General features: G+C 33.0%; 1 protein-coding gene and 5 non-coding genes across 6 annotated transcripts; all 6 read right to left on the bottom strand.

Moving 5' to 3' along the window:
• Positions 1-34,794: 34,794 nt before the first annotated feature.
• On the bottom strand, positions 34,795-36,534 carry LOC139090305 (uncharacterized). Its single transcript, XM_070640067.1, has 2 exons — positions 36,204-36,534; positions 34,795-35,400 (listed from the first exon to the last, which is right to left on the bottom strand). Exons 1-2 carry the CDS (start codon positions 36,421-36,423, stop codon positions 34,985-34,987), a joined length of 636 nt encoding a protein of 211 aa, XP_070496168.1. The 5' UTR covers positions 36,424-36,534; the 3' UTR covers positions 34,795-34,984.
• Positions 36,535-52,028: 15,494 nt separating this feature from the next.
• Positions 52,029-52,130, bottom strand: TRNAY-GUA (transfer RNA tyrosine (anticodon GUA)). Its single transcript has 2 exons — positions 52,094-52,130; positions 52,029-52,064 (listed from the first exon to the last, which is right to left on the bottom strand). It is a non-coding gene; the product is annotated as a tRNA-Tyr (tRNA).
• Positions 52,131-54,896: 2,766 nt separating this feature from the next.
• TRNAY-GUA (transfer RNA tyrosine (anticodon GUA)) lies at positions 54,897-55,016 on the bottom strand. Its single transcript has 2 exons — positions 54,980-55,016; positions 54,897-54,932 (listed from the first exon to the last, which is right to left on the bottom strand). It is a non-coding gene; the product is annotated as a tRNA-Tyr (tRNA).
• A 1,738-nt stretch (positions 55,017-56,754) lies between these two features.
• Positions 56,755-56,874, bottom strand: TRNAY-GUA (transfer RNA tyrosine (anticodon GUA)). Its single transcript has 2 exons — positions 56,838-56,874; positions 56,755-56,790 (listed from the first exon to the last, which is right to left on the bottom strand). It is a non-coding gene; the product is annotated as a tRNA-Tyr (tRNA).
• Positions 56,875-63,063: 6,189 nt separating this feature from the next.
• Positions 63,064-63,173, bottom strand: TRNAY-GUA (transfer RNA tyrosine (anticodon GUA)). Its single transcript has 2 exons — positions 63,137-63,173; positions 63,064-63,099 (listed from the first exon to the last, which is right to left on the bottom strand). It is a non-coding gene; the product is annotated as a tRNA-Tyr (tRNA).
• A 2,846-nt stretch (positions 63,174-66,019) lies between these two features.
• On the bottom strand, positions 66,020-66,139 carry TRNAY-GUA (transfer RNA tyrosine (anticodon GUA)). Its single transcript has 2 exons — positions 66,103-66,139; positions 66,020-66,055 (listed from the first exon to the last, which is right to left on the bottom strand). It is a non-coding gene; the product is annotated as a tRNA-Tyr (tRNA).
• Positions 66,140-72,089: the final 5,950 nt, after the last annotated feature.

The following is a 72,089-nucleotide window of genomic DNA, read 5'->3' as shown; positions in this document are numbered from 1 at the left end:
AGAATCTTATGAGCGATCTGAAGGATTAAAAATATGTTTAAAATTTTTAGTTCTGCGTGGTTGTTTTAATTTAGCTTATTCACCACTATTCAGGATGTTTGCTTTAGTTAAGCCTTTTTACAATAATTTTGTTCATCCCTCTGATTCAGCTAGTTTATCTGAATTGCACTAATTTGCTGCAATTGAAATAGTTTTACACAATTCAGTCAATTCACCTCAATTCAGCTTATTCAACATACAAAATTCACTAAAATTCGGTTTATTCAGAACACTTTGGTTTATTTTCTAAAGTTCAGCTTTTTCAGCCAGTTCAGCTTATTCACCACCGTATTAGTTAGCTAATTGACCATAATTCAGCTGATTCTTCAAAATTTAAATTATCTGTCAATTCAGCATGTTTGTCATAAATCTGCTTATTCAGCATAATTCAGCATTATCATCCAATTCAGCATATCCACCATATTTTAGCTCATTCAGAAGACTTTACCTTTTTTACCTTAATTTAACTTGTTCACAATAATTTAGACAATTCAGCTTATTCAGCATTCTTCAGCTTATTTTCTTTAATTCAGTTTATACGGCATAATTCAGCCTTTTCAGTCCAAATCAATATATTAACTATAGCTAAAATTATTCTTGTTTGCTAAACTTGCTCTTCAGAATTCAGCTGCTAATTTAGTTTGGAACCATAATTCAACATATTTGTCATTTTTCAGCTTATTTACTATAGTTTAGCTCATTCAGCTTAGTTGTCTTAATTCAACTTATTTACCAGAGTTTAGTCAGTTCATAATAATTCAGCATATTCAGTTTATTTCCTTTAAGTTAATTCATTGAGCGAAATTCCGCTTTTTCAGTTCAATTCAACTTAACCATCATACTTAAGCATATTCACCATATTTCAGCTCATTAGCCATAATTCACCATATTCATTATAATTTAACTTATTTCTCACAATTCAGTTTATCTCCTTAATTTACCTCATTTTCCATAATTTACCTTAATCCCTTCAATTTTAAAAGACAAAACGATCCACCCAATTTACATTCTTATTAAAAAGAATATTCAAATATAATGAAAACATAAATTGTGCATTTTTGATCATAAAAGAGTAAGTCATAAAGTAAATGAGCACAATGCGGCTATTTACAGAATTTTTTAGGGCTAAAAAAGATGCCCTTCAACTGTTTTTCTTTCATTTTCATCTCCAATTTTTTCCGTTTTTTAATTCTTAAGTGCGAAATAAAAAATTTATTAAAAAAAAGAGTAAGGCACAGAAAGACTAGAAGATTGAAAAAAATAATCCTCAAAATAAACAGCACAAAAAAAAAATTGTTAAAGACCGCATCAAATTACTGGCTGCCTTTTTTGTATTTCCAATAAAAACAAAAAAAAAATTGTAAAAAGAAACTGAAATGTGAGTGTGAATATATTAAGGAATCTCCCTCTATGCTGCTCATGCTGTTGCGTTCCATAAAAAAAATCAAACATCAGGAACAGAAATTAGAAATAAAGGAGGGATGCATTTGGATTTTGCACTTGAAAAAGGTCAAAAAATGATAAGAATCCTAAAAAAAAAATTATTTTAGGTCTGCAACAAGCAAATAAATCATTTCTGTGCCTTAAACATGACTCAATTGGTTCCACTTTATCATCAGACTACATTTTTTTATGTTCTCATTTTAATCACCAAACATTTTATGCTCTTTAATTTGAGATTTATTTCAAAATTATGAAAATTCTTTTTCAATGAGTCTTAGAGTGTGCATAAATCATAAGAAGCGAGAAATGTCTATTGTGAGTCACAACAAAGATTCGTATTTTTTTTTTATTTATACAGTGAAAAATAGTTTTAAAATTTGTGCATGATTGTGGAATTGAGGCGCTTTTGATGAATAATATTGTGATGTCAATGACTTGCTGGTGACATCAAGAAATTGAGGAAGCGTACTTGGAAGACAGGCGACGTAGAAAAAGTGAGATATGTGGCTTCAAGCAGAGGTTAATCTGGAGTGGAACTTGATTCGTTGAAATCCCGAGTTCCACCGGCCTGGAGTCACATTTTTCGCATTTTCTATTCCATATGTCAATGGAGAAAATGGATCTCTAATGAGAACGTATTGGATATGTTGAAAAATTGCCAGACAAAATACTGACCGGTTTTGAAATTTTTTTTGGTGTTATATGAGTCATTCCAGTTAACAGACAGTCCATTTTGACAATTTTGTACTTGTTATTGGAAACTAGCAAACGAAAGCTTAGATTTAGGTGCCATCTGAGTCGATGGCATGGATGGACAAATTGATCTGTATGGTCAGTGAAGCTAGAATGTAAGCAAGTATGAGTCATTCACTAATTTTTAAACAAAGTGTTCGTGATTTCAGTAATAACTAGTATAGAAATATTGACTAAACTAGCCATGATTGTTTCAGCATGCATTCAATAAAAGCTTAACTACAAAAACTAGTTGGACCGGAAGGGAAGTACTGGAAGGGAATTTACATTTTTAAAGGAAAATTTTACTAGCAAATTGAAGAAATTTATCAAACGAAAATGGTTTCCCGAAGGCTCGGTCTCGACAAATTCTCACCGAAAGTCCTGAGTCTCGGTCTCGGCATCAAGAATCTTTACATATTACCCAAGAAACCCCTCTTTCGCCACATACCTGAATGCAATAAGATAAACTATCCTCCAGATGTCGGATGTCCAGATTCTGGGATTTGTGTACATTTCTAATCCTAATCTTGGTTCTGCTTAGAATTCCACAAATCAAGTGGGATCGGGAAGTCATGAAAGCCTATTATGCAAAGTTCTACATAATCTAATAGTCAACACTATAAATTTTCATGGATTCATTTCAAATTCCAATACTTTAAAGGCTTTAATTTGATAAAATTTAGCAAATGAAACTGTTAAGATTTTAAAGAATAGCTTCAATTTCTAATGCCTGAGTCTAAAGTGAACTAATTCCTAAAAACTGTCGCTAATTATGACATCCATCACAATACACACCACAAAGTCTAGTATACTTACTTACTTCCTTGGCTGGGACGCACGTGGACACATTGTCGCGCGTAGGAAGCGTTTAAAGTCAGTTCTATCCTTCGAGAACTTCTGACAGATCAGAAGTCTAGTATAACAACTACAACCATCATCACAGACAATCCGACAAACAAACTCCAGACACCACACATCATCTGAATCATAACATCTTCAAAATACTCAAGATGTATTTAGCCTCAAGATATTTACCTCTCTGTCAACGTAACTGACGCGATGAATCACCTTTTTATGCAACACAAGAATGACTGAGTCTCATTTTCATCATCATAAGATTCTTTTTGATCATTCCCTATTTGATATATATACATAAAAAAAATATCTTTGTATCCCGACGTGAACACACAATGAGAGATGCTTGAGAAAATGTACATCTAATGGAAATTGGTTTTTTTTTTTCATCTTTTTTGGATCAAAAATTTCCTTTTCTTTTTTATTACTGCTTTGTTGTAATGCAAATGAAGACTTTTGTGTTTCAAAAATGACACGATTGTATATCTTGCGAGACTGTACATGCATTAAAATGATATTTTTTTGAAGGATTTTTTTATGTATGAATTGCTTAAGAAAATTATCGGATAGGGGCATTATACTGTAATTTAGATTAAATATGAATAAATTGTTGGGTAGGGGTTCCACTTGGGAAGGTATTGATGGTTGAACTGCCGGAAATATTTGGTTAGAGGCAATATTATGGACTTTTGAGTTTGAATTGGAATTTTGTTTGGATTTAGCAATGTTTTTAGTGAGCTCTTTGGCTTAGATAGCGTAGTAGCTCAGTATGACTGCTTATAATGACACAGAACAGCGACGGAATGCTATTATTATCTTGTTTTTGGGATGCAGACCAACATGTCATCAAATCCCGAATAGACATGTTGCATGCTCATGAATATTACCACAAAATTGAGCATGCTTAATTATATTGATTGATCTTACTAATGAGAACGTTTATTTAGATGAATAAGCTCATTGTCTGTTAGAAAAATAAGTTGTTCGAATCCCAATACAACAATTTTTCTCATTCGAGCTGAACTCAGCATCAAAAACTAGACATCGCGGTGTTTTTTATAATCTTTTCCGAGCAGCACAATGCGACGAACCGAATTTTCCATCCAAAATAATGGGTCGAATTACCCGTCACGGTGTCGTCAAAGCAACCGTGCGTCTCATGACAAGAATGCACCTTAGTACAACGACGGAGATATGTTGTATTATTCGGTTTTCCTGACTTTCAGCAACATGGCTTAGGATGATAATGAAATGAATGTCAGTTAGATGACAAAGCTGTGAATTTATACAAATTTTGTGCTTCAGCAGCAATAAAGTCAGATAGAAAGGCTTTTGTAAAGCAACCTAAGCTCCAATCGCAGCATGTTTCCAATAAGTAAGTAATTGTTCGGGTTTACTTAGGGCTTGGACGCAAATAAAGTTCCAAATGCTAAAATGTTGGTTTCAATAGTCCAACTAAAGAGAAAAATGCTAAACTTCAAATTAGGATCCAGTAAATGAAATTCGAAACATCTATGCTCCTTAATTTTGATATTTTGCAATAAACACGCAATTTAACAGTGCCCTATTAACTATATTGTGCCACTCCAACCTCCTTTTATGCAAATAATTCCTCAAATCAACCACAAAAACCCCCAAAAAAATTCAATATTTCCTCAATCATTTTACAATAACCGTTTTAGACATTCAATCAATGACCACAAAGCTGCATGAATTTTTTTATCCATCATACGCCATGTGATAGCTGTAATAGAGTCCCACGCTGATTACTACGTCTTATAACATTTTATAGGATATTAATGACAAAATTTTATAAGATTTCAATATAAAATATAAAAAAATCTTTCAGTAAATCCCGTCAACCTACAAACTCTTCAAAGTCGATCGATGAAGCCTTTAGAGCTGCTCATCAATTGTAGCAAAGGGGTGTGAGAAAAAGGCTTCTTTAATGACATATCTCAAGTATCTAACATATAATGTAATAATACAGTATCGAATGGAATTTTATAGAAATAAGTGCACTTGATATATTTACTTATGAGTTGCTTTCAAAATTCTCAACAATACGATGTGAGGTTGTTGAAAATATACGTTAATAGACAAATTAATCCCCAGTGTCGTTGTACGTATTTCAATATTCAAACATAATAATAATAATAAAAATTATGTATGAGATAAACCATCATCCCTTTCAAATTAAATCAACGAAATAATAATAATAACATGTATTGATATATCCAGCAGGTGTTGAACAATAGAATAAGTAAATAGTAAGGAATTGAGAGAAATAAAAAAAAATTCTACGAACAATGAAAAGAAGGTGAAATATAAATTTCAAATGACATGGGAAAGATTTTATAAGAACGCATATCGTCGTAGTCGTTGTTGCTTATATAAGTGGTCTCTTCAGTTGCATTCAATGATCGTCGAATTACTGAGGGGGAGAGATGCCTTGTGTAATGTTGTTAAGTAAACGTGTATTTCAAGGAATTTGTTGAGATGGAATTTTGTAAAAGGGATTTTTAAGGGCAAAGGGGTATGCAACTATGTAAAAAAAGTTAAAATTGTGGTATAGAGGAATGTTGATATGCAAAATAATTTGAACTTACAAAAACACAAAAAATATTCAAAATTCAGCAAAAGGGGTATTAAACTACACAAATAAGATCAAAATTCATCAAAAAGGGTGTTCAACTAACCAAACAAATTCAAAATTCAGCAAAAGGGAAACACAACTATACAATCAAGTTTAAATTCAGCAAAAGGAGTGTCCAACTACACATACAATTTCAAAATTCAGCAAAAAAGGGTGTTCAACTACACAAAGATGTTCAAAACTGAGCAAAAAATTATGTTAAACTACATAGACAATTAGAAGATGCAGGAAGATTAGAAGTCAATCATGCGAAATAAATAAAGTTTCAGCAAAAGTGGTAGTCAAATATGCATGGAATAGAGCTAAAAATTACTTAAAAAGGGTAATCAAGTATGTAAAGCAGCTTGATACTTACCAAAAAAATTATGCAACCAAGCATCTAGTTTAAAATTCTGCAAAAGGAGTGTTCAACTAAGGAAGAAAGTTCAAACTCATCAAAAAGGGTGTTCAACTATAGAAAAGGTTCAAAATTCTGCTAATGAGATGTTCGAACATGTAAGAAAGTTTAAAATCCTGTACAAGGGGTAATAAACTATGAATAAAATTAAAAAATCATAAAAAGGGGTGTAGAACTATGGAAAAAAATTTCGAAAAATTTTAAAACTCATTTGACTATGCAAAAAAAAATTTAAAATCCTATTAAAAAGGGTATACAACTATGAAAAAAGGTCAAAAATCATCATAAAGGGTGTTCAACTATGGAAAAATTTCAAAATTCCTCTAAAAGAGTATTTAATTATGTAAAAAAATTAAAATTCTATAAAAGGGTATGTATGAACTATGGAAAAATTTTCAAAAAGGGTGTTCAAAACTGGAAAAATTTCAAAATTGTTAAGGCAGTTGACTATGTAAAAAAATAAAATTAAATCCTACAAAAGGGGTATGCAACAATGATACAAAAAAAGTCAAAATATTAGTAAAAAGGGTACACAACTATGAAACAAAAGTTACAAAAATCAATAAAAATTTCCCACAAAGTACATAACCCCCTTATAAAATTATAAGTAATGGCATTAATAGAATAGAATCGTCACGACATTACCCTACACAATACAATAGAGTTGAAATGCCGCCGTTTTTGATTATTAAAAAAAAAAAAAGAATTCCTTTTGTTACTTACTAAAAAATACTCAAGACTGTAACGATATTTTGATAGAATAAAATTCACTTGAACATGGTTACGCATAATTGCTTGATATATCGAGTCTCATTTATAAAAATTCTTGGTAATGTGTCATAAGGGAGACATCGTCATAAACACTTTAATGCATGTGCGTCTGAATTGTGTGAGAAATTTCACTTTTTTCGGTTTTTGAGAAGCGCGAAGTAATTTGACCACCTGGTCTGTAAAGATACAAACATTGAAGGATACAAACATATTATCACAATAAAATCAACCATAACTTCCTGTTGCCGCCTTTTTGTGTCTCATTATTTGATTCAAAAATTGTTTTACGGATGGACACCATATAAAGCAAGGGAATTGTAATCGATTCGCTTGTAAAAAGTTATATCCTTTATGGCTAACTATTAATTAAACTAACATTAAAATTTTTTCAGCGTGCAATATGTTCAATGTTGGGATAGATGAAGCCATAATTAAATCTACATTAACAGGTTAAAGTTGAAAATGATTTTTTTGAAGGAACAAAATTGACAACGAGGGGGATGAATGGAAAGGAACTGATAAAATTCATTAAATGAAAGCAATTAATTTGTTGTCTTGAGGACGCTGATTACAAGCCATTGAGTGTTGGGTGCTCTTTTTTGATCGAACTTTTGTGTTTTTTTAGCATGTTTTGCAGGAAGTGTGGTTGTTGGTTTGTGTTTTGGAAGTTATATTCTGTTGGTAAAATTGAGTAAAATAAAAATAGTTGTGCATTTGGATAGAATAAAAAAAAAAACATTTTGGGGTTTTATCGAATATTTTATCGTTTTAGGAGTCGAACTCTTTAATTTCTTAATTTATTTGTATTGCATCAAGAGCAAATTTGTTACTGAGAATTGAATTTAGCATAAGATCAGGGACTTAAGACATCATCATGTTGGAAATTGTGTAAATATAGCCTTTATATACTTTAAGACACGACCAAAACTAAATACGGCATGTTCTTTATGGTATTTCCAAAATATTCGAAGAAATGCTGGTGCGCCATACTACACAGGCTGTCTATAACTGCTATTATTTACTTACTGTAACCATGGGGCAACCATGTGGAACTTAGGCTACATTTAAATGCTTTCCATCTGACTCTGTTGCTGACTCTGTCACCGTGCCACTTCGACTCACCGACTCTGTCACCTAGTTTGTACAAATTCTCTGTCTGCACATTAAGCTGACATTGTTTCATCAATGTATGCCATGTACATTTTGGAGCTCCAGGACAACTTTTCTCTAGCGAATTTCAACTAGGTGATGAAGCAATCTACTGTTTGCTATGTGTATGTCTGTTCTAGCTACTTTTCCTCACCTGAATCTCCTTATTGAGGTATAATTGTAGAAATTTCTCGTTTGAAAGATAATATTCCAGATTACCAGTCCACCAGATTCTGAGAATATGTCTATAGCAGACTAGCGTCATTTCAAATATTGATCGTTATTATTTGAATGAAAAAACGGGGATGGAAACTATATTTTTAAAAACTAAAAGACCGTTAAAAATTTTTAAATTCAAAAAATACGTTACAAACAAAAAATCAATATTTATTCAAATTCTGATGCATGTAACTGTTTTCTTTCAAATGAATTTCATTAAAAGAACTGATAATTTTTAAAAAATATTTTTCGTTGTTTACATTTATATCAACGGTAAAATATTTTTTGAATTTTCGCAATCAATTTCGAATTTTTTCGAACTAATTTCGAATTTTTCGAAATGAAATGACGCAAGTCTGGTCTATAGCAGCTTTTAATGTAACCTAGAACAGCCAAATTTTGCCATTTACAAAATCAGACTTCAACACTTTACTAACGTGAGTTTCACTAGGTCAGTTAACAATGTGTCCTTAACATTGAAGTCCATTGATTAATAACTATTTAATTGCCAGGTCAATTGTAACATGAACAATATCATAGAAGATCTTAACAATCCCAAGTATAGCTATCAAAACCTTTGCTAATAACCAAGAAATTCGAGAATCTGTGTAATTTGTAACGTTGATCAAAGGTTTTTATGCCTCTTTAAGTGTAGCTAAGACACTTAAATCGGCTTTTCCTTTGTTTGAAAAGAAATATAATAAAATAAATAATAATAATAATAATAATATTAATATTTAGACAACAATTTCCAATAACTGCGCTTCGTCCATTCCCAAAAATAACATCAGAAACCTTTTTAATTACACAACATTTTTACTCTACCAAGAAGTATAAAAAAACCTTTCGTTGTAAATTTTAATCCAATTAGGATGCGACAAAAACAGAGTAGAATAAAAAAAAAGAAAAAAACAGACGGGTAATGCAATTTGAGAAGGGAAGCAATTAAAGCGTTGTCTAACCCTTTTCAGATTCCTCTTCATTGGCATTAAGTCATTCTATTTTACTCATTTTTAAAATTGGTAAATTTTCATTAAAAAAAAAAAAAAATTGGGGAGAAATTAAAATAAAAATGTTTAAAAAACTTTTCTTGACAGTTTCAAGACATCCTATTGTTCTTTTCAGCACTTACATCTTATAGACAAGAAAGCAAGTCGTAAGAATGCTGTTAATTGGGGGTTATTAATTTTTATTGCATCGACTTTATTGTTTTCTGTTTGCTAATGAGTTTTTCAAGGGCTTAGCATTGACTGTGGTGCTGGGTTACTACGGGTTGGAGGTTGATTGTTATCAAATGGTAGTCATTAAATGTATAACTCAATAAATATATAGTTTAAATGTTTAGAGTCTGATCTTTATCGATGAGCACTTAAGGTTGCTTTTAACACTTTTTATTGGGTGTATGATTGGGGATTGTTTGTATGTGATGTTCGGTTTTGGAAGGTTTTGAGCTTTTTGATGCTTAGATTTTTGTTATACTTATACTTGTTGTATTATACTATTTGGATAATAGTGGTTGAATCACTCTTCCAAACATTTCTGACGGTGTCTTGAACTTTACACTACTGAATTGAACAAGCTGCAATTCGTTGACCGTATATCTAGATATACGACATTTCAGCAACACGTTGCACAATTGTCAAGCTTAGAAATAGACATTCCACCCATTTCCATACTTACTTACTGCAGCAATGTTGAGCTTAGGCTACAAAAAACGGCTTTCCATCCAACTCTTTTGTTTGTTCTGTCACTATTTTTTGTACAAATTATCTGTCTGCACATTTGGTTGGCATTATTTAATCCATCATCTCCATACAAAACAAGACATCGATACCAACGATATTGTCAAGTTTCTCAGGCTGGCATACAGATCACTAATCGCAGCTTTTTCCATTTTTAAACGTTACACCAGTGGCTGATTCTAAAGCAACTTAAGACACTTTATGTTCCAACTGAAAAACTTAGGAATCAACTTAAGAAACCGGGTAGAAGGTCTATTTATGATACCATGAATCACCTATCCTAGAGTCCCCTACCTTATATTATCCTTGAATAACAAGGATATTTATCTAAAGTATGCTGAATACCTGGTACACTACATCTCACCCCGCCTCATTCTTGGATAACTTGGTTGATAATCTAGGATCCATTGGATAATTATGATACCAATAAAAGAGTGTGATAAGATATGTGGGGCATTTTAGAATAGCTCTGTCTACCCCAAAAGGATTAGGTAGTATAAATCGGTTAGGTCTAGAAACTGGCCCAAGAACTACTTTTGACTTAGTCTTTCCAATCTAATGGTCGTCATCAGTGATTGACCCACTTTACTGCTGTATAAATATCAATCCATCCTCAAACAACTCAATGTATGCATGGCTATTTAACTTGGGTAATAATAAAAACTCAAAAAATCTGTTCCTTATGTACACAAAAATAAAATGATAAATGATTGCTTCCAATCCAAACCAAACCAAACCCAAAAAAAGAGAATCATCCAGCAGCTCAATGTATTTAGCGACCTTAAAAATTTAATTAATTTAAATTGTAATATAACGAGCGAAATATATAAAAAAAAAGAAGTCCAAACAAACATCAAAAACAGCTCGAAATAAAATTAAAATAATTTTTTTTTGTTGTTCCTTCTTCATATTTGTTCTCATGTTCAATCCATTAACATTTTGCGAGCAATAAGAAGAAGTTAAAAAATGATTTTTAAATTTCAATTAAACATCATGTTTGGATGTGTCGAAAAAAATTCATTACATTCCCGCATAACAATAAATGAATGAATGAATGGATGGAAAAAAGCAGCAGTGAAAAAGTGGAAATGAAAAAAATAATTTTACAGCTGAAAAGTGACTCAAACAATTTCCTCGCATTTTTATTGCCCGCCAACAACAATGAAGTTGTATTCGATGGAAAGGAAATTGTGAGTTGGAGAGTTATTTTGGATGCTGTGGGGATGGACAGCTGAAAAATTTTATTAGATTTGTAATTTTAGGGTTTGGGATGGCCTCCAAAATACCTAATAAGGATTAATGTTTCAAAAATAAAGAACAGACGCAGTTGTAGACTCAAATTCTTATCCATGACCTGATCATTGAAAATTTGTATGTACTATATCAACTTGGCAATGTCAAGAGGTGTGTGAGTTGTCAAATCAACAAGGTTCAGTCAAGAACCGCAAGCCTAACTGCATTTTATAGTTGGTATATATACAGTTGTATTTTTAGTCGGGAGCTTACAATTTTGGACGAATCCTACAAATAAACCTAGAAAACGTATTAAACTATCATCTTGTCTGAGTGTGCAGATGACTAAATTAGCACGTATTAAGATCGTGTTTCTGGTTCTAATATCCAGAATCTTAATGAATCTATTGTAAATTATTTACTTACTCGAGAGGCACATGGTGTAGAAATGAAAAAATTGAGAGCCAGGCTGGGTTGCTTACATACTTTGCTATCTTTACAGATCAATTATGATCCATGGCTTATCTTAAATGATGGCTGAAGTTGGCTACTACTTATTGATATCCTATATCAGTAGGAACGAAGCTTGGGAAGGATTTTTAGCGTCAAAAAGTATTGTTCTTTTCGAACAATCATGTCTTCCAGACATCAATTATTTTTGTAACCCTATTCCATGTCCCTGGTGCCAGTATCTCGATATACACCAACCCCTTCATCAATAATCAGTGCATACTCTAAGGTTAACCTCATTATACGATTAAGAGTAGTTATGGGGCAATTGGAGGAGTATATGTATACCGAGAAACCGATCCATGATACTATTGATTCATAGTAAATCAAAAACTAAGGAATCAAATCTAAATAAACAGAATTTAAAGCAATTTTGTTCTTAATTACAGCTTCATCTATCATTTCAGAATTCAAGCTCTACAGCATCCCGACAAAATGCCACCAAATCCCCTCAATATCCAACACCCCAAAAAATCCGTATCCCGAAAAAAAATTGAAAAGGATATCCAGTAGATGTCAACAATTTAATTAAAATCATCCACATCTATGCTTATTTTAATGCAACGGTCAACGAGAGCGAGATGTGTACACATGATTTCATTTGAATGTTTTTTGTTCATTATATGAATTTTTTTTTGTTGTTCCTGACCATGTGAAGTTCACTTGAAATTAATTTTTATATCCAGAGACATAGAACGAGAAGCTTGAAAAATTGAAAAAGAATTGCTTTAATTTTTTATTTTCACAACAAAGAGGCGCCGATGTGAAGGACAATATTGGAGTCAAATTGTCGCAACAATGCATAAAAAGAAAAGCCACCCTGAATGACAGCACATACATTACTTAATTTACCGATTTTCATGAATAATTGCATCCCGAAGACATTAAAGTGGAACGAGCTTTGTGTGCACACAAAATATAACCGAAATAAGAGATAAGTAGCAACAAAGGAAGCATGAAAGTCAAAGAAAATTGGAAAATCATGTTATAACATGTCGGCTATTGTCTATACCTGATAATGTGATGAAGATCCGTCCATAAAAAAATAACAAAGTCCATGGTCATCTAAAGGAGAAGCAGTTAATGCACAATACAGTCGATGATAACAAAAGGAGTATGTCTTGCAACATTATTGAATATATGAGCATATTCAACCCCCGCAAAGAGGAACAAATTAATGGCAAAAAAATAAACAGAAGTGGAAAGGGACGTAAAAAGTATTAAGCTTCTCTACACATGCATCATGCTTTAACATACAACATAAATCCATTAAAGTATATTTCTGGTTCCTAATTGACCCAAAGACATTAATTGTTCCTTAATATGCTCATCCATTGCATCCATTTAACAATATTCAATTCATTTTCTGGAGCTGTAAACTTTATATTATTTTTTTTTATTTATTTTCTCTGCTTTTGTCCACTCTTTTTTATGCCTTCTTTCTGTTCCTTCTTTTTCGACAGTTTTATTCCTCATTTTATTTTCTTGTGTACAGTTTATACATAAATTTTACGGAGCCACAGGTGTTCAATAAAGAAATCTTACTACGATTTTCAAATGCAGTTTCTTCTTCGTCTTCTTCTTATACTGCTTGGTTCCTATGTTGATGTATAAAAGAAACTCAGACACTTGTTAAATTGAGAACGTCAAAACGATAAACGAAAATGAAAATTAAAACCTTTTGGGGATTCAAACAAAAAAAATATAAAAGAGATAAAATAATAATATTGGGGGTTATTTGGAGGTTATGTCTATTGTCAATAGGCAGTTAGGCCTAATTTGGAGTGATATGGATGTCATTTAGAATCTAGTATATCTTGTGAATGAGATGCATCTTGAGCTCATATTCATAAGGTCAATACTATGCAAAGCACATCGATCAACCAATACAATCAAATGACCAATGAGCCTAACCTTAGATTGATCCCAAAATCTTAAGAACATGATCCGTAAACTGCTTGCAGATCTTTAAGATTGCAAATCTAAACATGAAGTGTTTGGTAGATCTTTAACTTAATATTATGTGCTTGAAGTTATAGTCCAAACAGCACAAATTAAGTAATGGATCCAAAATCTGGCACCACATGAGCAGCGTGACTCTTGCATGTTGGATTTAAGAAGAATCTGGAACCAAATCAGAGTTACGCTGGCCTGGTGCTAGGCTTTTAATCGAATGACGGATATGTGCTATTCAGGTTGGATCAATTCTAAACATGGTTCAGGGAAGAATTGGAAGGTCTGCACATCTCAAACGCACCAAGTTTAGCTCTTCTGTTGTATATACGAACTCTTATACTAAGTGTAATGTCATGGCAACTGTGCGAATCCTTGTTATATTGAACTCACTAATTAATAATGATTGAAAGATCCGCTGTCTGGTAGGAATTAAACCCAAATATTTTGTCAGTATCTCACAAGAGAGCGGATGCAGTTATCCGTTTTGTTGCCTAACCACTCGACCACAGAAGCATTACTCTCGCATTGGTAGATTTTCGTTTATTCGACTCGACATCCCAGGTTCCACATACTTGTTTTGGACTGATGAATGCACCACGGAAAGATGAAACATGTACTTTGGTAGGAGAGACTGAAGGGCGATGAGCATCTGTATTGCGCCTCACTGCCCTGTGCAGAAGAAGAGAAAGACCCCAGATTTCACTCTACTCAGATACCACATTAAATCATATACATGTCACTTCATTCTCCTCAAAACCAGACACATCATTCACGAACAACTCCCCAATAGCAATATTGACAGAAAGGCGAGGAGCTAGATGTGTCGAAAATTTGTAAAAACACAAAAAATAATCGATGAAGATGCATCTGAATCTGATCATCAAATAAGTCTCTGACAGTTCCTCCATATCAAGATTTTTAATTTGTTTTATGCATAATTTTGTCATAAAGATGCTCACTCAGTGATAAGGAACGATTTTTCATCTCTGCTGCTTCATTTTCAATTTATTTTTAATTATCGGGAATTGAAGCTTTAAAATCCGATTTGGACCCAGAATGAGTAGATGGCAACATATGAAGAAGAAGTGATTCCTGTGTTGTTTCAATAGATTAGAGCACGCAACTCATTGTAGCGTGTAATGGAGTAGTCAACTCGATAGTCAAGTTTTGTCTATTTCATCTGACTCGAATGTATATAATTAGAATGATAAACAGTTCAGCATCAGCATCAAGTTCGGTTCAATTCTCTCCAAAAAAAAAAGTTTTAATTTCGATTTAAAAAGATTTATTTGATTATTTTTGTTTCTCTTTCTTTTGTGCTTCATCATGCTGTACTTTCTACTTCTTCTTGTTCTTCTCATATTCATATTATCATTATTTTTCAAACATCATAAAACATCATGCCCATAACGAATTCACAGTTGCTACTTGCGTTACACAAACTTTTTCTTCTTATTCTTATTGTTCCTGCTTTGATTCTTTTAACGGTCGTTGGTGCTGAAACGAAAATTTGAATGACATGGATTTGGATGGATAGAGTAAAAGTTGATAAAGATGACGAGATAGGAACAAAAAAAAAATGAATAATCAATCAATGAGATGTGGAAAGAAGACAATGACTTGCATTAGACTGATTTCTATTAACCATACTTAATTATTAATGTTGCAACATACGCTTGTACTATCTGATGATGTCGCCAATGGAAATGCTGATAAGTTCAGTGTTTTGTAAGATTTTTGATTAAAAATATTAATAATTGATTCCTTTCTTGTTGAGATATTGATGCCAAATCTTGATATTCTAATGATTTGTTCACTTATGTAGCTGTAGAACTAGATACAGCTTTAGAAATCGATCAGGAAGTTGAATTATTAATGATTTTTGTAATTTTTCACTTGTTTGTTTTGATTTAACGAAAACTGAACGAAACTTGACAAAATTTTGAGAACCTTACACTGAATTTGTATGGTTTTGAAAATTCAAATTCTAAATAACCGTTAAAAACTGATTCAATGATTCTAATGCAATTATCAGCCTCAATTCCTCAATAATCAATCAAATGATATCAATCCACAACTTCAGCTATTAAGCAAGTGTGAAACCAATCTCAGTATGCTGATTAACAACAAATCAAGCTTCAACTGCACGTGTGCAATTGGAATTGCTATAAAATTATGCAACTATATCTATTTCTATTAATTATATTGAATTGGCATCTTATCATGCACATTATACAGTTGTAAACACGCATAACATTCAATTATGAAATGGATATTCTTACTTAAAGACATCACTTTGACAACACCAGTCCAATTAATAATAATTAGTCTAGGAATATTCCTCATACACATTTGTGCACGCAGAATCCATCCAATGCATTGGATCTATTATTAGCAAATGAGCATAACGAGACATAAAGGAGTTTGATTGTTGCCATAAACTTGAACCTTTATGTATAAAGTTCAATTTTAACGGTTTTATATGATGTAAATAAATGGTCAGCAGCAGTAAGCAAAGTAAGTAAAAACGCACGTGTGCCTCACAACAGGTTTCTTCTTCTTTTTCTTCATGATTGTGTTTCATTTACTCTCTCTCCATGTCCATGTCGTGCTGACTATTAACTGCATTGGAGTAAAGAAAGAAGAAAATCTCAGCAGTTAAGTTGTTTGTACCTTTATATTCTAAACTTCTCAACATCACCATATTCAGCGTTTCTTTTGTTTTGTTTTGTGCTTCTTTTGCAATTTCTCTTCTTTTTATTTCTCCAGATTATGTTCTATTAGCAGGCTTTGGTGTGTTTTGTTTGATTTTAATGTGGTTTTGTTGTTGTTGATTTGGAATTGGAGTTTGTGACGCAGTTTGTGGAAGGATGGAGTTGATAGTGTGGAGTTGTGCTGTTTTGGATGGGACATTGATCAAAAGTGAGCTAGATCCAGGGAACGAGCAACTCAGATTACCAAATTTGTCATTTTTTGTGGCATTTTTGTCATTTGGCACATAAACTGTCTGTCTCGGGGCTGGATCAGTACTAGAAATATGAACAACTGCGTAGAGTTGCAAAACATGCACTTGTAATAGGCAAAAACCGTCCAAATTCTTGATAATTTGTATGGTTTTTTATTACAAATCCATACAAATTATGGAGAATTTGTACGGTTTTTACCTGTCACAGGTGCCTGTATTGCAACTTTTTAATTACCAATCTTAGATCAAGCACTTTCTGGATTAGCCAAGAGAAATTGTGCATGACATGCAGAGTGACTTGAGCCTCAAAATCTATCTCTTTTCATCGTCACAAGATCTCTCCAGAAGTCTGATGCTTTTTTTCCTCCTAAATCAAATCAAAAACAGTAGAAAGGCAAGGAATCAAACAATTAATATTGATGACTAATTTCATTTCCGATCCTTATACCTTTTTCATGTCCAAAATCATTTATCCAAATGGATCCAAAAGTGTGAAAAGTCCTTATTAGTTGTTTTGAATCAAATCGTCTTAAACAGTCACAGCATGAAATAGAATTAAGATTTTTGGTGTTTACCTGAAGCTGCTACAGTGGCTTAAATGAGGTTACAACACGAATCCAATTAATTAGATTTAGAAAAGATCTAGGCTGTGATATGGGAATTGATTATTTTGCTGGCAGTATGCATCAATTTCCGAGTGGACAATTTGACATAATGTATAGCTAATAAGTAAACCTATGTCTGACTGAACGTTCCATAAAATTTGTCATTAGTCGACCTGAAGTCTAGTTAATATCTGGACATTATGTTAAGTTATCCACTCGGGATTGTGATCCATGACCTCACCCACATGTTATCTACTTACATGCAATTATAATCACAAGTCATTAACTGTATAGTGTCCAATCTTTAAAACCATTTCAAAATTGTCCAAATGCCTACTCAGATGAACTTTATATAGCTTTAAATCCACATGTTTGTAAATAAGAAGATCACATTATGATATTCGTAAGACGATCGTGACTAGAATGATACAGATATAAAATCAAAAAGACACTCGACACAAAACAACTGACTGCTCATAATGTATTACTACGCAGCTATAAATCTCATTTAGCATATTTAAATGCATGCATGCAGGTTCCATTCCTATATATGACTTTTAGATTAATTTGTTAAAAATTTTCATGCAAATTCATAAATTAGAAGTAAAAAAACAGAGTTGGAAAACAGGTGCCTGATACAAACAAAAACCGTACAAATGCTTGGTAAGTTGTACGGTTTTTCATACAAAACCATACAAATGCAAAACAGGTACCTGTGACAGTACAAAAACAGTACAAAAACAGTACAAATTATTGGTAATTTGTATGGTTTTGTACGAGTTTGAACGGTTTTTCTAACAAAACCATACAAATTACCAAGAATTTGTACAGTTTTTCCTGTTTTTGGGCAAATTCTTGGTAATTTGTATAGTTTTGTAAGAATTATTAAGAATTTGTATGGTTTTGGCCTGTCACAAGCACCTGTTTTCCAACTCTGGTAGAAAAAATTGAAAGATTTTTGCATAAATATCCAATAACTTTAGTCCAAATGAGAATTTAATGCGCATAAATTATGAAGTATAGACAATAAAATTGGACATTAAATTGATCCTCACTTAACTCTTTCTTTGCCTTCTTATTCTTCTATGGTCAACACTTTTAATGGGTTAACATGCTCAACACAATTTTGCCTTGTAAATGGGATTTAATGTATTGGAAGTTATTAATATAAATAGCCTCAACTCATTGAATTCAGCATGACTGAAAATATTAAGTTCAATTTAAAAAGTGATAAATGTCGATTAAGGGAAGATTTATGCTGGATAAAGGACATTGTAATATGTTCCGGTTGATTCCGCAGATTTTTTATGTGACAATCAACATCAAGCACTTGAGTATGAGGACATGAAATGATTGCGGTTTTAAAATGCGGTTCCATTCACTATTGTCTGACTTGACAAATCGTCAATCTGCAGCTAAATGTTGTCACTTTATCAAATCAATTTAAAAAAATTTTCTAACTGTGGAAATGAAATAAATCAAAAGAAGCAGTAACTCAGGGGTAAATGGAAAGGGTCAAATGAGCCTGACGTTAATAATGCCATTGACCGCAGTGACTTGAGTAAATTGTTCATTAACAGTTTGTAAAGAGATTTAAAAAATTCTTCAAGGATCATTTGCGATGACAAAAATATTATTAGGATTTTTAGGAGCTATTCAGGCTGAACTGACACAAAAGTATTTGACGATTTTTTATGAAAACAATCATAAACAAGTAAGAAAGTTCATACTTAATTGGAGATTGAGCGCATTCGTAATTACGATGATTTGCAATTTTAGAAGAAATTTAGTTATTTTTGAGTAGAAAAGTATTGATAAAGACTATTTACGGAATATCGGGGAAGCTGAAATCTGACATCGAACTTTCGACCAAATGTCAAGTGCATACCTTCTCGTGGTATCCCCTGATACATCTAAATAGACCGCTGATAACCATCATATGTACCGAGATAAGTATGGTAAAGAATATAGTAAAAGACAATTCAAATCACCTCATCTAAAGGATGGCTGCTCAAACAAGGCTCTGAATAATACAAAGTGTGTTGACCTAGAAACAATTGATCCTTAAACTAAACGCTAAGAGACCTAACGATACAGCCTCTAACAACGGAAAACAAAGCTAAACAGAAAAGGACTTATGAATTGATTCTAAGCAGTTAGAATGTGCGGACACTGTCAGGACCCTACTTCATTTCTGTGACCCGGAATGCCGAGCCTAGATATGGCTCGAAGATAATTCAGAATAATGTCGACTGAGCGGTCAAGCCGATTGAGACCGGATTTCATAAAATCTAGCTTGGCGTCTGAATCATGCTGGTCTGGGGCTGAATTTTTGGTCATTTCTACACCATGTGCTTTCCAAGTTATAAGTTTCGTTCGCAATCTATAATTTTAGTCCTAATCAAAGCAACTAGTTTGTTATAATCGAGTTTGATTGCAACTCCAGCATAGGCAGTCATTTAAAATGTATGCAGACAAGGTACTTAATTATCCAATTCTCCTCTTGCCAACATAACCTACAAATAGAAATGAACCTTCAGTAATTATTCCAGACAAAGTGACCCTAATGAGGCCTTCATAACAAACCCCATAAAATGTGCTAAAAAAGAAAACAAAGCAAAAAAGAATCTGTCTGAGGGGTCGATGAAAGTATTTTTTTTGTGTTTAAATCATCATCAATAGACCTTTCTATCTGTTTTTTATTTTGCCACTTTTTCTGTTTAAAAATTATTGAATTATTTTTAGGGTTGATTTCAGCGATGAAAAAAGAGATTTTTTTTTTGGGTGCTTAACTAGTTAATGACCTATAACAAAATGAATTTTTCATGTCTACAATATCGAAATGATTATTAAATTGCTAAAAAATAAGTATACAGCACTGAGATAATCAATTTTTATCCGAAAAAATTCAACTAAAAAAAAAGTAAATTTTTAAATTAAATAAACAGATTGAAGGAACAGAAAAAGTGAGACACATGGCATGACGCGGTGAAATGATGAAAGTCAAGTGACTGCAATGATTACATTTATGGCACTTTATAAAGTAAATATGAAGTCTGCTATGTCAATTTATCATAATTTATTGTAAGTTCTTAGTGATAAATATTATGACGACCTGTAGGAGTCCTTTTAGACTCTTTAGAGAACTCTTTTAACCCCAAATGGCATCGAGTCGCTGTGTTGATAGATAACAGACATCTGTAACGAATCATATTTCTTCAACAGATACTTATACACTCATAAAAATAATCGTAATATTTTCGTATTAGATTTGTATTAAACTATTTTCTAATATTTTTTTATTAGATTCTAATAGTTTTTTATTAGCTTTTTGTAAACAATCCAATAGTTTTAAAATTTTCTATTGAATTTTAATACCGCCATATTAAAATGTAATATTTTAGTATTAAAATTCAATATTTTAGTATTAAATTTTAATATTTTACAATTTAATATTTTACAATATTAAAATTTAATATTTTAGTATTAAAACTTAATATTTTAGTATTAAAATTTAATAGTTTAGCATTAAATTTTAATACATTTCAATTAGTAAAAAAATGTGAACTGTCATTACAATTTGAGACTTAATAATTGAAATAATTAAAATACTGTATTTTAAAGAAAAGTGTAATGAGTTTTTTTTGTGGAAATGAAGTTCTGAACTGAAGATATATGCATAGGTAAGTTTTGATTGCAACTTATAATCAATACAATCACACGTGAAAACGGTGTGAATATAAAAATTCATAACTAATGAAAATTTTATTTTTAGATAATTTATCCCGAACCGATCTGGACTGGATGTTCGACAAAGAAAGCTGTGGAAAAGAAGAGGACATTCTAATTGACTGGTTTTAAAGCACTTTTTAAAGGTAACAAAATTTAATTACTAATAATAATTCATTATATTATTATTTTTTTTTGAAGAAAATTATAGTGTGTCGAGGACTCAATTCATACATTTCATCATCTACACTGAAGAAGGAAGAAAATTTGATAAAAATGCATCCAAAAGACCAAATTATTCCAAAGGATTCGAGGAGAGAATTGTGTCACATCATTTAAATTTATTTTCAAAGTATTTGTATCAAAGTATCAAAGTTTAATAAAATTGTATTAAAATCAAATAAAACAAATATTAGATCACTGCCGGATTTTTCAGTTTTAAAAATTAAAGAAATTTAATATGCGAATATCTTTTAATACGGATATAAATTTGAAATGACCTAGGTTTTTACTTTTTTAGTTTTCTCGAATATTAATACAAATGTATTAAAATCTAATATTTTTGTATTTGCTAATATTTTGTATTAGATATACAAATCTAACAAAATATTAAATCATTTTTATCAGTGTATGTGCTTGTAATTTTACTTATTCATAATTCATATCGGTCGAGTAGAGTGAAAGGATGGAAAGCATGTCATAAAATGTATTGAGATTGTTAGGGGTTCTGGATTTGAATTCGAGATGTTGGAAATAGAGATGATGGGACTCCATTGAAAGAGCGCCTCTACTGAATTCTGGACTCCCAAAATTCTGCTACCTATGTAGCCAAAATATTCTAAATGTATTACATTAAAGTTCCTAAAGAATATCAATGTGATGAATATGAATCTTTGATTGGAAGTGAATTTCGTATCTAAAACTACATAATGACTATCGAGTCTCTCAGCAAACAGTAGAATCAGCTTCATACGCAAACTAAGAGAGACTATGGAACACAGTTGATCTGTATGGCTAGCCAATTAGATAGAATCCGGCCTTATTGAGCCAATGCATGCCAAAAATGCAGGTTCAAATCTCGATATCCTTGGTAAAGATCCTAGAGAACTAGATTCGGTGGAAACCTTTGGGTACCAACAGATAAGATTACTCTCTTATAAAGCCAATGTATCTCATAAATGCAGGTTCAGGCCTAAAAATCTATAGCTGCGCATTATACGCGTTACAAAACTAATGACAGTTGAACGAGTGAGGTTTCACCACCTCCTGTTTCAACTTTAAAGCTACAAATTATAGTTGGATAAAAACTACTCTCTTTTAATGACATTACTGTCTGTATCTTCCACAGTAAGGCTGTAGTAAGTCGCGTTTCCAGAGCATATATCCCAAACAGACATGGAGCATGCTCATGAGCATATGTAGCATAGTAAGTCGCCTAAGGCTTAATTTCAAGCATATGCTAAGGCCTAAGGCGACTGCTTATACCACATAGGCTCAGAAAATTATACTGATAGGGGATACTCTAAGCGTGCTCATGTAGATGAGTATGCTTAGTATCTGTTAGAGTATGATTCGAAAAAGGACAAATAAGAAATTTGTCCTGGCGAGTCTCGAACCCATGATCGCTAGGTCGATGTGTAATAATTAATATTTGAACAAAACCACAACGCCACCGACCCACTGTGACTCAACAGTCGATCTGCAGTCTTTATAAAGCCACCAAATCTCATAAATGCAGCATACTAATCAAAAACCCATAAACCTTTATTATAACATCTAAAAATGACTAATTTAATTTGACACATCTTCGAGAACCCCTACGCACGACCATATACTCCACATAAAAATAAACAAAAAGTTGTAACTTGATGCAGTCTCTAAAAAAATTTCTAATAAAATTGTCAAAATATCAAAAAAAGATAAGTTATGATTGACTTTGAAGGCTTCAAGTAGCACCAAAAAATAAAAAAATAAATATTTATCAACTTAAGGCAAGAAGTCCATGAGTGTGTATTTATATTTCTTATCAAAAAAAGAACTAAAGCTGCATAGATTTTATATGTTTCTAGCACATCCATAATTTATTCATTTATAATTCAAAAAAAATATTGTGATTATCATTCATTTACAAAATATAACGATAAATCCAATTTATGTGTCAGCATAAAGAAGGAGAATAAGAAGCAAAGAGAAGATAAATAAAAATAATACGTTGTATGTAAACTTTATCGTGTAAAGGCATTGAACTGCTTTTAGGCTTTTGTTATTGTTTTCTCTCTTTCTCGCCTGTAACTTTAAATGCTCTTTGCCTTTATACGACGAGATTGAGTGAGATGTGTGTAAAATAAGAAGAAAGAGTAATAAAAGGAGTTGGAAAGGCATGGATATTGGGGAAAGGCGCAATTATACCTAAATGATAGTAATTATTTATTGGTATAGAATTAAAATTGAGTGGTATCCTTAATATACCTTAATTTGAAGCTACCTAAAGCAACCGATGAGAAATTTAGAGCTTCTCAATCATAAAGTCATGAGTTCGATTCTTATAACTTACTTACTTATTTCACTGACTGTACAGATCAATTGTGATCCAGAACCTCTCTTAATTTGCATCTAAAGCTGGCTCTATTGCTGTCATTTGATTTAAAACCGACGAGGTTAATATCAAGCTAGACTCATTCTTGTTCCGACTTATATCATGAACTTAAAGGAATATATTATTATTATTATTGCTGGCAACCGCTTGCGAATTACCGATCCCAAGCACATTGCCCTGAACATTACCATCTCTATCGACAGCGTCTTTCGGTTAGTTCTTGGGAATGTGGATGATTCGCCGTTAATTCCGTCTGAAAAACTCGCAAGCCCTGATAGGCACAAGTGCCAAGCCCCTGAATCAACTGCTAGCTCCAACAAGTTTTCCAATTTACTGCCAAATTTCAATGTGAGCCGAGCAGGACGATCTAAAAGATTTGAGAATGTACAGTTAAAGTGTATAGTTTAATTATTGACAGAGGTTCTGAAATTTCCTAATTCAGCTTCCCTAAGTTCAGCTCATTTAATTTTATATTAAACCCCCGGCACGACAATGTGACGTATTAAAATCGTGAGCAGCAAGAAAATCCTTCATTTACAATTTATTTTGACTATTTATTGTCAATGCCATTCAAATGCGTTTGGGCATCTTTGTCACCAGACACTGAATGAACAATGAAATCAGTAACATGAACAGCACAAATCGGTTAATCGACGAAAAAATTAGATCTTAGCTCGGCATGACACTGACTTGGAACTGTATTCAATTTAAATCCACCACTATGTCCGAGTCAGGTCTGTCTAGTGTCGGATTTTGAATCGATTAACAGACTTGAGCTAATCGGGTGAGTTGTCCACCCAGGTATTGTCAATACTCAATCTGCAACTAAATAATTCACGCTAACAGGCAAATAGGCCTCTTGTAGGTATAATAGTGATATATTCTGTACAATGAAAGCATGCTCTTTGTCTTTTTGGGTCAGTTAGTTGTCAATCCGGTTAATCTCACTTGTCACTTTGGAACCAGCCTGCAATATTGCTTGAAGTAAGTGAGCTCTCTTCCTTAACTGTATCTGAAATACTCTCCAGACAAGCAGACAATCAATGAAACATAAAGCCTCAAAAAACTTCTATTCGTCAATACAAAGCTAAAAATACATGATTGTAGTGTCTCGTTCGTTGCGTGCTGTTCAGAGAAGATGAAATCGAGACTTGAACACTTGTGTTTGATATGATGAGCATATAGAAATGGAGAAAGACGAAAAAGAAGAAGTAGTTCCATAATTTAGCTTGAAAAAAAAGGAGGATGAAGAAGAATAAGAAGAAAAATAATAATTTTTTATGAGCATATTACATATTATTATTATGCAGTTTCTTATTTATCAGCCCTGTCCCTTTCAATTTTGATCTTTCATCTCTTCTTTCTCTTTATTTCCAATTTTTACGTTACTACGCTTGGTAGTAATAATATCAAATAATAATAATGACGATGTGTAGTAATCATACCAGACTGAGGAAATGTCGAATTTGGCCGTTATTTTTATTTTCAAAAAAATAAATGACCGTTAATTTTTGAATTTAAAATGACCGTTTATTTTTGAATTTAAAATGACCGTTAATTTTTGAATTTAAAATGACCGTTTATTTTTGAATTTAAAATGACCGTTTATTTTTGAATTTAAAGTGACCGTTTATTTTTGAATTTAAAATGACCGTTGTAAAACTTCCGAAATTTTCATTATTAAGAAATTTTATTATTACGATGTTCATTATTTCTTAAACTTTGAATCATATTTAGGTTGAATAATTACAAATCAAGCTTCATGTGACAGTTTAAGTCAAAAATTTACAGATTTTTACATCGATTTTTATAACGGTCAAAATTAATTTGAAATTTCGACTCATTTTTTGAATTCTTCGACATTCAGTGATATTCGATTTCCACAGTCTGAATCATACTTTTTATTAGATTTAAGAAAAAAATTACACAGAAAGTGTTCGAATGACTTGAAATGGGGCTCTTATACAGGTATAGATATCGAATTGGGATCATGTTCCATAGTCATGACTGTACTATACAAACTTTGATTTATTTTTAATGCTAATGCAAAGCATTTTACAAACAAATTGTGTATATTGATGCATCTGTAAGAAGTTCAAGCCTTTTTGTGTGACAGTAAGTGAGACGCATTCAAAACCTGTTTATTTTTTTTGTTGTGTTCATTCTGTGTACTCACAATGGATTAATATTGATAAATTAATATGACGATTGACTAGCTATTCCTTTTTGACTCGAGGCAATCTCGCGTTTATCTCTGAATAGTAAAAAATATTTAATATTTGCCATAAATTGAGGCATTAAAGCAATAAAATTCAATTGATTGCACAGATTTATGCAATAAACAGTTTTGCTTTAAAAAAAAACGTAACATATGACTTTAAAATTATAATCGCATAATTGATTCAAGTTATTGATCTGGTTCCGATATATTTTAATAAAAAATTGTTTATATTGATAGCTATCATCGAGCCAATAAATAAAGGGGGAGATTTTGTAAGAACATCGAATTAAAGCATTAATTATTATAATAGATTCAGAACAAAATATTGTTAAGAGGTGGGAATGAAGGGATGTAGAGGAGGTGGTTTGTGACGCATTTTTTGTAAGTAAGGAATTTGAGTTCTTTAGGTTTGAATGGTTTAAAAGTTCAAATTTTGATGTTGATCAATTAGAAGATCAAGATGGGAAATTTGATTATTGCTTAAAAATCCAGATAGGCACAATGCGGTGAACCGCAGTTTGCACCGTAATAACGGATCGAAATCAGTCGTCATTTTGCCAACAAGGCAACATTACGTCTTATCGTTGAATTGGCCACGTAGTGTTACTAAAGCGATCTTGTTCGTAAATGAAGTACAAATTTAGCAATTTGTTAGTAAGATTCTGTTCCACTTAACAAGGATATTATTCAGGATTCGCAAGTAGCACAGCTAATTCTATAGAATTGGTAAATCTTCAGTTTTTGAAAGGGTTTTAATATTATTACATCCATCCCAAATAGGACAAGTTGATTAATCGATCAAAATCCGGCTCTATGACGATTTCATTCTAGCTTGGTACCAGATTCAAACCTAATCGGACTCTAACACTAACAGACAAATCTTCATTCTTCTTTCCTGGCACAGAAATACCACTACGGTACCTAAAAGCGACCTCTTTGTCTGTTAGGGTAAGTCAGAATCATCCTGGTTTAGAAAAAAATCTAGTTTTAATCGATTACCATGATTGTGTTATTCGACCTTATCCGAATATACCCAAATCCCATAAGGAACAAGTTCACATTTTTAAACCTTGATTTGAGAAGTATCAAGCATGATAAGAATCCAAAATTGACAAGCAGACTCCAGCAATAAGACCAGTTTCAAGCAGCATCTGAAGAAGACCATCGATCAATTGACATGGACAAATGACCTCTATGGTCAGCGGCGTAAGTAAGTATGCAAATTTATAAAATGATCACGACAAACCAAAACAAATCTTAAACCTCAAGTCAATAAACACATCAGCCTACATGTTTCATGACAAACTGCATCTCTTTAACTATCCTCAAAATCCAATTTTTCCAGTACCCGCAATCAAAAGTCGCTGATTCATTAAAAATGCCAACCTATTATCTATTTCTATTTTCTATTTTATTAGGGAGATAAACAATAAAAAAATGTAATCGCAACTTGCCAACTTCGAATGCGCGGCCGATTATGAAAGTCAATTTAAAATATTTTTTTCCACTACATTGACGCTAAGTTTGATTCCTATTGTTAGCATGCAAAACCAAAAAATGTAGTTTTTTTAAATTCTTTAAATCCTTAATATTATTTATTTAAATTAAATGCGATTCATCGACATGCAAAACACTTGTTCGAATATTTAGTCCCTTATATCCCCTAATTGATGGAAGGCAGCTCAGCACCATTGTTTTGATGAAATATTCGGTCAGGTGGATGGAAAGAAGCTTAAGCTCATTTTTATGGACCATGATATGGAAACTTTTTGATCCGATTTAACAAATTTTTGATATAATTTTGAGGAAGAGTAAGTGGCTCTGAAGATGCAGCAGGTAAAATTGCAATCCGACCCGGTCCCGAATCTCGACAACATAATTCACCTATAGTCATCAAATAAAAAAGGATAAAATTAAGCAGCAAAAAGGAAACATGAAAGTGTAATAATATTACATATGAGAATCAACAACAGATGTTCATGCTAAAAAGACTCGAAGGGATGAGGGGATAAACATTTTTTAAAAAAATCGAATGTCATGAAAACGAAAATAAGCCGCTTTTTTAATATGGAATTACTTTTTTTTTTATTCCTGCTCTCTTTTATCTTCGTTTCATCTAGCCCTTCTCGCTTTCATTGGCAATTAATGTGAATTAGTGGTGAGTCACGATAAGCAATTATAATAGGTTAAGGAATCACTCTATTGTTTTTTTTTTTTTTATTTTATTTTATTTTTATTCCTCTATGCTCTTTATTATTATTATTGCTTCTTGTTATCTTAATATTCTTTCAACCTGTACATATATGCATTTTTTTTTTATGGAAATAATAGAAATATTAAACAGCGAATATTTCTTGGTAAATGTTTATTGCTTTTTCAGGGCAGTTGTTGTTAGGATGACCACTCGGAAGTGGTGGGCAGTTTGTCCACAAAGCTGTTGGTATATGGCAAATAAATGTATCAAAATTTTCAGTTTTTCTTAGTATAGCAAAAAATTCATAATTGAAGTTGCAATAAAAAAATCATATTTGGGTTGTATTAGACAATTTCATGTTATTTATCTCCTTTTTAGCAAATTTTGAAGTCAGAATTCGAAGTCATTTTAAATTTTGTATAAACCCAAATCGACTCAACTCGACTTTTCCCTTCAAAATTCGAATTGAGCTTGAGTTCTGCTTTTAACGCAGCAATGTGTTCATTTATGCTTCCAAAAACGAGGCTAATAAAAGTCTAAAAAGTATATCTTGATTGTTGAATTTGAGTTTTCGCGCCATTTCTAAAAACACATGGTTTTAAAATTTTCCAACCATAAAATTTGTGATTTTTTCAACTTTTTAATGTAATTCAAAACTTAAATCTAATAGTAAGTTCTTTGCTCCGACAATTTGAATCAAAATCAATCATTTATTTGTAAATCAAAGCTTAAATCAAGTCAAATTTTGATAACAAATATTCCAAGTGAGAAAAAAAAATTTCCCGCTCATTTCTCTTTTTGACTTTTTCTCTAGAATCCAACTTACTTACTTAGATCAACTGTGATCCATGAAAATTAAGTTTTCACTAAATTAAATATCCTAGTTAATAAATTATTCTAAGTAATGAAATGAATCAGAATTAAATGAGGTAAACTCAAAGTCACTTCTTTGGTCTGAGTCCAGTTCCACGTGGATGGCTGAAGACCTTATAGAAGAAGCTGTTGATTAAGACAATATTGAACTGGGTATTATAAATTGGCAAGCGTTAGCTAGCGATGGAGTGTCTATTTAGATTGTTGACCGATCAGATCAATTTTGTCGCGGCACACTTGAGTGTTGCGGTACACTGTTTCGGCTGACTAGGGTTTCTAGAATTCCCGTTCCCGTGAAATTTCGGGAATTGGGCACGGGAATTCCCGGGAAAATTCCGGTTTTGAAACCCTACTGCTGGCTAAGAAAGCAAGCCCGAACTAGCCCAACAAGCCCGACCTATCGTTTGTCTATTGTCAATTCTAACTGTAGCACTATGCACCACTTTTAACAGCCGTTTTCCATAAATTCAATTGAATTTTCAAGTATTATATTTTAAATAAATATTCATTGTAGTACACGAAAAACAGCTCCCAAGACGCTTCTGACCATGTCATCCAATACTTTTCATGCTTCTGTTTTTTTAAACTGTCCAATCTAACTTCCAAAGCAATCAAATTACTCCACTAGACATTAAAAAAAAACTTTAAAATTACAATTTTACACCCTCATATGCAGCATGTAACTCGAAAATTAGATAATTTTTTTCTACTCCTTGTTTTTTTTATAATTTTTCACGAGGGACAAATCGCACATTTATGATTATCGTTAACAATAAAAATTAATGAAAGATGATATTCTCAGAATCATTGGACATTCACCGGACATGATATCATTTCCATTTTTTTATTGACACATAACACAACGAAAAATTGTCCTTTTCCCATGCTGATAAGCAGCAATAGAAATTTCCAACCATTTGTGTGACAATAAAATATGCTGGATATCCATGAGTACTTAATATGAGTGATAAATTTAATTCAATAAACAGCATAAAGTTCAACTGAAAATGACAGCAACCTTTCGAACTCATTGCGACCTTATTTATTATCATGTCATGGATTATTTACTTCTTTTTTGCGGAACTAGTCGAATTTACGGCAATTTTTGTGCATGGATGCTTAACACAAAAATTTACGATCGTTTCCCGTAAACTATCAAACTATAAATGGGATAAAAAGTATTTTTTGGGTAAAAAAGGGGTATTTTGGAAATGGAATTGAATATTATAGTCGTTTTTGTGGTAAACTAATGACGTAAAAGAGGTTAAACTGCTCACAATAACATGTTTATTTATGGAAGCGCTAAATCAAAATTCAATTTTTATGGGATTGACAGATTTTTGTTTTTTTGTGACATTTTATGGCCTCAAAAAATAAAAAATTCCCATTGAGACCAAATATCGTTATGGATCATGAGATTGCAACTGCATATGCTTCAATGAGACATAAATATTGATATATTTACTGTCGATGAGGGATTTTAAGTGCATTGAACTAAATTTATAGTTTATTTCAGTGTTGTTTTGTGGATGCTGGATTGGATTAGATGTAAATTGATCCTGGAATGATGGTTAGGCAGACGAGATTCACAGATATTCAAACTAAGGCTTGACAAGTTGTAGATAAATCAAGCATTTGATTTCTGAATTGACACAGACTAGCCCGAACAGCACAGCGTTGCCGTCACGTTGACGCTACGTCGAAAAAAGTGCGGCGCGACGTGCATTTGACGTAGCTGCGCCATGACGTCTACCTAAAGTCGGATTTCGTCTTTTTTGCCGCCTTGTACTATTCGGGTAGTATATTGAGTTTGTGCTTCTGTATTGACTAATTCTTAGAAACCTAATGAGATTATAAGCTTATCGAAACTGGAATGAATCTATTGACTGTTCTAGACGGGTTGAAATTAAGCAACAATTTCGGTGTAATCAGAGTTCCTTCGTGCAATATCGATAGGACAGTCATATGCTCTATTTTTGTCGGAACGCTACGAAATTTCAATTATTTTCTGCACTTTTTTGCAAGTTTCTAACCTAATTTAACTAGTTCTCTTAATATTAAGACTCAAAATATTCCAAAAGAACCACAATAGTGCGAAACTTAGAAATGTCCTGATTTTTTTTCAAAAGTGCTCTAGTTTACACTTCCTTGAGCTGTGTAAAGAATTTTAGGGGTTGTGTTATTTGAGAATGATTTACTTGATTTCTTGTAGCTGTAAACAGATCGTTCACTTAAAGAAGACCTTTTGAAACTATTGTCACAAATTCTTCAAAGAAATCAATATTTGCTGTTCAAATTGTCACAATACCTAAGACCGCAGACCCCTTAATCTCAAAAAATAAGGAAAGCAAAGTGGTTAAGGGTTTGGGATCTCTACACTTTGGTTCCGCTTCGATTCCAGAGTTGTGATGGTCGATGTCGGTGACCGAGAGTATCGGCCAGTTGTTCGTTGATTTTATCAGCCATTGTTTTTTATCTGCGTTTCATTCAAAAATTCAAAATCCACATTAAATGATTAAGGCTACGCCCCTGCCCAGACCAATAGGATCCTAGTCAGCTTCAAATTAAACGACTTATTGGAGCCACTAGGTTTTTAGATAGGTCTAGATCAGTGGTGAGCACACTAGCATGACGTCAACAATTTATGAAATTTCATGAATTGTATGCCGTGCACGATTTTAGTCGAGGCTAATCACCAAAGTTTAAATAAAATAAAAGGTTGCCCATCACTAGTATAGACTATAGGCTTTATCTGCATGTCTTTACAATTTAATTAGACCACAATGAATAATTTCTCATATTTAACCTGACCTACCAGACGTCAAAGATTAATAGAGCTATAAAATAATCTAAAACAGCTAATCTAGGCTAATTAAGACATCTTTAGCGCAAGATTGAATTAGAAGATTAACACAAAGTAGTCCAAGCAGCAACCAAAGTCCAACTCATCAATAAACTCCGCATTCAACTTGCCATTTCTTTAATTTAGCTACTTACTCAATTTCCTTGTATTTCTCGCACACTTATTGAGGTTAGCTGCACTTGTATGACATCCCTTTTGGTCATGCGAAACTTCTGAGTTGTCATTCGTGTGGTACAATTCATTTTAAGTAATCCATACCTTAATCAACGAGTTTACAACACTGCCAATTTTTTTTTTATTTTTTGGAAACCACAAAAAATTTTAGTACTAAAATTTCATTAGCCACAATTGATGTTCATTTGTGTAAATTTTGCATCGCATGCACAATCCTTTCCAAATATAATGAAATTACATCAATGCTTGGCACACATTGCATTTTATTGACTGAATTATGTGAGTTTGGTTTCAAATTTAATTGATGGAAGATTAAATTGCAGATTTTTGTGTGTGTGTGTGGGTGTGCAGGGGTGTATCCATTTTACTAGAGGGTTCCGGCTGTATTTTGAAAATTTTTAAGAATTCAAACAAAAAATTTAAAAATAAAAAAACCGTTAAAAACAATTTTGAGGGGGGGGGGGGCTCCAATGACACCCCCCCCCCCTGGCTACACATCCCCTACGTGTGTGTGGATAACCCATGCCCAATTTTGATTGACTTTAATTATTACAGGTGATTATGGCAATGAATGTGAAAGAGGATATGAATTTATTAATGATAATTAGCAATATATGCAAAAATATTATCAATTTAATTAAATTTGATCAGGCTAATGAGGTCCATATTTTCAAGTGGTTGGTCATTATTGATTAATTATACATTTTCATTTACAACGTAATTTTTTTAACATTTTACATCGAGATTTGTGTAATTTTTCTCTTTGAGTTGAAATATGAAGTAATTAACGTCTGGAACAAAAAAATTAAGTGTAAATTTAATTGCATTTGACTTTTTTTGTCTGATGGAATTAAATGCTTTACAAATTTAATATTGAATATAGATTTATGTTTGATTTTTTTTTTAAATTGGAATGTAAATTTATTGAATTTGAAACATTTATTATTAGTCAATTTGAAAATTAATTTTTATTAAGATTCAATTATAATAAAACAGAAAATTTTATTTTCATATTTTTTTTTAAAAAAAAATTAAATTTTAAGTCAAATTTTAACATTTTCAAATTAAAACTATGAATTATTTAAAAACTATTAGAAAAAAATTTAATTAAATCTTTCTTCAGATTTAATTAAATCTTAATTGACTGAATTATGTGAGTTTGGTTTCAAATTTAATTGATGGAAGATTAAATTGCAGATTTTTGTGTGTGTGTGTGGGTGTGCAGGGGTGTATCCATTTTACTAGAGGGTTCCGGCTGTATTTTGAAAATTTTTAAGAATTCAAACAAAAAATTTAAAAATAAAAAAACCGTTAAAAACAATTTTGAGGGGGGGGGGGCTCCAATGACACCCCCCCCCCCCCTTGGCTACACATCCCCTACGTGTGTGTGGATAACCCATGCCCAATTTTGATTGACTTTAATTATTACAGGTGATTATGGCAATGAATGTGAAAGAGGATATGAATTTATTAATGATAATTAGCAATATATGCAAAAATATTATCAATTTAATTAAATTTGATCAGGCTAATGAGGTCCATATTTTCAAGTGGTTGGTCATTATTGATTAATTATACGTTTTCATTTACAACGTAATTTTATTTACAATTTTTTTTTAACATTTTACATCGAGATTTGTGCAATTTTTTCTCTTTGAGTTGAAATATGAAGTAATTAACGTCTGGAACAAAAAAAAAAATTAAGTGTAAATTTAATTGCATTTGACTTTTTTTGTCTGATGGAATTAAATGCTTTACAAATTTAATATTGAATATAGATTTATGTTCTCTTTTTGAAATTGCAATGTAATTTTATTGAATTTGAAAAAAAAATTTATTCACTAGTCAAATTAAAAAATTAATTTTAAATAAGATCTATGTGGAATAAAAGTGAAAATTTCATTTTCATATTTTTTAAAAGAAATTTAATTTTTAGTCAAAATTTAACATTTTTAAATTGAAACTATGAATTATTTAAAAATTATTAGATAAAAATTCAATTAAATCTTCCTTCATTTTTAATTAAATCTTAAAAGATTTTAAAAAATCTTAAATATTAAAACCCAAAATTTAAAAAGTTATTGAAACTGAAGTTGATAACTAATAAAATGTTTTTAAATTTCCAAATTCTAAATAGCTTTAAAAAATTAAATTTAAAAAACTAATTCCACAATACTTTTATAAATTTAAGTATTTTTAAAAATTAAATTCAAAATATTTTTTAAAAGTAAATTTTAATTTTTTTTAAACAGTTAATATCAAAATGTTTTGAAAAATTGAATATGAAATGTTTTTAAAATTTAGATTTTAATTGTCTTTGAAAAATTAAAAACGTCTTTTTAATAAATTCAAAAAATTTTTAAAATTGAAATTCAGAATATTTTTTAAATATTGAAAATATTTTAAAAAAATTTTAGTTCAAAAAGTTTAAAAAGACAAACTCGAATAATTTATTAAAATGAATTTGAATTATTTTCAAAAAATTAATTCCAAAATGCTTAAAAAAATTGAATTCAAAAAGATTTTTAAAAAATCATTTTCAATGAAATCTAAACTTATAATATTATTAAAAAGTGTCAAAACATTTAAAAAAAAATAACAAATTTTAAAAGAATAATTAAATTAGAAATGTTAATTCAAAAACCAAATAATAAGAATTGTTTTACAAATTTTTAGATATTTTGAAAAAGTTTATTTTTTTTTAAATTTTAAAATTACATATACGTTAAAATTTGATTTTTACCTCTATGACCATCTTTAAATTAATTTTTGAAAAAATCTGAAAATTATAGAAAATAATTTTTATTAAAATAAATTAAAATTTTTTTCTGTGAATATGAAAAGAAATCAAATTAAAATACAAAAAAAGTTTATTATTTTTAAAAATATTGCTTTTATTTTTCCTTAAATTTAACTCTATATCACAATTACGCTTATTGAAGATTTTAATAAAAAAAATAAAAAAATTTGAGATCATTTTGAATATTTTTTTCTTCTTTTAAATTTCATCTATGAGATCAATTACGATTTAAACTTTATGCTTAATATTTCTAGTTATTCTATTTCAAAGTATCAATTACAAACTGTAAGGCACTTATTACTAAATTTGTGATTTTTGAACTCTTGTTGGCATCTTTTGGTTTCTTTTTATTGCTGGATTTCCTTTTTGGCTGTGGAACTTCACTTAAAATTTCTTCCTCAATTTGATGAATTTGTTCACAATTTGTTGTGTCATTTTCAAATGCAATTCCACTATCTTCACTGAAATGGCTGTATTGTGAGTGATTTCCATACGAGTCTAATCGTCGTCTTGTTGTCTGATTGATTCTGAAGCTACTGCGTGGTGACGAGAAGACTGATGTTGATGGTGATGATGGTGATGGGAAGTTTTCTGAGATTGGTGGGAAGATGAAATGTCCTTGATTGAATGGACTTGATGGTGATGCTGGTGGACTGATGTGGAAGTTTGGGAGTTCTGTGGACAAATAAAATTGAAGATTTTGATTAGTTTATTTTATTTTTGATTTTTAAATATTTTTAAGTTTAGAATTTATTTAATTGTTTAAAATTTGAATTTTTATACTTTTTAAAATTTGAAATTTGAATTTTTAATTTTTTTTAAATTTTGAATTTTTTAAAATTTCAAATTTTAAACCTTTTAATTGTTGAATTCTTGAATTTTTTAAAATCTGAATTTTAGAATTTTTCAAAATATGAATTTTTAATTTTTTGTTTTTTTAAAATTTGAATTTTTTATTTTTTTTAAATTTGAACTTTTTAGTTCTTTAAAATTTGAATTTTTTTTTCAAGTTTTTAAAATTTGAATTTTCAATTTTTCAAAATTTAAATTTCTCAATTTTAAAATTTGAATTTGTTGATTTCATATTCACACCAAATTTTCAATTTGGGTGAATATTTTGAAATTTGAATTTCTCAATATTTTAAAAAATTTATAAAAATTTAAAAAATTTTAAATTTCAATGTTTTTAATTTTTTTTCAATTTTTGGTGTTTGAAATTTGAATTTTTTAACTTTTCAAAATTTGAATTTCTTATTTTTTATTTTTCTTTTAAATTTTAAATTTTTTAACCTTTTAGAATTGATTCATTTTCAAAAGTTTGATATTCAATTTTATTTTTTTTTATTTCTATTTTTAAAAATTCAAATTTATATATTTAAAAAATTCAAAAATTCAATTTTTAAACTTCAAATTTTTAATATTTTTTTTTAAAAAATTCAAATTCCCTCAAAAAATTAACCAAAAAATCATCTACAAACCTTGTGAGCATCTGCAAAGTGCTTCATAAAATGCCTGCACCAACATTTCATTGTCAACGGGTGAGGGAAGTGGCGATGATTGTGGTGAATTGTCACTTCTTATTGGAATTGACATCGGTCTTGTTGGTGAACTTGGTTGTGAATTAATTGCTTGAGAATTTCTCAAAATTTCACTGTTTGCAACTTCTTCCTCGTCGGGAATATTAAATGGAACTGCCATTTTTATTTTTTAATGTCTTTTTATTTTTTGATTCAAAAAAATTATTTTTTTTTTCACTTTTTTCAATATTTTGAAAATTTTTATATTTTGGAAACTCTTCTTATTATTTTTAAGAGCTGTTCACAAAAAGCACGTCTGAATCGACTGAGATCAAGAATAAAACTGACGCTATGTTATTGCGTTATTCTGATGCATCGCCCTACAATATATATTTTTGTTGTTTATGCCTGACTGTGACTGTCTATGTGTAAGTGGTTAAACTGCATTTTACATCTATGTAGTAATCTAACTTAATTCAAACTTTACTACTTTGTATGTATTTGTCCTATAATGCATCGTAATTCTCCCCTCCACTTTTTTTATACTTTTTTTTGTGCTATGTTTTCACTTCTTATTGCCTTTTTGTTGTGTCTATTATTATTAAAAGAATATATAGGTATAGACATTGTACATCATAATATCCTATGGGTCTGTTTATTTATTACGTAGCGGAGTGGTGAGCAGATTTTTATTTTTCGCGACAAACTCTGGTGGTTAGCCTTGACCGAAACTGTACATAGCATACGATTAATGGTACACTAGTGTATAGTGGCACACATGCTGTCAACTACTGTCTTGATGTAAAAAAAATCGACTTTATGACTCCCCATTTCTTCCTTGTGCATTGTGGGACAATCTTTGTGATTTTTACTGAAACCGCACACACAATATGGTTCATGGCACACTAGTGAACTGTGGCTCATAGGTTGCCTACCACTAGTGTAATGCAATAATTCGTTTTGAACCCCTCTCCCTTGTGCATTGGTGGACAATATGTCTTGATAGTTAGCCTCGACCGAAACCGTTCATAATATAAGGTTAATGGTACACTAAGGTGCTGTGTCACACAGGTTGCTCACCACGGTTGTAACGCGAAAAAACGACTTTTTGACTCCCCTTTTCATATTCCTAAAGCAGTGGTAAGTAACCTGTGTGCCGTCAAAACTTGAGAAGTTTAGAAGTTTCATGATCTGCATACAGTGTACCGTGTAACTGACGTAGAAGTAATAGACTTTTTTTGACCCTCTATTTCGCCCTAATGCAATTGTGGGCAACCTGTGTGCCCCGACACACAAGTGTGCAACGTAAGCAACGATCGAACTCGGCATTCGGCTTATGCCACTTCCAAAAAATCACCATAACGCGGTAATGTTTTGCGGCACACTCACAGTTTGGTCAAAACGTGGTTTAAGGTGTAAAGGCATCAAAAAAAGCAGTAGTGGTTTAGTTGATAGATTGTCGTTCTATAGGCTCTAATGACCCGGGTTCGATTCCAGGGAAAGTCTAGTCGGATTTGGGTTCTTTTTCGCTGTTTCTAGTAACACCAACTTGGTTTGTGTATTCACGACACATGAATTGTGATTAGAAACTTTCACTGGTATGCGCTGGGTCATGCAACAACTGTGCAGAGTTGGGAAAAAGACAAAACACACAAACCTTAACAGGTGGTACGTAACAACTGAACGATCCCATCCTATATTTTACATACATTACAAGATTATCTTCCCAAAAATTGATGCATAAAATTTCCAAATGTTTCCATCGTCCAACAGCACAAAAATTAATAATATCAAGTCTGGCAACAACGAGGCCATTTGACATCAATTGATCCATAAATTAGCAACATTTAATAATTAAATCTCATAAAATTTTCATCGCACATAACGCGATTTATGCTGTATATATATAGGCAATATGTTCCATCAAATTATTTTTCATGCTGCTGATTGATATGTTGCTACTTGCCCTTCACATCACTCAGCTACTGTTGTAGTGAATGATGTAGTCTGACACATAATCCATATGTAAATATATGTAATAAGCACAAGACGGGCGAAACGATATTGTTTTCAAATTAGTTCACGGCAATAAATGCAAATGTACGTAGGCTGTATTGGATATGCTTTATTGACGTTTAGATGAATTTTAATCAATGCTGTGCAAGTGTCTTTTTGAGGCGAATTTTATTGATTTTTTTATTTGATGAAATTGATGAATTTTTGTTGGAACTGGATTGTGACGAATTTTTTTGTTGATTTTTTTATGATTATTTGGAATTTTTTGATGCGAAATTTGTTAAGGATGAATAGAAATGCAGGCGATGGTCATTAAATGTGGGCTACAATATTTGTTTAGTGTAGTTTTTATGCAATTTTATGATAATTTGGTGATTTTGATGAGGTATGACATGTATAGGCATTGCAGATGGCAGAAGAACATGATGACGGCCGAAGAACTCTTTGATACAGGCTGTTGATAGAGATATTGCTGCATTAGGTACTGACAATTGACATAAGGTAGCAAGCGATAGAGCAAGCTTTAGACTTCAAATAAGAGAGGCCATAGATGATCTGCATGGACAGCAAAGTGCAGTCGACTTATTGTAGCTTGTTTCATTAGCTAAATCCAGAAGTTTGCATTTTTAGAGGATAAATTTTTCTTTTTTTGCAACTAAATACAGCATCATGTAGCAAAATTTGACTATGAATATTGATCATAATGTAGCTTCCGTTCTTAGTAATTGTAATTGGATTGAAGCTTAATCCATCAGATTTCAGACCACTATCATATCTTGTCGACAACATAGCAACAAACTCGGATTGCAAACTGGATAAGAAAGGCATAAAATCCGACTCCAGTTCAGTCTAACTCTGGCTTGTAATCATATTTTGTCAAAGCTGGTTGATAGTGAAAGTCATGTCGATCTGTCTGTTGCATTGTTTGCTCTTTCCATGTTGTGTGGTTTCCTAGTACTACTTGGCTTTAACCCTAACAAGCAAATGGACCGCTTTTAGGCATTGTATTGATATGACACTAGGGGTGTCGATTACAAATCCCAAGTATTTGGGATTTGGGGTATTTTGTAAGGATTTGGGGTACCCCAAGTACTTGGGTTTTGGACCCAAGTACTTGTACAAATCTTTATAAATTAAAATTTATCTTATATCATTATTTTTTTCATATTATTATTTTTTTAGTTCTTCAAAATTTTATTATTCATTAATATTTTCATAACCTCTTACCAAATTGGTAAGAAAAATCTAGGTTTGGCCAAAAAAAACTACAGATCGGCATTTTTTTGCCGGCCCGTAGTTGAAAATGCATCTAAGTGAATTTTTGTTATATATGAAAATTTGTTCTGGTTAATTTTAAGGAAATCATAGTGAAAATTCCATTTACGAGACTTTTTCAATTTAGTGTAGGAAATCCAGTCAACAACTTACAATTTTCCATAAATTTTGACTTTGATAAAAGAAATTTGAGGTGAAAAGTCATAACCTTCCAATATTTTTCAAATTTTTAAGAAAATGTTGGCCAAAATTGCCATATTTTGCAATTAAAAAAAATTAAGATATAGGTTCACGTTTTCGAGAGTTTTATAAACTATTTGAGAACATTCAGGTGAAAAATCGCAGTTTTAAGGATTTTAAACAAGATTTGCAATAGTACATAACAATATATGGTTAAAATTTGACTTGCATCTGGATGCTTATGATTAAAACCTCAGAAAACGCGCTTTTTTATAATAATATTTTGTTCTTATTTAGGATTTGGGATTTGTACAAGTACTTGGGGTCCTGGGATTTGGGTATTTGGGATTTGTACAAATCCTGAAAACCCAAATAATCGACACCCCTATATGACACCATGTAAACATGTTCTTTGTTTATTAGGGATGTCATTAAATTATTATCACTGACTGATTTCCTGAACGGCAAAAAACTCCATTTGGCAGTCAATTTGGAAGTTACCGAAAAAGAGGATACGAACCCGAATAGAATCAACATAGATTTAATGTTGTTACTCATGCTTCCTCTGTATAGCTTCCATTCTTATTATCCATAATATAAAACTTTCAAAAACTCAAATTACCCAACAACCGAATCCAATTGATGATTTCGCTATAAATGCCTCATTCTAAGAGGCTCATTTAATGCCAAATGAGAAATGATCAAGTTTGTCTGTCGCCATCCAGACCACGTAAACTTTAAATTTGAAGAATATCTTCTGATTGGCCGGACGTGCCATTGAAACAGCACAAAAATTATGGTCATGATTTCGCGTTAACCGAGAAATAAAAAAAAAACTCAGACATTAAGACTAGTGAGATGAGATGAGTCTGTGGTTTTTATATGTAAGACGCCATTTATTTATTGTGTCTAATACTTTGGGATAGAGTCTTGACTTTATTCTTTATGAAGCAACTATTTTGCAGGGACAGGATTCGGGCCTTAGTCTAAAATTTGTCCTTAATGAATTGAGTCGAAGTGGCTCGATGGCGGAAGGGTTTAGTAACTCGGTACCTTATCATTGCAATACCGATCATTCAATCGGTCTCCTAAAGATAACAAACTAACTAGGAAGGCTCTAGAGCTCATGGACAGAAACTGTTAATAGAGAAAGCATGGCATTTCATATCAATAACTTGAGCATCGGGAGCGCCCGTGGCGCCCAATCTTCAGAATTTTTAGCTTCATGTGGCATCACAATACACCCACATTCCCCCTATTCCCCCTCAATTTTCGGCTTCCGTTCTTGTATCAACAAAGGAATTGGATGTTTATAATATAGATTGGCAGACTGGAACCAGCAATAAAACCGACTTTAGGAGATGCTTAAGGTAGGTTATAGATTGTAATTGATCTGTACGATCAGGGAAATAAGTAAGTACCCTCGTATAATAATTATTGACCTTGAATTGCACTAGATCAGCTCTGGATCTCAATGATCCTTGTTGAAATTGGATTCTAGTATTGACATTTCAATGGTATATTATTAGAAGTGTTCTAGTAAGAGGGATAGAGTAAATGTATAGCACTTTGTCATATAGTTGAATAACCCCCAATAGATCACCAGTGGTAGGAACATCTAACCGGGAATTATAAGATATGGGATCGAGTCCCACACTTAATGACATCATTTACGAATGACCCACAATTATAAAATCTCCAAATTTTTAACTATCTTTAATGTCCATTTTCAATATTCTTCTCTATAAATTTTCAAAAATATTGACTAACATTCCTAAACAAAGCTGAATGCTATTCAGCAAAACTATTGTAAAATTCACAAAAGAAAGAAGCAAAAATACCCAAACAAGACACAATAACAACAATCAGTTGTGAGGGTGAATAGCAAGTTTGACAACTCAAAATCCACCCATGTAAAATTAAAAATTTCAATTGATGAAATTAGACAGGAACAAATTTTACAAACTAGTCTGATGATTGATCATCCCCAAAACAATGTCCGCATATTTATGAAAATCAGTTCAATTTAATTGAAACATGAATAATAAGAACTGAATATAAAATTCAGTAAATAAAGACATCCTAGATACATGATTAATGACTTTCATATTTGTTATGGATATAATTAATTTATTTCGGACAATTGCGATTGAAAATGCAACAACAACAAATTTTTCGAGTGTTTCAAATTGACACACAAAAAGTCATGTCTTTATGGAATTGAAACTCTTCATTGAATCCACTTCCTATAGCTGCATGTACACAATAGTATTGAATGTCCATTTATCATCCATAGTTTGCTGTTCAATTTTATTAGAGCAAACAAAAGTGAAAATTGTGAAAAATTTAAAGCATGACAAAAAAAAAGGGAACTGCCAATGTGAAGAATTTCGCATGCAAAACCAAAACTAATATTTGACTTTTTGATTCGGGAAATTGAAACCCAACATTAGGAATTGAAGTTGTCGTAGAGAATCAGAGCGCATGCAGCACTTAATGATATACAATTATCGGCACTGGATTTTTGCATATTAGTGGAGGGTTATTGATTTATTGCAATTTACATGCTTTATTTACTTCCATTTCAACCCATCAGTTACTTCTGTAGCTTGTGAATATTTAATATTTTAATGATTATTAAAAAATGGAACTAGCGGTAACCTTTATTGTGGTTCAATATTATTGAAATTGACAATTTTTTATTTGACAGGTGTTCATAATCGACGGAAAAAGTTTGAGTTTACTGTAATTTGAAGACAAATTGGACTTGCAATTGAGAATTAATCCATATTCAGGGATGTATTATAGAGGAGGATAAGTTATTTGTAGGTAGACCGAACAACAGTTAGTGACTAAAATTTAATTTTTAATACTTTTAGTTTGCGGTATAAGAGCTCGAAGCTGACATGAAAATTTATATGGAGTCGAGTTTATTTAATTCGACTTATACATACATAAAACCACTCGCTATCGAGTTCTGAATTTTATCTGATAAGCTATTTCAAATGGCTACAAACACCTTTATTGGGGCCACATGGAGTCTGTTCTGCTCAGATTAGGGTTGGTTCAAAATTGCTGTCATGTAGACAAAAAATGCAGACATGTTATTCTTTTACGAACATTAAGTTACAGTCGAATCTGCGAACTCTTGGCTAAACCCTAGTTCACACAGAAATACGTTAAGAATATCCAACTATTTGTAAATATTGTGCAAATACTTGTCAACATGTACAGCAATCTATGCCATGATTCCTATTGTAGGAATCGAACTGGCGCACTCGCAAATTAAAGAACCGCAGATCTTTGGTTTGATGCCTAGCCATTAGGCTTGACATCTGTTCTGGCAAATGCATCTATATATCAACACCCTCTCTTGTGAAACAAGGTGCAATTGGTCAACACTATACCTAGTAATAAACTTGACATCTCTTAAAAGGTTCCATAAATTCCGACACAACACTAGCTAATCTTTTTGGACAAAAACCGTTAAAACCAGCAATAAATTAGTCTTTAACTAGTTATACCGTGTATTTGACCACTCGAGCATTGATTGACCGACCAAAAGACCCTTCCCTAAATACACCACTGACCATCAACCACATGACATTATTCAATTTCAATTACAACAAACCGTTCGGGATTAGAATGTAAATAATAAATCCAATAAATTGAAAATTAATTTTTGTTTACTTTTCTTCCACGACTTTATGCCTTTAATTTTTTTTTCGAGTACAAACAATTTTCCATTTGCTCTCCTGCAGAGGAAAAATTATAAACATTAACAGTGGTTATCTATAATTAGCATCAGCTTGAATGAGAATCGTTTGCAATGAAAATTACATTCAGATGAGATGAAAATGTCTAAATTTACATGAAAAAAGAAGACAATTTCACCTTATTTATGTTTTTTTATGCTGCATAGTAATAATTCATCATTTTATGACTTTTATTGTACGCGGTTATGTGAAATGAATTTAAATTAAATTGTTATAGAATTAGTTATTGCGTCTTGAAAATTGAAATATTGAGGAAAAAAGTTTAGAAATTAATTTTTTAAGTTAGCGACTGGAATTTTAATTGTTGCGGTTTGGTTTATAGTTTTGCGAGACTTGATGCTTCAAGAAATCGTACTTTTTTGTGTCAAAATCACTCTTTTTTTTGCCAAAATTACTCTTTATTCAAAAACACGTTTTTGGTTTATTTTTCTACTAATAATTCTTACAAATGAATTGTAAGGTTTTGACAATTGTAAGGTTTTAGACATTTTAAATTTTAATTGACCGTTAAAATTCAATTTTTAAAAATCCGTTATCATATTCACACAAAATTGTGTGAATATATTGTTTTTTGTTTTACAGAAATCTACTTTTTTCGATTTACTGCCTCAGCCTTGCCGAATTATAAAAAAAGTTCGGTCATTCAAAGTTTGTGCTTCGTATTACCTATCAAATGGTAAAAACTCCTTCATGATTGGTGCTTCCAGTGCCGAGAAATCGCAAAAAATCACGTTCTGTCCTTTAGCAAGTTAGTTAGTTTCCGCGAAAACTCAATTTTAACACAAAGTTAAGACTTCCGGTTTTTTCTATCGATAGATATTGGTTATCACACGAGCTGTATAGTTTTTGGGGTCATGAGATGCATCCACTGAGACACAAAATGCAAAAAACTGAAATTTTTTCCCTAAATATTAGCCGCTTATTCCAAAACACGTGTTTTAATAAACGATTATTTCAAAACATATTTTAATTTGGTGAAAAAAAAATTTAGTGAACTGGATCTCACTGGATCTCATTTTGAAGGTCTAGAAGTGGACTGGATCCTACTGGATCTTATTTTTATGTGTCTAGAAGTAAAATGGATCCTACTGGATCTTGTTTTAAAGGTCTGGAAGTGAACTGGATCTGACTGGATCTTGTTCCTCCCCTTGGTGCATATAAAAATTTTTTTTTCTGCATAGGGAATCTTCTATATCCTATGAAAAACCATCCAAAAAGTTTAAAGTCATAATCACAATTAATAAAGTCATAATCACAAATAAAAATTTAGTCCACTGGATCTTACTGGATCTCATTTTGAAGGTCTGGAAGTAGACTGGATCCTACTGGATCTTGTTTTTATGTATCTAGAAGTAAAATGGATCCTACTGGATCTTGTTTTAAAGGTCTGGAAGTGAACTGGATCCGACTGGATCTTGTTCCTCCCCTTGGTGCACATAAAAATTTTTTTTTCTGCATAGGGAATCTCCTATATCCTATGAAAAACCATCCCCAAAAGTTTAAAATCATAATCTCTTCATCTCTCTTTAATCATATTCACACAAAATTGTGTGAATATATTGTTTTTTGTTTTACAGAAATCTACTTTTTTCGATTTACTGCCTCAGCCTTGCCGAATTATAAAAAAGTTCGGTCATTCAAAGTTTGTGCTTCGTATTACCTATCAAATGGTAAAAACTCCTTCATGATTGGTGCTTCCAGTGCCGAGAAATCGCAAAAAATCACGTTCTGTCCTTTAGCAAGTTAGTTAGTTTCCGCGAAAACTCAATTTTAACACAAAGTTAAGACTTCCGGTTTTTTCTATCGATAGATATTGGTTATCACACGAGCTGTATAGTTTTTGGGGTCATGAGATGCATCCACTGAGACACAAAATGCAAAAAACTGAAATTTTTTCCCTAAATATTAGCCGCTTATTCCAAAACACGTGTTTTAAAAAAATTGCGGCCTCGCTTCGCTCGGCCGCAGACAATTAAAAGTATTTCTTCTATATTTTTCATGATCTAAAATTCATTAATTTATATACATGTTTTATCCAAATAATTAATAATAATTTTTATTGAGATTTGGCTGATTGCATTTGGTTACAAGTAATTGAAATCTTCAGGTCGTTAGATCGAATCCTATGAAATTCTGAAATTTTTTTTCCATTTTTTTTGAGTTTTTTTTTTGAATACTTGAAGTATACAAAAAAAATGTAAATATTAAATGTAGATATTAGAAATATCTATCCATTAATGTGCTTAATTTTTAGAAAACAAAAGCGAAGTTAACAAGGTTAAATCAAAATACTTCTTAAGAATCAATACATTTAGCCTAGTTCGTATATACACAATACGAATATAAGTACTCAGCCGAGCTCGTATAGTGATCTATATAAGCACTGTAATCTACCCAAGTCGGGCGAGCGAAGCTCAGCCCGGCTCGTATAGTGCTCTATATAAGTACTGTAATCTACCCAAGTCGGGCGAGCGAAGCTCAGCCCGGCTCGTATAGTGATCTATATAAATACTGTAATCTACCCAAGTCGGGCGAGCGAAGCTCAGCCCGGCTCGTATAGTGATCTATATAAGTACTGTAATCTACCCAAGTCGGGCGAGCGAAGCTCAGCCCGGCTCGTATAGTGATCTATATAAATACTGTAATCTACCCAAGTCGGGCGAGCGAAGCTCAGCCCGGCTCGTATAGTGATCTATATAAGTACTGTAATCTACCCAAGTCGGGCGAGCGAAGCTCAGCCCGGCTCGTATAGTGATCTATATAAGTACTGTAATCTACCCAAGTCGGGCGAGCGAAGCTCAGCCCGGCTCGTATAGTGATCTATATAAGTACTGTAATCTACCCAAGTCGGGCGAGCGAAGCTCAGCTCGGCTCGTATAGTGATCTATATAAATACTGTATTTTCTCAAACATTAGAAACTGCATATCTATGAAAATATGTTGCCGTGAGAAGAAAAACAGTCGGACTTGGTTGAGCGAAGCTCACAAATTTTTGCGACCTGAACGGAGCGAAGCGAGTGAAGGCGTGAAAATTTTCTCAAACATTAGAAACTGCATATCTATGAAAATATGTTGCCGTGAGAAGAAAAATAGTTCGAGCGAAGCTCGAACATTAATAGTTCGAACGCAGTTCGGACTTGGTTGAGCGAAGCTCACAAATTTTGCGACCTGAACGGAGCGAAGCGAGTGAAGGCGTGAAAATTTTCTCAAACATTAGAAACTGCATATCTATGAAAATATGTTGCCGTGAGAAGAAAAACAGTTCGAGCGAAGCTCGAACATTAATTGTTCGAACGCAGTTCGGACTTGGTTGAGCGAAGCTCACAAATTTTTGCGACCTGAACGGAGCGAAGCGAGTGAAGGCGTGAAAATTTTCTCAAACATTAGAAACTGCATATCTATGAAAATATGTTGCCGTGAGAAGAAAAACAGTTCGAGCGAAGCTCGAACTTTAAAAGTTCGAAAGTAGTAACTGTACATGTTATTCTCCATGTAAATAATTTTAGTTAATTACTTGCACATTATCATTTTTTATTTCATAAATCTCTTATTTTGTTCAAGTTGTTTTATTTTTATTTTTTACTTTTCTGTACAGTTTCTGATCTTCGTATTGTGTGAATATTCTCATGAAGCGTGATCCGCTTCATTACTAGTTTTTCTTCTTAATTTAAATTCAGTTTTTAAAATGAGAGATTAATTTACAGAATTGCCAACAGCTTTAATTTCCCTTATCAAACTCATTGAATAACTCATAAATTTATGCAAAACTATTCAGAAAATCAGAAATCAACAGCAGAACAAACAAGTGGTTAATTCCTCCCCCAGAAAACCCACTTGACTACACTAAATGTTAAATAAAATTAAAATTCCACTTGAAAGTCAAAAACTTCCAATTCCAAAAAAAGCAGTCAATAAAGAGAAATTTTTTTCACAAACCGCAACGCGAAAGCATTTCACAATTGTAGCATAAAGAGCGACTGATTCTCAAAATTGTATTGAACGGTATTGAATTAATTAAAATACCACAAAGCAAAAATAATTTCGTTTACCATCAAAAGAGGACTGACAAATGGTTTTTGATAATGAAAGTAAATAGGATATAAATCACAATTTAATTTACTACAAACAGACAGAATCGATTGGAGAATAAAAAAAATCTGTGGAAGTAAGGGCATGAAGAGTTGATGAGAGCGCAGTTTATGGATCAATGTAAGCCAAATCAGGAAGCATATGCTGTCGGACAGATTGACGGACAGACTTTGACGGACAGACTTTGACGGACAGACTTTGACGGACAGACTTTGACGGACAGACTTTGACGGACAGACTTTGACGGACAGACTTTGACGGACAGACTTTGACGGACAGACTTTGACGGACAGACTTTGACGGACAGACTTTGACGGACAGACTTTGACGGACAGACTTTGACGGACAGACTTTGACGGACAGACTTTGACGGACAGACTCTGATGGACAGACTTTGACGGACTGACTTTGACGGACTGACTTTGACGGACTGACTTTGACGGACAGACTTTGACGGACAGACTTTGACGGACAGACTTTGACGGACAGACTTTGACGGACAGACTTTGACGGACAGACTTTGACGGACTGACTTTGACGGACTGACTTTGACGGACAGACTTTGACGGACAGACTTTGACGGACAGTCTTTGACGGACTGACTCTGGCGGACAGACTCTGGCGGACAGAATTTGACGGACAGACTCTGACGGACAGACCAGTTGATTGGTTGATTGACGCATAGACAGATGTAAGAATGAACAGAGCAATCAAAGGACAGTCAAACTGCTCACAATTCCATCCTCACCTTTCATAAAAACGCAATAAAAGTCGAGTTTCAAGAATCTTTCTGTGGGGTAGGCTTATCGAGTAAAATTGAAAAACCACAAATGACCACATCATAAACTATCCACCTGAAACCATAATCTGTCTCATGATTTATTTCATGTACATGTTTGCATGTTTATTTGTACGCATTTGGCTCATTTTGTGTTTATATTTTGTATTTATGATAATAACTTTTTGATATATTGCCGACTCCGTACATTGTAGTTTTGCTAATCCCACATTCATGTTTTATATGGCACTTGTCAACAAACTTGCTACAAATCCTGTTGAAACAATATCTTGTTCAGATTGCAATGCATTAAGATAATTACTTGAGGATTTTTGTGGAAATTGATCTTTGATGTGAGTTTTTTTGGGGAATTTAGAGAATTTTGAGATTTTCATATTTCTATAGCTGCAGACAGACTTTCGCTTTGTAGATTTGTAAGAAATAATCTTCTTAGTGACATTTGAGTTTAAAAGACAGAATGGAGGGAAGTAGCTTAATAGATAAATATTATGTAAGATTTGATGGAATTTCAATGCCATCGGCATTAATTTCTTTGATTATTATCCTTAAGAACATGAAAATTTTGTTTAGAAAATATGAAATTGATATTTTGTTGTTGTAATCTTCCACCTGAAGAGTTTGAAGTTGAAATTTGACTCGGGTTGTTGCTTAGTAATGCTGGAAATGGTTTGAAATGATGGAAAATCAGTGAGCAAAGAGATTTTAGTTAATGTTTGTCGATGAAATGACTTATAACCTACAAAAAATGCTGTTTTAAATTTTGGCGGGAAAATTCTATTTGACTGAATTTCAATGATATTTTGATTATAAAGCGTTATTGACTGGAAATATTCAAAATATTGAACAAATTTTCACCCTAAAAATTCAAACTCTCATTCAAGCCACATAACCTAAAATAAATCATCAAAAATTCCTAGTTTCTTAACATCCGGTTTGCAATTTTACAATAAACAGTTGATACAACAAGCAATGACAATATTTTGGGTACGAGAACAATATGGAAATCAGTAAATAAAAATATAATCAAACAATAAAGCGCGTGAGTAGCTCAAAAACCATAAAAAGACATTGAAAATCTGCATTTAAAAATTATTGAAAATGCTCATAAAAATTTATAGTGTGTGACATGCGACTGTAGAGTGAAAAAGTGCAGTCAGGATGTATGTGAGAATATTATGATGATGAGTATAATGATGAGGAGCATCAAAATGAGATTGACACACGCTTCGATTTGATTACATCATAAATATTTCTGTCCCTTGACTTAGTTCCATTTACCACTGCAAAAAATTGTCATATTTGGACAGTTTCCGTGTTCTCTCACGAATTGAGTTGATTTTGTAGATCATAAATTGGAAGTAGCATATTTGTGTGACTTCCCCCTTCCCATCAAGCTTATGAGAAATGCACAAAAAGTCATAAAAATCATTCAGATGTGACACGAATGAGACAAAGCTATTCTATTTTGATTTTTGATGGTCAAAATACGTCCCTAACTCATCAAATATTTACGCATCCCATTCTGTCAACTATTTAACCTAAATTCATAAAAAATCGTATTGTGTTCCTATACAACTAATTCCATTATGATATGCAGTCATAGTTCCACTTATAATAATTTGTACTTAGTTCTCAATATGATTTGATATTGATGAACTTTTAGGCACATAAATTTTTATGTCCTTTCTTTTGTTGTTCTTGTTTGTCAAGAGGATTGGCAAGCTGCAAATGGGAATAAAAAACTGACCAGTTCGATGTATTTTTTATGAACATAAAATGTAATTTTTTTTTTATTAGACTCATGTTAATGTTGCATAACATTTTCAATTTAGGGATTGATTGGGGATGATGTCAATCTGGGATTTGTTCATGAGAGTTGAGTCTTCATAGCTGGATAGTGGATTTGTAGAGGAATTTGTGTATTAAAATGGTCTAAAATTCTTATTATTATTTGATAAACTACTTTTAATTAATTCGTAGGGCATGTAGTACAGAAGATGATGGCTTGAATTGTGATCTCAGGAGTAGAGCGACTTGAGACCTAGAAGACGAAGTTGACTTGAATATTGTCGGCGTCGAGTCTAATTGAAGCTACTTTTCCATGCTAAATTCAAGTCTACTTCGAGCTCTGCTTTGATCTAGAGTTTCCCGAAGTCTCGGTCTTGACAAATTCTTGAGACCGAGATCGAGTTCAAGAACACCCGGGAAGCCTCAATCAAGTCTCAATAGCGGACTCGGCATCGAAACCCCTCACTTGGGTCGGACCGACTTTAATTATGAGCCAAATTCAGTAAAATCTAGCTTCATGCTAGCTTAGAGACACGTCTTTTCTACGACATCTGCTTTTTGGGTTACATTTACTACTGAAGAAGGACGTCCGAACCCATTTTCTGACCTTCTTGAATACCAATGAAGTTTAAGTTGACGAAGCGCGGGTCATTCGTTCTCATTGTCTCGATTTTTGCTTGAATATTGCTCAAAATGAGATCGGGATCGAAACAATCTTGGAATATTGCGATCATGATTCCTTCTCGGGAGCCTTTCCGTGGTTGTATAGTCCAACAGAGACCCTGATGTTGATTACGCTTTCTCCCATGTCGTGCCTCTGTCTGTACTCAAATCAGTCAAAAATCTGAACAAAATTGAAATTCGACCAGCTACAATAATTAGACTATATTTACCTCACATCATAAATACTCTAGCATTTCTAAATGCCCAAAAAATACTGGACATAACTTCCAATCAACCCCTCAAATGCAAATGCAATTTGTTAAAATGTCAAAAATGCTCATGATACTGAATAAGGATGCACAAGTAAATATTTTTGGTACAATAAATATGAAAAATGAAGTGTCATTTGACGAGCGTGTGTCGTACTTGAGAATGGAAATTAATTGTAATTTTGAGGCATTAAAAAGATGAGAAAAAAATGTTTAAAAAAATTCCGCACCATTTACAGCATGAAGGCATGAAAAATTTCGGCACAATGACACAAATTTAACTCGCTCTGTTTTAATTTCCATCTCGAGTGCATGCAACCTGGAGGAATTGCCACTTCATAAAATCCCACTTCAACCCTTTTGTTTTACTTACTGTAAAATTGCATGAGAAAATGCTTTTTCAAGTTCAATGAACTTTTTCGGAATCAGCAAAAGTTTTTTGACATTTAAGTTAAATTTTTATTTGTCTACTCTGGAGTATGCAGCATGCCAGCCATAAAAATGTTGTACATGAGAAAGTTTTGCAATATAAAAAAAAAAATACATTGGAATTTGAAACATGAAACTCAATTTGTAGCTACAATTATTTTATTAATTAATCAGCTCAAACTAGACATTTTCCCTATTTTGTCCCAAAACATTCTATCGGAAGTTAAATGACATCAAATCAATCTTATGATTAACACAATTGAGATTAAATTTCTATAAAAAACTACACTCGACACCATAAAAAACGTGCTGCTGATGGCTATTAACAAGCTGTAACAATCGACCCTCAAAATATAGACTGTTGCATTGTCCCTCCATCCCCTATTCCTATTTTTTTGATGCACATTCTATATAATAGTTCATAAAAATGTGAGAATAGGAAGATGATTGTCAATTGTCACTGCAAACAAGAAAAGGAACTAAAAAAAAGACAAAAAAAAAATCCTTCGAACCGGATTTGAACCAGTGACCTATGGATAACTGTGAGAGACTAAATCTCTTAAACCGCTACAGTCCACCGCTCTACCAACTGAGCTATCGAAGGTGAATATTTGATGAAAACTATTTTGACTTAAGCTCATTACTAAGCTTAATGCACAAACAAGTGCTGTGAGAAATGAAAAAGAAAGCAGTAAAAGTAAGACAATTCAGGTAATAGAAAAGAGTGAGCATAAATGCGAGCGAAGAAGAAGAAGAAATGAGAGCAAAGACATTTTTTTTGTGAGAAAAAAAAACTTGAGAGTGAATTTTTGATTTCTGTTGAACCGCAAATTGTGACGTCACGTGATTGCGTCATGTGAAAGAATTTAAAATTCGTTATCATTTTTTTTTTTGTTGTTTATTCTGCATAATTATTCAGTTTTATTTTGTATATTGTACAAAAAGTAGTATGTATTTCAAAACAGCTTAAGATTTTTGAAATCTAATTCATTTCTAGTCACTTTTAATGAATTTCTTCGGATTTTCAGCAGTTTTTGCAGTAAAACACTCATCTGAGTAGATCTAGGTACACTATTATTTGCCTTATAGGCAAAGTGACCACTGTTCAGTATCGTAGTGGGCTTTTTGTACCATAAAAGACTTCTATTTGCCTGTTAAGGTTTTTAAATGCATTCAAATCCTAACATGCGAATTTATACTCAACATAGATCTTACGGTACATAGTGAGCATGCTTACTGGTATCATAAAACCCTCATTAAGCATATTATTGTATGTTAGTCCTATATTAGGTTGATCTAGCTAATTTTTTACATGATCCTGTTCAGCATAATTCAATTTGAGGTGATACTGCGTTCCCGATTTGCACAAATCTGAAATTCTTCACAAAGTATTCTTTAAGGTTCCGTATATAGATACCAATTGGAAGTGTTAAATCCATATGGCTTGGTAGCCTTAAAGGTAAGAGGCCTTTCATATATTAAAAAAATAAACATTAGCTGTTCAGACCTTAAGGTCCATGGCTGTTAATCCATAAAATGTATTGTTCAAGTCTCTTCGATTTCAATTGTTACGCAATAACTCAATGTTGTCCATACTGTGAGCCGTTCATATTATTTGCAAAATTTGACATAAATCGTATGCCGTGTATAGTTCCGGTTGTGGATTACTACCGATGTAGCCCTAAGCACAAAAAAGATTGGATTTCAGTGGCTCTATCTTCCATTCGATCTAGCATTACTATTTAATGTTCCTTGTATAAATGATTTCGGAGTCACAAAGTATCCACCATCTTCAGCACTGTCACTTAAAGGTGGACCATATTTGCAGGTTTTGTTTTTAATAATCTCATCTTTTCCAATTAAGTTTAGTAAAACAACATGAACTTTAGCGGCAACTGATAAGTTTTTGAAGTGATCAATTTGACAAGCAACACTCGATGATTTGATGATTAAGACTGATAGTAGTAATACTATGTGTAATTTCATACTTGACACTAATACTCAATAAATGACTAAAATACGTTGAATTTAATTCTACGTAAATAATTCAACTGACTTATTGTTGAGATTTTAAATGACTGAATGGGCGAGCTTCTTATCAGAATTTATTTAAATTCCACCAACTGTAATCTCATTTGTGATGCTATTTTTCTTAATCTCAAAATTTTTGAGAATTTTTCTTGTGATTCATCATGACGTCAATAATATTTTGACATTATATTAAGGTAGTTTATCAGGTCTTATGACGTACTTGTGTCTTTGCAATGTGCAGAGCATAATTTTAATGAATTTCTTCGAATTTAAAGCTGCCTGAATTGCATAAATCGGTAAATCGATCCAAAATTCCAGCAATAGGCTGCCGTGACTACAGTGGGAGTGTACCGAATTTAAATCAAATCCGGCACCAAGTCAGAGATAAGCCAGCCAGGGACCAGATATATGAACAATTTACAAATTATAGAGCAAGTGGTTCAGATCAAACTATAAACTATAGATCTAAAGGGTGTGTTGTACAACAAATTTAAGTAGATAATAAAATGTCCATAGTGATATCATTGCATATGGTATTGGCAATTGGCAGACGGAAGCCGCCGATAGAACCAACTTTAGGCAACATCTGAAGGAGGCTATGGATTTCAGTTGACCTGTACGGAAATCGAAGCAAGTAAGTAAGTACAACAAATTTAAATCGCAGTGATTTCAACTCATAAAGGTGGGCCCTTCAAGTATTATATAAGGTAGTTTCAAGCAGAGCACGAAGTCGACTCAAATTTTATATAGACTCTTATCGACTTTTTGGTACAAAATCCAAGTAGACTTCAAGCTCTAGTTCAATTTGACAACGAATTGACTATATGGGTGATATTAGAGATCTTAAACAAGTTGTGTTGAGCATTGATAAACTGACAGAAGCTGTGTGGAGGTAGAGTCTCATGACGACAAGCATTGGAATTCAGCAATTATTCTAAGCAGGGTTGTTAAATGCAGAATCTGGTGTGTTTTGAAAATATGTCACAGGTAAAAATGTGTGGATATGTGTGGAAAATGTGTGAATATCCACACATTTCCACACATATCCACACATTTTTCCCTGTCACACATGAAATATGTGACATATGTGTACACATTCTGTAAAACAGAATATGTTGTAACAACCCTGATTCTAAGCAACAAGCTAGCAAGTAATTCACACTAATCAACTATCGAAGTAAGTTGAATTTTAGGGGCTTCTACCCTTAATATACATTAAAACAGAATGATTCCACCTACTTTGAATCTTCGGAAGAAATCATGCGAATGTGTCAACCAAAACTACAGTAAAGTTCCTTAAAACATCCTTAAACTTCTTCAATTTTCAAATAAAAAAAAATCCTTCGAACCGGATTTGAACCAGTGACCTATGGATATCTGTTTAACTCAAACTTAAGCTGGAAGCTTAAGCGAATTTAACCACTACAGTCCACCGCTCTACCAACTGAGCTATCGAAGGTGATTATTTGATGTTTTAAGATTGGATATAACTTGTTTACTTTCTATTTTATTACCGCTGTTGTTACTTGTTTCATGTGTTACTTTAGTTGGTAAGCTTGAAGTTTTCTTTGTGTCTATCGTGATTCATAATGTAAGTGAGACAACCGTTAGGCATAATATCGTGGTAATAGCAATTGTTAATGAATATGAAACATTAACAGACATCAGCAAAATTTGCTTTTTGATCCGGAAATTCAATTTATCAATTTCAAATTTTATGCAATTTTTACATAAAAAATCATATCTATTGTTAGCGTCTAATGTCCTGTTTTTGTTCATTTTATTGCTAAAAAATGACAACGGCATGCGTACGTATTGCAAAAAAAAAAAAGACATAGAGACATCACACACATGACATAACATTTATCAAATGTCCATTCATGTGAAAATAAAATAATTTACTGACAATTTGAAGGAACTGCACGAATGTGATGCGTATATACATGAATTCTATTAAAGATGAAAAATTGCAGTCATTTTTATCCTCTATTCAGCTATTTCATTAAGGAATAGATTTTTTTGTGTGCAAAAATTCAGAACTTTTTTTTTAGGCGATTAGGTAAAGTGAGTGAAAATCATTGGAATGTCTTTATTAGTTTTGATGTCTAATGATGAGTAAGGAATTCAATTTATCAATGTTTTGATGAAATATTGCCAAACATTATCAGTTTTTGTGTGATGTATTTATTGTAAATATTGCTTTGTTATGCTTAATAGTTGTTTTTTGATACAGAATTTACTCTAGAAACTGACACTTTGAAAAATTCAGAATATTATTCTAAATTCAAAAATTTATGAAAATTCTGATCAAAATTTATTGAGTTTTTAAAATTTTTAAAATTAAGTAAAATTAAAATTTTTGAAGTTTCAAATTCAAAATATTTCGAAATTTTAGCAACTTTAAGGTTAACTAAAATAAAAGTTGAAATGAATACAATTTTTAAATTTGGTAAAAAGATTTAAATTTCAAAATAATTTATGATAATTTATGATTAATATTTCTACTTACTTACTTCCTAGGCTGGGGAGCACGATAACAAATTGCCTCACGTAGGGAATGTCTAAAGACAGCTCTTTCCTTCGAAACCTTCTGCCAGTTGGGGATATTAAGGACTCTAGGCGTCTTTTTCAATACATTCAATCCAGGAATTCTTCGGTCTTCCTTGCGAACTTTAGTCATCCACAAAATCGGCAGTAGTTATTTTAAGAACTATGGCGTCACTTGGCTTTTTGAATACATCGTATGGCCATCTCGTGCGATTTGCACGTACAATTGTCACTATATCTGCATCATGCAAAATAACATATTTAGTTCATTATTATGTCTACTCCTGTATTATTCTCCTTGCTTCACAAGGCGATAAATCTAGTGCGTCCTCATCCGCTTGTGTTGAGTTCCAGGTTTCAGCAGAAAGAACTAAGGAGCCGAACACTTATTATGTTCGCTTTTTATGAGGGAGGGAGGTCTACGATTTTGTAACAGCCTAAACAATTTTTTTTTTTGCAAGGAAATTTGCAACGGGGAGAAGAGGGGGCGGGGAGTCTAGAAAATCCTTATTCTGCGTAACGTAATAAGTGAAAAGGCTCCTGAAACCTAATCTAAATATTCGTAAAAACTTATATCAATATGCTCATCCAAAGTTACGTTAAAAATCCTTGAAGTATCCTTAAAATTCTACAACATTCAAATAAAAAATTCCTTCGAACCGGATTTGAACCAGTGACCTATGGATATCTGTTTAACCTCAACTTGAGCTGGAAGCTTAAGCAAATTCAACCGCTACAGTCCACCGCTCTACCAACTGAGCTATCGAAGGTGATTATTTGATGTTTTAAGATTGGATATAACTAGTTTACTTTCTTTACACGCTTTTATTTAAGTCACTCTGTTTGTATGTCTGCGTCAAATCTTGGAATCGATTTTTCGACCACTTCTGTTGCTCCTATTGAGCTCAAAATTTTTCTACAGGTGTATTCTCGATGACAATACAATATTTAAGCAATTTGAAATCTCAAAAATTCTTAATTATGCTATAATTAATTAAATAACATTTGAGATGGGAAAAAAATCCGAAGTCAATTAAGTATATTTCCAATGTACATGAATTAGACCAAATATAAAGTTGAAAACCAGTTTCTTTGATTTATTGTGAATTGATTAATAATACCAACTATTAATTATGTTAAATATAGTATTCATTCAAAGTATTTTTGGAAGAGAAAAAACAAAGCTAAGTATTTTTCTCATGGAATATTTAAAATTCAAAAAACCGTTATCGTTTGAATCTTAAAAAACCGTTAAATTAAAATGAAATTTCCATCAAAATTTATTCAGTAACATTGAATCGGGACATAATGCGCCTGGATCTTGATATTATGGAAATAGTGTGTCTGGATGTTAACTGAATCTTAACATAATGTGCCAGGATGTTACTGGATCTTTCTAAACTGTATAAATATGGTTCTAGATGTTACTGGATCTTGCTACATTGTATAAATATGGTCTTGGATATTACTGGATCTTCCTAAACTGTATAAATACGGTTCTGGATGTTACTGGATCTTCCTAAACTGTATAAATATGATTCTGGATGTTACTGGATCTTCCAAAATTGTATAAATATGGTTCTGGATGTTACTGGATCTTGCTACATTGTATAAATATGGTCCTGGATATTACTGGATCTTCCTAAACTGTATAAATACGGTTCTGGATGTTACTGGATCTTCCTAAACTGTATAAATATGATTCTGGATGTTACTGGATCTTGCTACATTGTATAAATATGGTCCTGGATATTACTGGATCTTCCTAAACTGTATAAATACGGTTCTGGATGTTACTGGATCTTCCTAAACTGTATAAATATGATTCTGGATGTTACTGGATCTTGCTACATTGTATAAATATGGTCCTGGATATTACCTAAACTATATAAATACGGTTCTGGATGTTACTGGATCTTTCTAAACTGTATTAAAATGATCCTGGATGTTACTGGATCTTCCTAAACTGTATAAATACGGTTCTGGATGTTACTGGATCTTCCTAAACTGTATAAATACGGTTCTGGATGTTACTGGATCTTCCTAAACTGTATAAATATGATTCTGGATGTTACTGGATCTTCCAAAATTGTATAAATATGGTCCTGGATATTACTGGATCTTCCTAAACTGTATAAATACGGTTCTGGATGTTACTGGATCTTCCTAAACTGTATAAATATGATTCTGGATGTTACTGGATCTTGCTACATTGTATAAATATGGTCCTGGATATTACCTAAACTATATAAATACGGTTCTGGATGTTACTGGATCTTTCTAAACTGTATTAAAATGATCCTGGATGTTACTGGATCTTCCAAAACTGTATAAATATGGTTCTGGATGTTACTGGATCTTCCTAAACTACATAAATACGGTCCTGGATATTACTGGATCCTACTAAACTGTATAAATACGGTTCTAGATGTTACTGGATCTTGGAGTGAAGTGGAGTCCGACTTTACTGTGACCTATACACAGTCGGACGAACGAAGCGGAGCGAAGTGGAGTCCGGCACTACTGTGATCTATGCATAGTCGGACGAACGAAGCGGAGCGAAGTGGAGTCCGACACTACTGTGATCTATACACAGTCGGACGAACGAAGCGGAGCGAAGTGGAGTCCGACACTACTGTGATCTATACACAGTCGGACGTACGAAGCGAAGCGCAGTGGAGTCCGACACTACTGTGATCTATACACAGTCGGACGTACGAAGCGGAGCGAAGTGGAGTCCGACACTACTGTGATCTATACACAGTCGGACGTACGAAGCGAAGCGCAGTGGAGTCCGACACTACTGTGATCTATGCATAGTCGGACGAACGAAGCGGAGCGAAGTGGAGTCCGACACCACTGTGATCTATACACAGTCGGACGAACGAAGCGGAGCGAAGTGGAGTCCGACACTACTGTGATCTATACACAGTCGGACGTACGAAGCGAAGCGCAGTGGAGTCCGACACTACTGTGATCTATACACAGTCGGACGTACGAAGCGAAGCGCAGTGGAGTCCGACACTACTGTGATCTATGCATAGTCGGACGAACGAAGCGGAGCGAAGTGGAGTCCGACACCACTGTGATCTATACACAGTCGGACGAACGAAGCGGAGCGAAGTGGAGTCCGACACCACTGTGATCTATGCATAGTCGGACAAACGAAGCGAAGCGAAGTGGAGTCCGACTCTACTGTGATCTATGCATAGTCGGACGAACGAAGCGAAGCGAAGTGGAGTCCGACTCTACTGTGATCTATGCATAGTCGGACGAACGAAGCGGAGCGAAGTGGAGTCCGACACCACTGTGATCTATACACAGTCGGACGAACGAAGCGGAGCGAAGTGGAGTCCGACACTACTGTGATCTATGCATAGTCGGACGAACGAAGCGAAGCGAAGTGGAGTCCGACTCTACTGTGATCTATGCATAGTCGGACGAACGAAGCGGAGCGAAGTGGAGTCCGACACCACTGTGATCTATACACAGTCGGACGAACGAAGCGGAGCGAAGTGGAGTCCGACACTACTGTGATCTATGCATAGTCGGACGAACGAAGCGAAGCGCAGTGGAGTCCGACACTACTGTGATCTATACACAGTCGGACGAACGAAGCGGAGCGAAGTGGAGTCCGACACCACTGTGATCTATGCATAGTCGGACAAACGAAGCGAAGCGAAGTGGAGTCCGACTCTACTGTGATCTATGCATAGTCGGACGAACGAAGCGAAGCGAAGTGGAGTCCGACTCTACTGTGATCTATGCATAGTCGGACGAACGAAGCGGAGCGAAGTGGAGTCCGACACCACTGTGATCTATACACAGTCGGACGTACGAAGCGAAGCGCAGTGGAGTCCGACACTACTGTGATCTATACACAGTCGGACGAACGAAGCGGAGCGAAGTGGAGTCCGACACTACTGTGATCTATACACAGTCGGACGTACGAAGCGAAGCGCAGTGGAGTCCGACACTACTGTGATCTATACACAGTCGGACGTACGAAGCGAAGCGCAGTGGAGTCCGACACTACTGTGATCTATGCATAGTCGGACGAACGAAGCGGAGCGAAGTGGAGTCCGACACCACTGTGATCTATACACAGTCGGACGAACGAAGCGGAGCGAAGTGGAGTCCGACACCACTGTGATCTATGCATAGTCGGACAAACGAAGCGAAGCGAAGTGGAGTCCGACTCTACTGTGATCTATGCATAGTCGGACGAACGAAGCGGAGCGAAGTGGAGTCCGACACCACTGTGATCTATACACAGTCGGACGAACGAAGCGGAGCGAAGTGGAGTCCGACACTACTGTGATCTATGCATAGTCGGACGAACGAAGCGAAGCGAAGTGGAGTCCGACTCTACTGTGATCTATGCATAGTCGGACGAACGAAGCGGAGCGAAGTGGAGTCCGACACCACTGTGATCTATACACAGTCGGACGAACGAAGCGGAGCGAAGTGGAGTCCGACACTACTGTGATCTATGCATAGTCGGACGAACGAAGCGGAGCGAAGTGGAGTCCGACACCACTGTGATCTATGCATAGTCGGACAAACGAAGCGAAGCAAAGTGAACCTTCACCGAAATATTCTAAGTATTTACGTAAACGAATTGAATACACATGGGTCGAGAAATCTATTACTTGATATGACTAAAAAGAATAAAATAAATTTATATAAAAAAAAACTTTTTAAAAAAGTACACGCTTTTATTCAAGAGTGAACTAAAAAGAAGAAAATAATTTTTTTCGGACACACAAATATAAAACAAAATTTTTAACTAAAAATAAAAGCGTGGGGCGCTCATAATAGACATAATGTTATACATTCTTAGTTACTTGTATATTCAAGTCCCCTGATCAACAAGCTATAACAAGCAGATTTACTTCAATAGGTATTAATATGTTAACTGATAAGATTCTAAATGTACTTCATTTCAAATGAGTATAACCTACTTTAGAATATTTTAGCATTAACAAGAAAAGTTATGTTAGTGCATAAAAAGAATTGTAAGCAAAATTGTAAGCAAGTATTCCGAAGAGACAAGGAGCATGCTCATGAGTATGCTCATATAATTGAGCATGTTCAATTATATTAATTCAGTTTACATATAAGCACGCTCATTAAAATGAGAATGTTCATTGTCTGCTAGGCGTTAACTTTATATGGTAAACACTGAAATATATACAATTTCAAAACTATATCCAAGTAACTAAGAATGTATAACATTATGTCTATTATGAGCGCCCCACGCTTTTATTTTTAGTTAAAAATTTTGTTTTATATTTGTGTGTCCGGAAAAAAATTATTTTCTTCTTTTTAGTTCACTCTTGAATAAAAGCGTGTACTTTTTTAAAAAAGTTTTTTTTTTATATAAATTTTTTTAATGGAGTTTTCTAGTTGTTTGGTGTATAATGGTTTTAAATTTTGACAATTTGAAATTTGATTGTCTTTTTTTACTATTTTAAACTCAATTGAAATTGTGAGAATTTTAAATTTAAAATTTTTTTTACATTTTTCTAACTTAAATTTGAACAATTTAATATTTGATTTAAATTTTGATAAAATTAAATTTGATTGAAATTTTAAAAATTCTTAATTTTTTGAATTTTCACAATCTTAAAATTATTCAAAAATTGTAAATCCTCTTAAAAATGCAAAATTTATTCAAAACAGACCTAAATTCATCAAAATTAAACAATAGCTGTACGTGAAGTTTCTCAAACATTTGTATGGGATTATCAGTGTACAACTTCAAAATATTCAATTAATATCATAATAACAAAATATCATAATCTACACTCTACAATGCTTGCCAACCATAATATCCATATCCATTTCAATCCTTAATATTCAACTTCCGCTTTAAAATCCTCAATTTTTCAAGGACCATAATACCGATTATTTACACCAAAAATGCTTTCATTCATTAAGTCACGTCCATAAATGACAAAAAAACTAAAACTATTGAAGAAGCAAAACATATGTTGACCATAAAGGCACACAAGTGATATTAGTGCCAAAAACTGCAATGAATGCGTAAATTTTCAAATATATTGCAAAAATATCACAAAAGAGTAAAAATCCACATATGTTTCAAAGTGGTACACAAATAATTAATGCTAGTTAGGAATGGACGATAAACAGCAGCGGCAATGAACAACAAAATATCCCTCAGAAAATTGTGAATTTTAATTAATTCCATGCTGTGTTTTCATTACACTGTAAATGTAAAATTGAAACAAGTTGTGATGGATTTTTTTTTTTTTGGTGGATATATGAAGGGATGGGATGGAAGGGCGATTTTCGGGGTATGGAAAATTTTGAATGTGCTTCATGTATATGGGACAAGATTGAATTAAATTCTGGACACCCTAACAGTAAGGACATATTCTCCAGACCGAGATCGAGACAAAGATCGAGACCAAGACCAAGACCAAGACCAAGACCAAGATCAATACCAAGACCGAGACCGAGAGACCGATACCACTTATGACTACTCCGGAAGTCTCAGTCTCACTCTTGTCATCTGAAACCCTTACCACTGTGTTATCGTTGCGTTGCGATTTTAAATTGTCCTGATGGTTCCGTGACAGCGTCTTCGATCCACTTTGGCAGCAAAAAAAGTGGTTCGACGCATTGTGCCGCTTGGGACAGGTTGTACAGACCAAATGAAGAAGGGATGTTCCAAATTCCTGATTAAAGGAACCCTTTAGGTACGGCATCTTGATTACATCCTAGGCTACGGTGTATGTTAGCTCATTGTGTTGCATAAGAAGTGCTTAAAGATAGAATCTTTCCTTCCAAGTCTTCAAAAATTTCACGCTTTTAATGACTTTGCCATCCCTTTTCAGGACATCCATTCCAGAATTTTCTCTATCTTCTTCTTGATCCTTCCCATGATCCCTATAGTTACAGCGACCAAAAAAAAAAAATAACCAAAAATAAAATCCTTCGAACCGGATTTGAACCAGTGACCTATGGATATCTGGATGAGATACTCGAGTGTATCTCTTACAACCACTACAGTCCACCGCTCTACCAACTGAGCTATCGAAGGTGAATATTTGATGTTTTAGAGACTGAAAGAAAGTCTTTGAATCAAAAAATTTGATTTATTTGATTAAAGTGGAATTGGATTGAAAGTAATAAGAGGCTGACTTGAGAGCATGCTGCAAATTAATTTATGAAAGCATGAAGTGCTGTTTAATGCAAGTTTAATGTCGAAAATGAAATTATTAAAAGAAATCAACTCGCGTCTCATGGAAAGCAATAAACCTGGATATCAATAAACAAAACCGGCCATAGCCTCAAAGTTATTTCGGGTCAAACCCTCCCTATCCTAATTTCTGAAAAGCAGAGCTCGAAGTCGACTCAAAATTTATGTGGAATCCGGTCGACTAGGGTCGACTTTTCCATGAAAAGTTGTGTTCAAAAGAAGTCACATTTCCTAAAAATCAGAGATCGAAGACGCTGAGTGTTTAGTCGGCGGCGGCTAAAAATCGGCTTAGCTAAGCGGAAAAATTTAGCCGGCTAACGACTTAGCTAAGCCAATTTTTAGCCGCCGACCTAAACGACTTCGATCTCTGCTAAAAATCGTCAACATTTCCTTACTTCATGAAAAATATCGGTCTCCATTTATCGAGCATGTCAACAGACCTAAATGAAGTCCAACTGGGCCAGCGGTTAATTTCTCTAATTATAGGTACGAAATGCTATCATTAATACGATTTTGAGGACGATAAAAGAGCTTGTGGAAAACCAAAGAACTTCTGAAAGGAACCTATCAATAGAGACAGTATTACATTCGGTATTGGTAATTAACAGAAAAAAAACTAAAGCTAGCTATAGAATCAGCTTAAGGCGTCATCTGAGGGAGGCCATGGATCACAGTTGATCTGTACTGTCAACGTAGTAAGTATGTCATTATATCCATATGTTACTTCCTTTCTTGGCTGGGGCGCACGAGGGCCCATTGCCGCGCATAGGGAATGTCTGAAGATAACTCTTACCTTCGAAACCTTCAGCCAGTTCGGGATATTAAGGATTCTAGCGTCCATTTCAACACATCCAATCTAAGAAATTCATCGCTCTAATATAATCCTAGTACCTCTAGTATAAACAGGGGTAACAACATATCAAGACTACATCTGAACTTCCCTCACCCCGAAAATCGCGCTCATCTAAAACAAAACATAAAATTTTCTCCACTTTCCATTTCTACCGTGAAATTAAATGATGAGTGGAAGAATGAAGGAATGAATTGTTGACAAAATAGTTATTAGAGGAACTTCGCCGCCTCATTAGATCCCTCCTAGAATTAAAAGACCTTCCATTCATCTCTCATTCTTCGTCCATTGTCCATATTGTCTATTTTATTTCAACAATCTACAGCTACAACAGCTTGTAGCTAAAATTCACCCAAAAAAACAAGAATCTGTCATTTATAGGACGGCCATCTGCTGTATTTTTGCCGGGACGCTTCTGTACTTTTCATCCTTGCTGCTGTGTCTCGACAAAGCCTCAAAATGTCTTGATTTTTCCAAAAGTGTCCCGATTTTTCTGGCCACCCTACTCATTTATTAATCAGCTTTTCGACTAAATACTTTCCAAATTGTAATAGAATATGTTCATCAATAGATCGAGGGTGCAATATGAAGCTTCAATTCCGTAGCATTTTTCGATTAAAATGAAAGCAATTATTTATAAATTTCTACTAACTTTGACTATTTCAATGTTTTGAAGTTCTTTCCATTGTCTTCATTCATCCTTTTTTTTTTGTGCCGTCAATTGTTTGCATCCAGAAATAGACGAAACAATGTGTAAATAAATAAATCAGACATAAGGTATTTTACGTTGTAATCTATTAAATGACAACTATTGAGTGTGAGTTGAGTGATATAAAAGATGAGTGCCCGGCATTGTCTGTGACTCTCTCTTTATTTCCCTTCCTTTTGTTTGATTCCAATTGTTTGTGTGATGTAAATATATTGACGGATTATTTGAGTACCGATGCTTATTTGAACTTTGTATTTCCAAACAAAAAAGAGACCCGAAAGAGTTGTCGATGATGTAGGTATAGAACGCATTTGATGCATGACTAATGAGAATTTTTATTAAATTAATGGTTGATGAATTTTGAATGTCGATCACTTTTTTTGGAGGTGTAATTACTAATATTGGATATTCATATGAGTTTAACTAATAACTAATTGATGATGACAGTAAATTGTTGGTTAGAATTCAATAATTTTGAGGTTAGAATGTTTAAATTTTCCCCGTCAAGGATCATAATCATGAGATGATAGGTTGTGGATTTTAATAATATATTTTGTGGAATGAAAGTGTGCTTTTGACATTAGTTGATGACAGTTAATTGGTATTAATGGGTATGTAAAATTGCCTTAAATTTGGAACACACGTGTAGCTGCATTGAGTTGAAGCTATGCATTAAGAGATGTCGAGCAAAACATCGTTGTCATTATGGGACGACCGGGTTGACAACAACATCCAACAATGTTCTGGCGTCCGACGACCGACGATGTTGAACACCCTTGCGATAGTGCTAATGGCTTAAATCACCAGAGGCGTACCCAGAATTTGCATGAGTTTCCAAACTTTTTACGTAAAACTCTAGCAAAGTAAAAGGGATTTGGTTGACCCGAAAATCCCTCCCTGGATGCACCCCTGGCAATCATCATCATCATGATCAATCAAGTGAATATGATCAATGACTGTTAGAATCATCCATTCCACTCTCAATTTTCTATATTCAATCTCGGACAAGACAAATAAATGACCTCAAACCTAAACAACCTAATCCCAACCAAAAAATCCTCATCAAACCCCAAAGAACACCCCTCCAATATCCTTAATCCCCCCTTTAACATTCAAACAAAAAAAAAATCCTTCGAACCGGATTTGAACCAGTGACCTATGGATATCTGTTTAACTCAAACCTAAGCTGGAAGCTTAAGCGAATTCAACCACTACAGTCCACCGCTCTACCAACTGAGCTATCGAAGGTGATTATTTGATGTTTTAAGATTGGATATAACTTGTTTACTTTCTATTTTATTACCGCTGTTGTTATTTCTTTTATATATTGCTGTAGTTGATGGATGAAAAGAAATTGAAGTTTTTTTGAGTCTTTCATTGCTTTTTGGTTCGTAAAATTTCATGTGAATGTGAATGTTGAGTTGAGGTCAGTTTTATGGAATTAGAGGATTTTAAATGTTAACTCAGGCTTTAACTTGGATAACTTAAATCAGTTAATTGATGAAAAATCAAGACCCAGGTCACTGTGACTTTGATTTGGTCAACCGGATTCGGGTTTTTCAGTACAGAATTCAGCTCCATACCAGAAACTATGCTTTCTCAAAATCCCGGTCCCGATAAATTTTCAGGGTCGAATTGGAACTGTCGGGATTTTCCTAAAATTTCCGTAAAAATTACCTAAAAATTAAAATTTTCAATCCGATCCCGACTTTTGATATTTTCGGGATCCCGAGATTTTCCTTACCGAATTCGGCACCATTCCAGAGTCTCATCAGCGTAGTGCTAGATTTTAGTTCTATTAACTGATTTGTGTCATTCGGGTTTGATTCCGTACTATTCTCTTTTCCAAGTATAGTTTTTCAGTTGCCGACAAGTAGTTATGTCCAAGCAGTTGTGATGTACAGCCTAAGTTAGTCTCAAAATTTCAATTTTTCATTAAGTAAAATTTGAAGTTGACTCTTGTCATCTGCTTCCACAATTCACACAGTGAGTTAGATCTGTAGATTATTGGCCAGCCGAACTCGAAGTCGACTCGGATTTTCTATGAAAAAGTAGACTTAAGTCCGATTAGAGACCTGTCGATGGCTAGCAATTAGAACTTTGTTGACTAGATAGTTCTCAAATTAGCTTCAAAAAATCCATCAAAATCCTCGATAACAACGTAATATCAATTTACTATCCAGCCACTCACCCAAAATGCTTGCAATATCCACCACTATTTTCACATAAACCCCTTAACCCACCATCATCTTAAAAATCAATTCAAATCCATTTTCATTCACAAAAATTTTTCAATCATTTTCCAAACAACAAAGTGTCGAGTAGGATTTACAAGAACCAAGTGGAGTACAAAAGTGGTCAGGTCACTTGAAGTATCCTTCAAAAAAGGTTTTACATCACCCAAAAGTGAATGAATTACCGAAAAAATCGATGGCGTTTTTGAAAATGCGATTAAAGTACAATATAAATGTGAAGTATTTTGTCTCCTTTTGTTATGGCTATGGCTTGCCATTTAACATCCTTTTTGAAGATTCCTTTTGTGCATTTCAAAAAAAAAGGAATTGAATCTCTTTGGTCATCTGACAAGAGCAGTTTTTCATGCTACAAAAGATGATGTCCATATGATTAAAGTGGTCTTTGCTATTATTGTGGATGTGAACACAACGGGATATCTCTCATATGTGAATGAGCATCAAAAGGATTGAAATATTGCTTATCATATATCTTTTTATTTAATATTTAATGGATATGATAAAATATTAAATCTAAAGGAATACTCAAATATATCTAAGAGGGGCGCCTTCCCTCCCATTAACGTTGATGGATGTGCATATGTAGATTAAACTTCTTTTTTTGATGAAAGCATTGAAATATTGCAATATTATGAATTCTATTGAATTTTATGCGAAAAAATTGACTGGATTAAATGTATAAAAATTTGAATTAATTTATCATTCATAATGCCTGTTTAACTAGGAATTTTCAGTCATTGTCTGGATATGGAAAAGGGGGAAAGTGGTGCAATTTTCATCTTAATAGATGCAATTTTTTATATTTTTTGCAATTTATTCATAATGATTGAAGAAGATTGTAATAAATTGAATTGATGAGTGTTTGGAAATTGGGATGGTTATGGAATGGAAGTGTAGAGGAATCAATGTTAGAATCAGAGTAGACTTCAGTGGTGGGAAACTTGAGGGTCATGGCTTACTAGTGTGCTCCCTAAAATGCTTTTTAAAGCCATTAACCATAATTCAAGTGTAGATTTGTTCGAAGCTTATCACCAAGGTGTGCCACAAAAAACAATCGATTGCTGATTAAACTATTTGTTGCTTTCAAAGTCGACTATTAGTTGACTATTAGTTGACTATACGCACTGACTCGGAGTCGACTAAAAACTAATGAATCTACTTAAATACAATCTAAATTACTCAGAAACACCAATCCATGTTAAGTCGACTCAAGTTCAGGCTATCATATGAATTATACCCATCCGAGCAGCACATCATGACAGTGAAGCAGTATATACTTTGGTTATGATATCGTAGCGACTTCAAAAGACTGTCATTTTGGTTGGAATTGACAAAGGGTCAGACATAACAAACAGTACTGTACTTACTGTACTTAATGTATTTAGATGAACGTACATGGATTTGAAAGTATAGTCCAATAAATTGAAGTCTAACCCATGGAATCGATCAATAAAAGCACGTATCCTTATTACGAGAATACAGAAAATAAAAGATTTCATTAATAATTGGAAGGCACCAGTCAATAAGCTACCAATTGAGGATTCAGAAATGACTTCATTTATTATTAAAAAGTTGTAAAAAAAGGAAAAAAAAAATGTAAGTTTTGTTACCGGATGTGCTATCATTATTAAATAAATCAAATGTCCAATGACTTGAACCTTAACTCTATGTCAATTCTATCTAAAATCTCAATTATATCACTTAACTTTCCCATGACAATTTTCATATCTAATTCCTATTTTAACGCAAACAATAGAAAAAAAGCCAAGCAACTATTCAAATTTACATTACATCCAGCACCAACAAAAAAAAAAGGGTTTTCAATCAACATCCTCATTCTTTCAATTGTTACATAATTCAGCAAATCTCGAATGAACAAAAGAGGTAACGTGTGATATGCTTGTAAGCTTCTATCACAATAATAATTTATCATCGTTTCCATTCAATCACAGTTACACAATAATAAAGGAGATGCGAGGAAGTTTGCGACTCAGAATTTTGATTGATTAGCGAGAATGTTGTGAGACAACCGCGACAATTCCTTTAAAATTGTTGAGGATGAAAATTTAAAAAAAAATCAAGTGATAAGCGTATCATAAATAATAATCATGGGAAGCTATAGCTACATACATGCTAAGTTTGTAGGCATAAAACGATCAATTACGACTTTTTATTGTTTCGGTACCTTGTCATGTAATTTGATTTTTAATCTCGTCAGCCTAGTCAAGAAGCATTTTAAATTTTGTGGGATAGAACCGATATAAGTAGTCAGTGTTCCTGCATGTTGTACATGTTGAGGGTGATTCGTTCCACACCATAGAGACATGCATAGAAATATAAAGGGGTGTGAGACTTCCTTTTTTGTGCAAATTTATTGACTTTGAAACTTGTTAGACTTACTTAATGATATTGTAGATGCTACACATAAGGAAGTTTAGATTAAATTGATGATTATTATTATTCTAGTCAAACTAACTTAAAATTTAAGACAACACAAAAAGGAGGAAGTTTTCTTATTTTTGGGGAATGTGAGAATGAAGACAATTTGCAAGGGATGGATGCTTTTGTGATGATTTGGTATGGTTGTATTAGATGGTGTATGGGTGACATGTGTAATAATTTAAGATGATGCTAGACAAACATATATTTGAGTAATCGAGGATAAAGACAGAAATTTAGAAGAAGTAGATTAGAACTTGAAGCAGTATTCACATCATTGGGTTCAAGAGCTGCATTACAACGATTCATCGTTAACACAGAGTTGACAGGAGTCCGGACTTCAAAAATCTAAAAAGTCTGGTCTCCATGGAGTCCTGCTAACCCTGGGGTAATGATTGTTAAACGATTGAAGGCTTCACAATTTTGATTAGACCTACAGTTTATAACATGTCCGATGCTCTAACCACCGCCGCCTGTTGAGTCTCGAACCCATTTGAGACGAGGTATCGATGTTGCGATAATTAAGCCCTAAAGTACTAAACCATACCACCAATGATCTATTTCGACTCACTGTAGATTACGCAAAAGAACATATTTAAGGAAAGATCAACCTCCAACACCCCTTATGGGGATCTGTTAGAGCATATCTAGGAAGGGGTATTTTAGGGATCTTAAAACTCAAATTCTTCGCTTGACGGCAGTTACATGACACCTTTAAACTATCCTTTTAAATACATCATATTCTGACCCGATCTATTTTTAATGGCAGCTAGATGGGGGGTTGCATGGTTCATGCACCAACCTGAATGCTATGAATATATAATTCCGATCTTTTAAAATTGTCCTGGATTGGATGTGTTCATAAGGACAAAGAGTTTTCAATATTCCGAATTAACAGAAGTTATCGAAAGATAGGGCTGTCTACAAACGTTCTGTAAACGCGGCAATGTGCGTCCGTGCGCCCCAGCCAAGGAAGTAAGTAAGTAAGTAAGTAAGTAAGACCTTTTAAAACCTTCTCACTGTGTAAGTGAACCGGCTAAGGCACGTTTTTTGTTCGTCTCTCGTAAATTAATTTAAAATGAGCAACTAAATTACCAAAAAGTGCATAAATCGTTGAAAACCTAAGTCATTGTAGTCGTGAATAAATAAATTAGTGAAAAATTATCTAACTAAGTCTAAAAGTGCAAATTTGAATCGAATTTTAAATTTTCCATTTCAAAACCCAATACATTCATAAGTCTATTGTAAACAAATATTAATGGACCAACAAAATTCACCAAATATAATCATTCATCAAAAGACACAAAAAAGAGGACTCAATACGTCACCATCAGAAGTCCAACCATCCCACAAAGAAGGAAAAAACTGAAATCTAGAGAAATGGAAGCATTTGACGGTAAATATGAGCTAGATGAAATAAAGCAACTACTTTTAGAAAATTCAAACAAGATGGATGCTGGATTTGCATTGCTTAATAGTAATCTTCAGACATTAACGGAGGATTTACAAGCAACGAAGAATGAAATAGCAGGCTTAAAGTCAAGAGTCGAACATATTGAAAAAACAAAAGAGAATGAAACAGAGAAATTGGATGAAATTATGGCCGATTTGAATAAATTAAAGCAAAAAGACCTGGAATCACGCTTAGCTGTTTTGAACATTCCCGAAAACATTGAGCCAAAACATGCTCTTGAATGTTTGAGTACTTGGTCAAACATTCCATTGACAAATAAAAATGTAAAACGAGTCTCAGTGATAAAGACCAAGAATAATGTCAATATACTAAACCTTGACTTCCATGACCAAGCCATAATGAATGAATTGATGAAGCATGTTAAAACAGTACAAAGAGATAAAAACAAGAATTACATTCCAATATTAACGGAAAAAATTTTTGAAATTTCTGCATCTGATCCATCAAGGGGCCTTGAAGTACAGTTTCGGTCCTCCTTCACAAAAGATAACAAAGCAATTTTTAATGCAGCAAGAAAAAATAAAGATATCTTTACTGGCGTTTGGCTGAATCAAGGAAACATCATGGTGAAGTTAGTAAGCGGTAAAGTCAATAGGATTAAGTCCATTAACCAGCTAAACACATTAATTAGTTCTCAACAAGCAGACAATCCAACGTAAATGTTTTAAGTCTTATTTTTTTTGAATTTTTTGCGTCTTAGGAAATTTTTTTTTTTTTCTTTCGCATCTGTTATTGTTTTCTTTTTGTTGTTGCACAATATAAATTAGATCGTTAATTAAATAATTAAATAGTCTACTGTAAAACTAAATATAAGTCATTTTCGCTAATTAACTCATCAATAATATAATTGAGCATTTCTAGGAGAGAAAAAGTCTACGATAAGGATTAATGATTAGATGTTTTTGGATAAACATTATTTTGATTGTTCTTCATAAATATTATCACCGTCATAATACAATTCAGTAGTGAATGGTATGATTAGCTACTAACTAAAGTTAATAGCCTTATCAGTGATTTATAATTTCCAACTCTT

The sequence above is a fragment of the Chironomus tepperi genome, unplaced genomic scaffold, assembly GCF_022539635.2.
Source record: "Chironomus tepperi strain 1889 unplaced genomic scaffold, CSIRO-AGI_Ctep_v1 contig_217, whole genome shotgun sequence".
NCBI lineage: Eukaryota > Metazoa > Arthropoda > Insecta > Diptera > Chironomidae > Chironomus > Chironomus tepperi.
The sequence above is the reverse complement of the archived record's forward strand: the minus strand, read 5'-3'. Positions and strand labels throughout refer to the sequence as shown.

Excerpts from the sequence above, each read along its gene's own strand:
- LOC139090305 (XM_070640067.1), bottom strand. The coding sequence starts at position 36,423 with ATGGCAGTTCCATTTAATATTCCCGACGAGGAAGAAGTTGCAAACAGT. Across the intron at positions 35,401-36,203 it reads ACTTTGCAGATGCTCACAAG|AACTCCCAAACTTCCACATC; the intron begins GTTTGTAGATGA and ends ATTTGTCCACAG.